Here is a 72,089-nt window from a genome sequence, read left to right as displayed (position 1 = left end):
GTCTCGTATAAACTTTCGGTAATAGTTGGCGAACCCTAAGAACCTCTGGACCCCTTTGAGGGTTAAGGGTACCGGCCAATTTTGGATTGCTTGTAGTTTCTCAGGATCCATCTCTAGTCCGGAACCGGACACAATGTACCCTAGAAACGGAATGCACTTGACTTCAAAGACGCATTTTTCTAATTTGCAATAGAGATGATTGACACGGAGACGGGACAGAACCTCTTTAACCCAAAAACGATGTTCCTCTAAATCGTTGGCAAAAATGAGGATATCGTCTAGATAGACCACGACATGACGGTATAGAATGTCTCTGAAGATCTCATTGACAAAATGCTGGAAGACAGCTGGAGCATTGCTCAATCCGAAGGGCATGACGAGGTACTCATAATGTCCGTCACGGGTGTTAAAGGCAGTCTTCCACTCGTCACCCTCACGGATCCGGATGAGATTGTATGCACCTCGCAAGTCCAGCTTTGTAAAGATGGTAGCTCCGCTAACTCTGTCAAAGAGCTCAGTAATCAGGGGTAAAGGATAACGGTTCTTGATGGTAATGTCGTTCAAACCTCTGTAGTCGATGCACGGCCGCAGACCACCATCTTTCTTTTTTACAAAAAAGAAGCCTGCGCCGGCTGGAGAAGAAGAAGGTCGAATGAACCCCTTTGCTAGGTTCTCTTTAATATATTCCTCCATAGAATGCGTCTCAGGCAGAGACAACGGATAAGTTCGGCCTCGAGGTGGAACCTTCCCTGGAACGAGATCAATCGGACAGTCCCATTCTCTATGAGGAGGAAGGATATCAGCAGAAGCTTTACTGAACACATCCGTGAAATCTTGATATGGAGGAGGTGGAACATCAGACGACCTGGGGGAGGAAGAACAGACAGGCAATACTTTAAACAAACATGTCTCAGCACAGGAGGAACCCCATGCCAGGATTTGCGTAGTCGTCCAATCAATTGTAGGATTGTGAAGACGGAGCCATGGAAGGCCCAGGACCACAGGATGTGTGGCTCTTGGAATCACTAAAAAAGAAATAAGTTCGGAATGAAGAACTCCCACTCTCAGACGAACTGGTAGAGTCCTTAAAGAAATAACTGCATCAAAAATTTTGCTGCCATCCACGGCAGTTAAAGAAATGGACGAAGGAAGTCTCTCGGTGGGTAGGGACCACCGTTTAACATAGGCTTCAGTAATAAAGTTCCCAGCTGCTCCGGAATCAAGGAGGGCAATGACGTTCCGATAACATTGAGCAACTTGAAGGGAGACTGGGAGATTACAATCTTGAGGAGATGGAGAGGAGATCATTACTCCTAGCCGGCCCTCTCCTTGGCGAGCTAGGATTTGGAGTTTCCCGGACGTTTGGGACAGGCATTAATGGTGTGAGACGGAGCTGCACAATAGAGACAGAGAAACTCGGAGAGACGTCTTCGGCGCTCAGCAGGAGTTAAACGGGAACGGCCAAGTTGCATGGGCTCATCTTTAGATGGTGACAGTTGACGAGGAGGAGGAGCAGAAGATTTTGGAGCAGATGATCTTCCACGCTCAGTTGCTCTCTCTCTGAAACGTAAATCAACTTTCGTGCAGAGTGAGATTAGCTCATCTAACTTAGAAGGTAAGTCTCTGGTAGCTAACTCATCTTTAATACGCTCAGATAAGCCATGCCAGAATGCAGCATACAGGGCCTCATCGTTCCATGCCAGTTCGGATGCCAGGATCTGGAACTGTATCAGATATTGTCCTACAGTACGTGACCCCTGGCGTAAACGGAGAATCTCGGATGAAGCTGAGGTTACCCGGCCTGGCTCGTCGAAGATGCGCCTGAATGTTGACACGAAGGCAGTGTAGGAAGATAGCAGGGTGTCGGACCTCTCCCATAACGGTGATGCCCAATCAAGGGCTGAGCCACTGAGAAGAGAAATAATGTAGGCAATTTTTGTACGGTCACTGGGAAAATTGCCAGGTTGTAGCTCAAACTGAATCTCACACTGGTTGAGAAATCCCCTGCAGAATCTTGGAGATCCGTCAAATTTTGCTGGCGTTGGAAGATGAAGACGTGGAGCAGAAATGGGTAAGGTGGGTGGGGTTATAGCTGGAGTCACTGTGGTTGACGCACCAGACGCGCCTGATCCACGGAGAGTTGTCTGAATCCCATCCAGCCGAGTAGAGAGATCCTGGAGACAGCGGATGATGTGGCCCTGTGCAGCCTCCTGATGTTCTAGTCGGGCTGCCAGTTCTTGCATCGGCCTGGCCGCTTGATCCTGGTCTCCGGCTGGATTCATTAGGTCAGTGCTTACTGTCACAACTGAGGGCCTGAGCTGACGGGAGGCAGCCTCAGTTGTAGGGGCTGAGATGTACCGGAACCTGGGAGGTTGTATCAGACCCCTGGACATGTAAGTAACATGAATAATAACTGCCCGAAGGCGTGACCACGACAACTTGGATAAAAGTCAATGATGTTTATTATGACAACTCCACAACACAGCAGCAGTAAAAGAAAACGTAAAAGTCAGCAAAGAATAAATACAGTTCCTGGGTACTACAGGATGGCAGGAGCCACAGGGCACTGGTAGTGTGAGATAGTTCTTATGATCTTCTAGATGGAAAGTCCTTACCAGGCCCGACTGTAGCAATGGAGATAACCCAGGATTGTGCCAGCTGGTGTTCCAGGAAAAGCTGGGTTGCTGAAGATAAAACAGCTGCTGTGGATACTGGCTGGAACCAGACTGTTGTTAGCACGGAGTGGATACTGGCTGGAACCAGTTAAATAATAAATGAACTTGGGAGCGATGAAATATGAACTGAAATGTAGAACTTGAGAGCGGAGAAATAATAATACCGGTGGAGAGTGGTAAAGTGTAGAAAGGACACCGGCCCTTTAAGGGAAGCTGTACTCTGCTGGAAGCTGAGCTGGAGGCAGGTAATGTTGTAGCTGGAAACAGATGAATCCACAATGGATTGGAGAGTCAGGCTACACCGCAGGTGGAATGCTGGTGCGGGTCTCTATGGTGGAAGTCTTGAGACAGGAGCTGGAACCTGGAAGACAATCACAGGAGAGAGACAAACAGGAACTAGGTTTGACAACCAAAGCACTGACGCCCTCCTTGCTCAGGCACAGTGTATTTATACCTGCAGCAAGGAAGGGATTGGCTAGGCAATTATGCAGATTATCAATACTGAGAACAGATTGGTGGAAATGATCAGCTGACAGAATCCAAGATGGCTGCGCCCATGCAGACACTTGGAGGGAAGTTTGGTTTGTAATCCATGTGGTAATGAAAACAGTAATGGCGGCGCCGGCCACCGGAGACAGGAGGCGCCAGGCTGACAGATGCACATCCAACCACGCGGACACAGCGGAGGCCGCGGCTGACGTAATCGCCACTCAGACACTCTGCATGCAGAAGTTCAGGGACGGCGGCGGAGGCCGCGGGAGACGCCATGCCAGGTGTAATATGGCGTTTACTGTGACAGCGTCCCAGAGTGACAGGAGAGGATACAGGAATGTACACATCAGGATAACAGATGGGATCCGGTCCTGGAGCGCTGAGCCAGCCTTAGGAGGCATCTGATGGGTAAGAAATGGCGTCCAGATACCCGGATCTTGACACAGTGTATGTGTTCCCCCCGCTTCCTCTCATCCCAAGAGTGCTGGGGATCATAAGACGAACAAGGGTTCAGGCAATACTCGTCGTTCCAGATTGGCCACGGAGGGGCCTGGTATCCGGATCTTTGGGAATTGCTCATAGAAGATCCTTGGCCGCTTCCTCTAAGAGAGGACCTGCTACTGCAGGGGCCATGCGTGTTTCCAGACTTACCGCGGCTGCGTTTGACGGCGTGGAGGTTGAACGCCAAATCTTAGCTTGTAAAGGTATTCCCGGGGAAGTCATCCCCACTCTCCTTAAGGCTAGAAAGGAGGTCACGGCAAAACATTATCACCGTATTTGGAGAAAATATGTGTCGTGGTGCGAAACCAAAACAGCTCCTGCGGAGGAATTTCACTTGGGTCGGTTCCTTCATTTTTTGCAGGCAGGCGTGGATGCAGGCCTGAAATTGGGTTCCATCAAAGTGCAGATTTCGTCTTTATCTACTGTATTTTCTTTCAAAAAGAATTGGCCGCCCTTCCTGAGGTTCAGACTTTCGTGAAGGGAATGCTGCATATCCATCCTCCATTTGTGCCACCCGTGGCACCGTGGGATCTTGAAGTGGTGTTACAGTTTCTTATGTCTCACTGGTTTGAACCTTTGCGAAACGTTGAGTTAAAGTTTCTCACTTGGAAAGTGGTCATGCTTTTGGCCTTGGCGTCTGCCAGACGAGTGTCAGAATTGGCGGCTTTGTCTCGCAAGAGCCCATATTTGATTTTTCATGTGAATAGAGCGGAATTGAGGACTCGTCAACAATTTCTGCCGAAGGTGGTTTCTTCATTTCACATAAATCAACCTATTGTGGTACCTGTGGCTACGGATGCTGTGGCAGTCCCAAAATCTCTTGATGTCGTAAGAGCTTTAAAAATGTATGTCGCCAGAAGGGCTCTTGTTAGGAAAACAGAGGCTCTGTTTGTCCTGTATGCTTCCAACAAGATTGGAAATCCTGCTTCCAAGCAGACTATTGCACGCTGGATTTGTAATACGATTCAGCACGCTCATTCTTCGGCTGGGTTGCTGTTGCCGAAGTCAGTAAAGGCCCATTCTACCAGGAAGGTGGGCTCTTCTTGGGCGGCTGCCCGAGGGGTCTCGGCACTTCAACTTTGCCGAGCAGCTACGTGGTCGGGTTCAAACACTTTTGCTAAGTTCTATAAGTTTGATACCCTGGCTGAGGAGGACCTCATGTTTGCTCAATCGGTGCTGCAGAGTCGTCCTCACTCTCCTGCCCGGTCTGGAGCTTTGGTATAGACCCCATGGTCCTTTTGGAGTCCCCAGCATCCTCTAGGACGTAAGAGAAAATAGGATTTTAATACCTACCGGTAAATCCTTTTCTCCTAGTCCGTAGAGGATGCTGGGCGTCCATCCCAGTGCGGACTGTTACTTGCAGTTGTATTGATACTGGTTATTTTCGGTTACACAAGGTTTGTGTATCAGTTATATTCAGCTTGTTGCTGTTGTTAGTTCATACTGTTATCTGGTTTCCTGCTAATCCAGTTGTACGGTGTGTTTGTGGTGTGAGCTGGTATGTCTCTCGCCCTTAGTTTAACAAAAATCCTTTCCTCAAAATGTCCGTCTTCCCTGGGCACAGTTCCTATAACTGAGGTCTGGAGGAGGGGCATAGAGGGAGGAGCCAGTTCACACCCAGTCAAAGTCTTTTAGTGTGCCCATGTCCCCTGCAGATCCCGTCTATACCCCATGGTCCGTTTGGAGTCCCCAGCATCCTCTATGGACTAGGAGAAAAGGATTTACCGGTAGGTATTAAAATCCTATTTTTCCCCTCAAAATTCTACACACAATACCCCATAATGACAACATGAATTTTTTTATTTGAGATTTTTGCTAATTTATTAAAAATTTAAAAAAACGAAGAAATCACATGTACATAAGTATTCACAGCTTTTGCCATGAAGCTCAAAATTGAGCTCAGGTGCATCCTGTATCCACTGATCATCCTTGAGATGTTCCTACAGCTTAATTGGAGTCCACCTGTGGTAAATTCATTTGATTGGACATGATTTGAAAAGACACACACCTGTCTATATAAGGTCCCACACTTGACAGTGCAGGTCTGAGCACAAACCAAGCATGAAGTCAAAGGAATTTTCTGTAGATCTCCGAAACAGAATTGTCTCGAGACACAAATCTGGGGAGCGGTACAGAAAAATATCTGCTACTTTGAAGGTCCCAATGAGCACAGTGGCCTCCATCACCCGTAAATGGAAGAAGTTCGGAACCACCAGGACTCTTCCTAGAGCTGACCAGCCGTCTAAACTGAGCAATTGGGGGAGAAGGGCCCTAGTCAAGGAGGTGACCAAGAACCCCATGGCCACTCTCTCAGAGCTACAGCATTCCTCTGTGGAGAGAGGAGAACCTTCCAGAAGGACAATCATCTCTGCAGCAATCCACCAATCAGGACTGTATGGTAGAGTGGCCAGACGGAATCCACTCCTTAGTAAAAAGCACATGGCAGCCCGCCTGGAGTTTGCCAAATTGCACCTGAAGGACTCTCAGACCATGAGAAACAAAATTCTCTGGTCTGATGAGACAAAGATTTAACTCTTTGGTGTGAATGCCAGGCATCATGTTTGGAGAAAACCAGGCACCACTCATCACCAGGCCAATACCATCCCTACAGTGAAGCATGGTGGTGGCAGCATCATGCTGTGGGGATGTTTTTCAGCAGCAGGAACTGGGAGACTAGTCAGGATAGAGGGAAAGATGAATCCAGCAATGTACAGAGACATCCTGGATGAAAACCTGCTGCAGAGCGCTCTTGACCTCAGACTGGGGCGACGGTTCATCTTTCAGCAGGACAACGACCCTAAGCACACAGCCAAGATATTTTAAAGTAGTGGCTTGAGGACAACTCTGTGAATGTCCTTGAGATCAAACAGCATTGAGCCATACACTTGTGATAATAAGCTCAGACCCTCCAAACTTGCCATGCAACTTCGTCCAAGGTTCTGGAACTGTTTAAACAGCTGCAGATTTATTTATAGCATGTGGCACTGGAGCAGCTGGTGAGATGGTGGGAGTATGTATTACTTCAACCAGAGGAAATTATGTGGAAGTACCAGAGGCATCAGCAGGATCAATAAAGAAAGCCTCACTTATCCGCTTACGTATAGCTGTAAGACTGATGGTTAGTGTACAGGGAAATATCTCATTGGTATCAATGGGGATGACTGGAACAGTGGGTATAGTCAAGAGATTGGTAAACAGACAAGCAGAGGGGTATGGGCTGATGATAATTTAGGGATATCTGGAGTTATAGTCAATAATGAAGTTGTATTTTGTACATTATCAATCGAGTTAGAGTACATTACTGCAAGATCAAGGCAAAAAAGCACAATCACCTAGCAGCGTTTGCAAAGTGTGGAAACCTTTAGTGATCATAAAGTGCATAGGATAGTTAATGATTCCGTTCCCAAAACAATGTTAGACTGCTTGATTTCTGCATGTGTGTGGGACAGGAAGGATGTTGCTGAGCTCACCTGAGACATCAGTACTAGTACATTATGGGATTTGGGACCAAGGTAATTATTTTCCTACACCTTAATCTTAAAGTCATATCAATAAAGGTCTGTGATGGATACTTGCCAGTAAGATGACACAGGTGCTAACTTGGATGGCAATAGCATAGCTGACAGGGATAGCAGAAACAAAACTGCCTCGGACCAATGGAAATGGAATGTGTAACGTATGGAAATGGTATGACGTATGGAAATGGTGTGTGTAAGAAAATGCAAAATGACCCCTATTGTATTTTACATTAACATGAACCAAAGTTTAACCACTGCACGCGATAAGAAAAGGAACAAGATTATCAAGATTAACATTTACATTTTTGTTTTACGCATCACTAAACTTCCAAGCGAACACTTTGCGATTTTGTTTCCCCAAAAAAACTCCCCTTGATCCCGTCATTCTGATGTTGTATATAAGAGTGTCTCAGTTGCTAGATACATCATATGGAGAAGTTCTATACAGCAAGAACAGGTAGTCTACACTATGAATAGCAGCTGTTGTGCTTTTGAGGAACCCATTCTAGATCTTATTCTTCCTCCCATTTTACTCACGGAGTTCATCCTTGGCATGGTCGGTAATAGTCTTGGACTGTGGATGATCTGCTTTGGGGTGAAGAAGTGGAAGCCAAACTCAGTGTATCTGCTCAGTTTAACTCTAGCAGACTTTGTGGTTCTTTTCTGTGTGATATTCCGTGCAGATTATTACCTTCACCATCAAAACTGGCTGTTTGGTGATATCCCCTGCAGACTGTTGCTATACATCTTGACTGTTGCCCGAGCTGCTGGCATGATCTTTTTGTCTGTCATTGCACTTAATCGTTACTGCAGGATCCTGTTTCCTTTCCATAAGGTGAACAGTATTACTGTGAAGCAGGCCACATGTATCTGCATTTTGCTGTGGCTATTCACCTTCACAATTCACTCATACATTTTATCAGACTCACACATGGATAGCCTACACAATGTAACACAATGTGAAAGTTTTACTATATGCCCGTATTCGCAAACTGCGTGGCAAGATGCATTTTATATTACGCTGTCATCTCTGTCCTTTCTGATTATCTCGTACTGTACAATCCACATCGCTTTACATTTAAAGGGAAATGCCATTGACACAAATGGAAAGATAGGGAGAGCAACAAGGTTCCTCATGTTAATTGCTGTTGTATTCATGATTTGTTATCTACCAAGTGCTTCTGGTAGAGTTGCTATTTGGGTATTGAAGTTAATGAAATATAGGGACTGTGTGTACTTTGCGGATTCAAACCTTGTCTTTTATTTCACTATTTGCTCTACTTACTTCTACAGCATGCTCAATCCCTTTCTATATTATTTTTCTAGTCCATCTTCCTATACATTATCACCAAAATTATGTAAAAAAAAAAGTGAAGGAAGTTGATGTCTTCAAAGTGTAGCTAACTGCAAAAAGGGTAGAGGTAGAGTGTGTATTAGCATCACTGTGTAAGATGAGCCATATGCTCTGAAATGTAGGTTAGCAACAACTGTAGAGACACTAATTGCCTAATTCCAATAAAAAAGAAATGGGGTTCCACCCGACACGGGAAGCATAGAGAACTTTTCCACTTAACAATACATCTTAGCTGCATCACAGCTTGATTCAAAGCCATTCACAGTGCACCAGAGACACTAGGTTGCTACTATTGTCACAAAGGAATTTGTATAACCTATGTAAGTTACAGATTCCATGGAACGCAATGAGCATAAAAGCAGCGAACATTCATATCAGAACCTTTTTTACATTGATTTGTGACTTAGGGGTCTAGAGTACTAAGGCTTGGAGAGAAAAAAGGTAGACAGTGATAAAGTACCAGCCAACCAGTTCCATTTTCAAACACAGCCTGTAACAAGGCAGCTAGGAGCTGATTGGCTGGTACTTTATCTCTCTCCAAGGTTTAGTACATAGACCCCATAGTCACAAATCTGTACCAAGAGGGGCTATTTGGCACTTGTAGCGCAAAGGTGTAAATCGCTGGTTTCTATTTTTATTTGTAAGTTGTACTGTACTTCAAATAGTCACGTTCATGTACAGAAAACGTTTTAGACAAACTAGTTCTATGAATAATTACTGTAACGGATGTGTGGTGTTTTACATTAAACTAATCATGATAAAGAGTTTTCTTTTGACTTCTGAATTTAAATTGTCATGTTATTTCATAAACCTATTAATGATGGGGTTTTCTGTAAAAGTAAAAGATTCTGAAAAATATCTGATGGAACAAGTACAGTATACATTTTATTCCATATTCTATTAAAAAGTATTAATTTCAGATCTAAAAATCTCTTTATTTATTCTTTAAAAAAAATATATTGTACTCCTATTCTTTCCAGACAGGATCATGCCATACACTTTCACCTAACGTGCTGATCCGGACAATTCTATTTTATTTTTCATCACTACATTTAGAGTATTTTCTAAAAGTAATAATTCATTATGTCATGAAATAAACAACCCCATCATAGGACTAGCAGTCCCAATGGAACACAATGCAGAGCTACATTCTAGTGACCAGTAAACAACGAAGAGCCCCTTTCTAGTCCACAGAACACAATGTGTAGCCAAATGTTGTTGCATACTTGCCTACTCCATTAGAATTTTAGGGAGCTCTCTTGGACTCATGGGAGAATAGACCAGCCTCCTGGATCCCGCCCACTTGCCCAGTGAAGTTGGCAGTCCAGGACCTTGATGACATGTTTGTCAGTGAATCATGTAATCTTGGCACCCCTTCCATCTGCAGTGCCACAAATTGTGCATTCTACATGGGCCTTTGACAGAGTCCCACATAAGAGACTAATTTTCAAATTAAGAGAGCTTGGGGTAGGAAACACTATGTGTACTTGGGTGAGTAAATGGCTGTACAATAGGGAACAGTGAGTGGGGGTTAATGGGATGTTTTCTGAATGGGCCTCAGTGCTCAGTGGAATACCGCAGGGATCAGTACTTGGGCCACTGCTGTTTAACATATTAATTAATGACCTAGGAGTGGGCCTAGAAAGCACAGTGTACATTTTCGCAGACGATACTAAACTATGTACAGTAATTAATTCAGACAAGGATGTTGGATCTCTACAGAATGACTCATCTAGACTGGAGGTCTGGGCGGATAAATGGAGAATGAGGTTCAATATAGACAAATGTAAAGTTATGCACTTTGGGACTAAGAACAATCGGGTAGCATATAAACTAAATGGGGAAAATGGAGGGATAATGGTAGTTGAAAAAGATTTGGGGGTGCTTATCGATAATAGACTTAGTAGCAGTACGCAGTGTCAAAATGCAGCAACAAAGGCAAATTAGGTGTTAGTATGCATAAAACGGGGAATGGAGACAAGGGATGCAAGTTTAATCCTGCCACTGTATAAATCATTGGTGCGGCCACACCTGGAATATTGAGTACAGTTCTGGGCACCTCACTATAAAAAAAGATATCTTGGAACTCGAAAGGGTTCAGAGGCGATCCACCAAACTGTTTAAGGGGTTAGAGAAGTGATTTTCAACCTGTTTTTACTCGCGGCACACCAAACAATATTTTAAAATTGCCAAGGCACACCATCAGTTCCCCACAGAAAACAAAACAAAACACATTGGCCCTCATAGTAAAAAAAAAAATCCACACATACTGTACAGTGGCCTACACAGAAAAAACAATCACATTGCTCCCCACATAAATCATATTGCTCCCTACATAAATCCTATTGCTCCCCACATGAATTATTCACATTTTCCCCCCATAAATCCTTATTCTCCCCACATAAATCCTGTTGTTCCCCACTGGAGAAAAAATAGAAAACAAATATTAGCCCCTATCAGTCAGCTGTCCTCCTCCCTGTCCCTCAGTGGCGGGGATTGTTCATAGTGGAGTGCTGCGAATACTGAGCAGCGGGCGGTCGGGCAGGTGTGGATGTGGGTGGGCAAGGAAAGCTGTGTAACCAGGCAGGAACTGGAAGATGTGTGTGCAGGCGGGTGGGCTGGCTGGGTGGTGAGACGCACGACTGATCTTCTAAGAAGAGCACGGGCCAACAGTTCACTCTGAAGTTGCAGGAAGGTGCAGGAAGCTGCTCTGGCTCCGCGGCACACCATGCAACTGGTCGTGCCACGGCACACTGGTTGAAAAAGCCTGGGTTAGAGGCACTGAATTATGAGGAAAGACTTAAAAGGTTAGATATGTTCACACTGGAAAAGAGGCGATTGAGAGGGGACATTATTAATATTTATAAATACGTAATGGGACTAAAACATGGATTTATCAAACTATTTGTTTATGAAAAAAACGTTATATAGGACACGAGGACACCCCCTGAGGTTAGAAGAAAAAACATTTCATACACAACGGAGAAAAGGGTTCTTCACAGTAAGAGCAGTAAGGATTTGGAATTCTCTGCCAGAGAGGGTAGTAATGGTGGATTCAATCAATAAGTTTAAAAATGGATTAGATAAATTCCTAGCTGAAAAAAATATCCAAGGATACAGCATTTAATTATGATAAAATGTATAATACAGGTTGAACTCGATGGACATTTGTCTTTTTTCAACCTCAACAACTATGTAACTATATACATGATTCACAGCACCACATGTCCCACTTGAGGTCACTCACCAGCAGGGCTGTAACCAGAGGTTGGCCAGGATGGCACTTGCCAGGTGCACTGCTGGAGGAATGGGGTGCCACAAGAGCCATCATATACTGGAGACTCTTTCCCATACATCGGGGTGAACCTACCATGATAGCAAATTATCTAGTCTAAAACCCGATAAATACATTCGCATTATCATGTCATCACTGCCCCTGAGACCCTTAGTACCTGTGGAGAATTGGGAAGGTGTTTTGCTTAATTTTTGCATAATGATGAATGTATGTTAATTAACTGAACATATCAGTCAAATAATATGTGCAAAAATATGCATGTAAAACATATTAGATAAATATTGCATAACTATTAGAAGGTGCCTGGAAACAGCTATAATATGTTATGTCTTAATGTATTTGTATGAACAAGCAACATCTCTGTTGTTTTCGGTAGTAACCTACTTTTAGAGCAAATACTTTTTTTAAAGTATTGGGGGGGCACCAAATCCTTCACTTTGCCAGGGTCACCTGGATCTCTAGATAAGACACTGCTCTCCGGGACCTCCCACTAGGAACATAAAAAAAAGTAGGTGATTATGGGGTCTATTTACTAAACCTTGGATGGAGATAAAGTGGACGGAGATAAAGTACCAGCCAACCAGTCTGGGTTTGAAAAATGACAGGAGCTGGTTGACTGGTACTTTATCTTTGTCCACTTTATCTCCACCAGGGCCGTTTCTTGCGGCGGACGAGCCATGCAACCGCTCGGGGGGCGGAGTTTCGCGGAATGACGCGGGTTGCGTCATTCAGTGAAACTCCGCCCCTTGAGTTGGGTACTCGGGAGGAGTGGGAGCCAAGTTGCAGTAAGAGCCGGCGCCGCAAAGAAGAGGGAGAGGCTGCCGAAGAGCGGGAAAAACCGCTTCAAACGTAAGTCAGCCTCTCCATCTCCCCCCCCGCCCCCTCCCTCTGCCGGAATGTGTAAAATGGGGACTCTTGCCTGCCATCATGTGTAAAATGGGGACTCTTGCCTGCCATCGTGTGTAAAATGGTGGCTCTTGCCTGCCATCATGTGTAAAATGGGGACTTTTGGATGCCGTGATGTGTAAAATGGGGACTCTTGCCTGCCGTAATGTGTAAAATGGGGACTCTTGCCTGCCGTAATGTGTAAAATTGGGACACTTGCCTGCCGTATTGTGTAAAATGGGGACTCTTGCCTGTGTAATGTGTAAAATGGGGACTCTGCCTGCCGTAATGTGTAAAATGGGGACTCTTGCCTGCCGTAATGTGGAAAATGGGGACACCTGCCGTATTGTGGAAAATGGGGACACTTGCCTGCTGTATTGTGGAAAATGGGGACACTTGCCTGCTGTATTGTGGAAAATGGGGACACTTGCCTGCTGTATTGTGGAAAATGGGGACACTTGCCTGCTGTATTGTGGAAAATGGGGACTCTTGCCTGCCATCGTCTGTAAAATGGTGGCTCTTGCCTGCCATCATGTGTAAAATGGGGACTTTTGGATGCCGTAATGTGTAAAATAGGGACTCTTGCCTGCCGTAATGTGTAAAATGGGGACTCTTGCCTGCCGTAATGTGTAAAATGGGGACACTTGCCTGCTGTATTGTGTACAATGGGGACTCTTGCCTGCGTAATGTGTAAAATGGGGACACTTGCCTGCCGTATTGTGTAAAATGGGGACTCTTGCCTGCCGTAATGTGGAAAATGGGGACACCTGCCGTATTGTGGAAAATGGGGACACTTGCCTGCTGCATTGTGGAAAATGGGGACACTTGCCTGCCGTAATGTGGAAAATGGGGACACTTGCCTGCCGTAATGTGGAAAATGGGGACACTTGCCTGCCGTATTGTGGAAAATGGGGACACATGCCTGCCGTATTGTGGAAAATGGGGACTCTTGCCTGCCGCAATGTGTAAAATGGGGACTCTTGCCTGCTGTAATGTGTAAAATGGGGATCTAATGTATCAAGGGCATTGCGGTGTATGGCATAATATATATTTTTTCCTTTTTTTTCCTGTGCTCGCCGTGATCTGTCGGTGCAAGGTCAAAAACTGGGGTGTAAGGTAGTCTTTTCAGACGAGACCACGCCCATTTTACAAATACCACACCCATTTTTGTAGAGGCCACGCCCCATTTGACTGGAAGGCGCGTGCATACCTTTTTCTTTTTATATCTATGGGGGGAGGGCGCATTTTTTTGTTATGTCAATGTGGGGAGGGGGGGGGGGGGGCATTTTTAAATCTCGCACTGGGAGCCCAATTGGCTAGAAACAGCCCTGATCTCCACCCGAGGCTTAGTAGTTAATACATAGACCCCTATGTTCTCTAAATACTTATAAGGGTACTGTCACATAAGCTCTTTTAATATGGTTGAAAAAGGAACATACTTAGTTTTACTTGAGCACTTTCTGCACTAGTCCCAAATACTAAAGTGTTCTTTTTAATACAGAATCAAAAACATTACCGTAGGACAAATACCATTGTTATATAGTCACCATGGTCACAGTTATAGCGTCATGCCGCTAATGTTAGTGTACTTGGTTATGGAGGATTAGAGCAAAATCAGTATTTATTATTTTGTGTTATTTTTACAGTTAGCATGTTACACCCATCTGACTGTACCCTAATTGAATTGCCCCTTCTGGTGACCACTGCATCACACTGAGGTCCTGATTCAAAGGTGAACGCATTTAAAACATAAGGCGCAAGCACTCTATGTTTAAAATCTGCGAATGCGTCCTGATGGTCACCACTGGGGGCCACAGATAGGAATTACATGCTGTATACTGTATTACTGGCTGTAAATCCTGCGTCACTGAAGAGATTCAAAGGTTAACTGGATGCTGGATAAACAACGCTGAGGAGCATAGAGAAACTAATGCACACATTACTGCATGCAAGACGTTGCACTGGCAATCTCTTACCCAGAAATCCCCTGCTTTACCTGCAGGCTGGATCTCATTGGTCCTGCTGGAACTTGCTGGTCATTGGGTCTTGCAGATTTTCTGACACATCCAAGATGGTGGCGCCCCCCTAGACCTCCGCAGCCGGACCCTGCACAATGGAGCCCCTCTGCCTCTACTTCCCCACCCATGCCCGCAGCCTGCGCCCGCCACCAGTGCCGGTGCTCTTGGTGTCTGCACCGCTGAGCAGTGTCAACATGTGATCAGTGATGAATCGGGCTGCTGTGTTAAATGTCATTTCATGGTAGCTTCATCTGTTCAATAGTTTCAGGAACGTACCTCTGCCAAAATACAATAGTTCTGGAATAAACACCTCAGTCCTGACACACTTGCTCTTTTATGCCTGCATTATATCCACTGTGAAATATTGTAAATCTATACTCCCTCTTCTCACTGTTATTATTACTGTGGCCATAAGGCCAGCCTCCTAAAACAAACTAATAACTTTTATATTTTGACAGAAGGGCGAAGCTCCCTGACGAAAAAGGAGTCCTTCGCTTCCACGCCAAATGAGAACCCTTTATTAATCAATTAGACATGTAAACACAATTCAGTGTACTTTGCTCATTTGAATCTATGGCCTGGTATTTATTGTGCTGGCTCTCCGATTCATCTTGACCACATGCTACTGGATTACTACAACCCTATTATTTATACTAGAAGGATAGCAGTACTGACTGTAACCTTATTTACAATGCATCTCCCCTGGTCCCTCCCTACCATCATGTTTTTCCTGCATCTCATGTGCAAATCCAAGATTTTACCCATTATGCCCCCCTTAACTGGAATGAGCTCCCCGACCTTGCAAAGCTTCAAACGGACACTGAAAGCCCACCTGTTCATCAAAGCGTACTGCAAGCATAACCTAGTTTCCGCCACATAACCTTGTTTCGTGGTCATTCTCCTAGCTTCCAGCCTTATGCATTGGCCATCGATGCCTCACTTACTTCCTGCCATCAGGCCGCCTCCCGATTGCTTGCACCTCATGTCAGCTGTCTGTCTCCCCCATCCCCTAGAAAGATTGTGAGCTCCTTGGAGCAGGGGTCTCTTCCCTCTTGTTCTCACAACCCTCTTCTATCACACTTCAGTTACAGCTCTCTTCTCCTTAGCGAATGTCTGCATCTCCTCTCACTTGTTACTGTTTATCTTTTCCAATGGCTGCCAGCCCCTAGTAGTATTTTGATTACACCTTTGCTCCCTTACATCTCTGCTATATTGTGTACTGAGACCCGTCCCATCTCAAATCTACAGCAATGTTAAGGAGCACTGTATAGCTCTGGTAATTTTAGCACTAGCTGTCAAGGATGCACATTAATGTTCCGATGTTAAAAAAGAAGCATGCACGGTGGCCTGGTCGGGGATGGAGTGACACATAAGACTTGCTGTGCTCCAGCCTAAATATCCTGATTCATCATCCTGCAGCCACCTGTGGACTTATTGTTTACCTTATTTGGTGCAGAACCTTCCTCTGATTCTCTGTGTTTTGAAGGAACTCTGTTTGCTGATTACCGCTCCCGCTGCTGGTCCTGCTCCAGGGCCTTCATCTGTCGCAGACGCTGAGCAGCCATCTTGATTTCCTCCTGCCGGCTTTCTCTGCTGCTAGTGGGGGTCCCCTGTTTGACACTTGGCTTATGGATGCTTTTCTGAGACCTGTTGCTGCTCCGTTGCTGGTGACTCTGTCTCCCTCAGCTTCTGGTGACAAGATCCGGCTGGTTGGGCTGCGTACATACTGCGGCCATTTTGGAAGGTACCCTGCGGTTTCTCAACCTCCTAACAGTTGGCGTTTGACGGTTTCTGTATGTGCGTGTCTCCCGTTACTGGCTGTTTCCTGGTGGATGCTGCTGCTTTGTTCTCCAGGCTGCAGTTTGCTCACTGAAATATCCTGCTCATTATTATCTCATTTACCTGTACCTGAGCCCCTACAGTACCATTCTCTGCCAATACAGGCATGGAGCAAATCCTGCAAGCTATCCTTAAATCGGGGGACAGAGTGGCATAAAAGGTAACAGGGCTCCACGGGTGTGGATCATCAAATAGACAGTATCTAGGTTGACAATGTTTAGGTCGACCACTATTGGTCGACAGTCACTAGGTCAACAGGGATGGAAGGTCGACAGGGTTTCTAGGTCGACATGTGGTAGGTTGACAGGTCAAAAGGTCGACATGAGTTTTTTTGTGTCGTTTTCTTCGTAGAGTGACCGGGAACCCCAGTTAGTGCACCGTGTCCGCTCGCATGTCTCGCCATGCTTCGGGCAGATTGCCGTTACAGTCGTAGTCCACGTGTATCGTTAAGTATGAAAAAGTAAAAAAAAAATTAATGTCGACCTTTTGACCTAGCACATGTCGACCTAGAAACCCTGTCAACCTTCCATCCGTCGACCTAGTGACTGTCAACCTACAGTGGTCGACCTAAACATTGTCGACCTTCAGACCGGATCCCGGGCTCCACGTTGCTTTATCCAGTTGTTATTTGGATTTATCTACCTCTGTAACTTGCTTGGATGACATGCCTGTGAGTGTGGAGAAGGATGACCTTGTGCAGATTCAGGATCCATGTTTGCTACCTACCTGTGTTTCTGCGCTAAGTGCTCCTATGTCTGCTATTGCGGGAGCCGACGGTATTTTATTGAGATATTTTCCCTGAGATCTTCGTTGTCAACATCTGTCGTAACAACCTTGCATTGTGACTCTCCTGATGTTGTTCATCGCTATATTGGACTCCAGGAACCCTTAATTGTTCGCGGCCTAGGAACCATGACTGGTACCGACAAATGCATTGTAATTCATCCACCTCTCCTTGATTCTCTGGAATTGTCTGGTGCTGCAAACCTCGAGACAGTCTGACCCACCTTGATGCACTTTGCCGATTTTCTATAATCATCCTTATTAGTATCACTAATACTACTGCTCTTCTATATGTACGCACATCTTAATCCTTTTATTTTTTTCATATCCTGTTTACATGTTTGTTTGTTTTTTTTTGTATTTGCTGAAGTTGCTCTGTATCCAGGGTTAGTAATGTTAAAAGTAATCAGTAATGTTAAAAGTGACCATCTGATGTGCCCATGGGGGGATGGTCATACAGGGTGGGGGGTTGATTTTAGTTCTGGCCCATCCTTTTGGGGCATAGACGGTTGAGTTTTTTTTTTTAAAACAACGTTATTTTCATTTTAATGGTATGTTATTTGACTGCTTTTCATATGTTTCCCTAAAGTCGTTGTGACTTTTTTTTTGTTCACAATGGCTGGGGTTTTCTTTTCTCCTGCTACTCAGCCTGTTCCCCTAATATATATATATATATATATATACATATATATAAAAAATTTTTAGCCTGCTGGGAGGAGAACCTGAATGGCACCTTTGGGCACCCTTCTGGTTGATACTCTATCCTATGGGGTCTAGGTACTTAATAGACTCAATCTTTATTGCTACATGCTGGCTTATGTTTAGATATGACTAGTTAACTCCATCCCCTTATGTTTGGGTGTTTCCATTAATATATTGTTTTTCCATACCATATGTGTGCTTATTTTGAATCTCCTGTATGCCGATTTCCTGTATCTTACCGTGCTATACTTTTACTTGCATATGTCTTGCCCCATGTATATTTCACTGTTGTAGGAATATAGTTAAAATTGCAAAAAGAAAAAACACAATTTAAAAAAAGAAAAAACACAATTTAAAAAAAGAAAAAGAAAGGAGCATGCACTTGTCATCGCATAGATCCACGGGGCACAGAAACCAATAGTGGGCAGAGATCAGTGGATTTTCTTTAGACTCGCCCTTCACAATTTTGAATTGAATGTGGATGGTGAGTCCTACTTACCATTAACAAAGAATGAACAGCTGCACTGAACAGTTTCAATCAATTAATTGTTAGAATAATGATAATATAAAATTTCAAATAGTCTACTGATTAAAGGGGGTAATCCAGACCTGATCGCTGGGCAGCAATTTTTGCAGCCCTGAGATCGGATAGTCGCCGCCTACAGGGGCAGTGTATTTTAGCTGGGTGTGGTATGGAAGGTAGATAGTAACTAAGTAGACAGTGTCTTGGTCGACCACTATTGGTTGACAGTAACTAGGTCGACAGGGTCTCTAGGTCGACATGGTCTAGGTCAAAAGGTCGACATGAGACAGGAGACATTGTGTTTTTTTGTGTCGTTTTCTTCGTAGAGTGACCGGGAACCCCAATTAGTGCACCGTGTCCCCTTGCATGGGCGCTCGGCACAGGTTACCGTTCCCAATTGTAGTCCACGTGGATCGTTAAGTAGGAAAAGGTTCTAAAAAAGAAAAAAAAATCGTAAAAAAACCCATGTCGACCTTTAGACCTGTCAACCTAGAACATGTCGACCTAGTTACTGCCAACCAATAGTGGTCAACCTAGATAGTGTCGACCTAGATACTGTCGACCTAGAGACCGGATCCCATTTTAGCTGCACAAGTGTGCGATCGCATGTGTAGCAGAGCTGCACAAACTGATTTTTTTGCAGTCTCTGCACAGCACAGGACTTACTTAGCCGCTGCGATCACTTCAGCCTGTCCGGGACCGGATTTGATGTCAGACACCCTCCCTTCCAACGCTTGGACACGCCTGCGTTTTTCCAGAAACTCCTTGAAAAAGGTCAGTTGCCATCCACAAATGCCCTCTTCCTGTCAATCTCCTTGCGATCGCCGTTGCGTTCGGAATTTTCACACCATTACGTCGCTGACTGGAGATCATTGCGGTGCATACACATGCGCAGTTCAGATCTTATCGCAGGCTGTGAGAAAACGCAGCCTAGCGATCAGGTCTGAATTACCCCCAAAGTTGTATAAGTATGCATAATACCCCTTTCACACCAAAAACCTGGGTCTGACCTGGGTTACTGAACAGTTTCAAGCAGTGTCACACTGCTTGAACTCACGTTCACACTGCAGGCTGGACTTGGGGTGCTGCCAGATCGTCCTTTTGCACGCAACATCATCTCCAAGTGCCATCACTTGGAGATGATGTCGAGATGACATCATCTCTATGTGCCGGTGATCTGGATCTGTGTATACGTTTAGAATGACCTGGACCGCACCGTTCACAGCACAGGATAGCTGAGTCACTGCCAGGTTCAACCCGGGTTGACCCTATAACACAAAGCCTGGATCCGGTTGCTCCAGCAATAAGCAAAGGTTATACGTTTGGTGTGAAAGGGGTATTAGTCTCGCATGCTAATGGGGACCCTGCTCCTTTCCACTAGGTTATATTCTGTTGCTTTCTGCTAGCATTTTTTTTTACTTCTCACACAGGGGTCTATTCATGAGGCAGTGAAAAGAGTGGGGAAGTGGGCCAGTGGAGTCGTTGCCTGTGGCAACTTCTCCACTGGCTAACTTTTCCACTCTTTTCAATGCTTCATGAATAGACCCCATAATGATATTACCTTCACCATATCAATCTCTGTCCTGATTAATGTGGACAGGTTGCTGCCACCCACAAAATGAGCACATCTCAGAATGTGCTGTGCTGCTATAAACATTTTGATACAGGTTGAGAATCCCATATCCAAATATTCCGAAATACGGAATTTTTTGAGTGAGATAGTGAAACCTTTGTTTTCTGATGGCTCAATGTACACAAACTTTTTTTAATACACAGTTATTTAAAATATTGTATTAAATGACCTTCAGGTTGTGTGTATAAGCTGTATATGAAACAAAAAGTTTGTGTACATACACACAATTCATTTATGTTTCAAGCACAAAGTTATTACAAATATTGGCTAAAATGACCTTCAGGCTGTGTGTATAAGGTGTATATGAAACATAAATGCATTCTGTGCTTAGACTTGGGCCCCATCACCATGGTATCACATTATGGTATGCAATTATTCCAAAATACACAAAAATCCGATATCCAAAATACTTCTGGTCCCAAGCATTTTGGATAAGGGATACTCAACCTGTAATATGATTGACCTTAGGGGGTTTCTATACCCATCCACTTCAAATTAAACAAGAGACATATAAACATTAGGGAGATAAAGAATAAAAAATAACAAGTTTATGTAACCCTAGGTAAGATCCATATTAAAAAAATAAAATTAAAAGCAATATTAAACATTATGGTTGCAATCTCACCAATATGGCGTTTTGCATAAATTGAAATACCAAAGCTAACAGATTTAGAACATTTAAAGAACTCTGATTAGCAATTATGCAGCGGGTAGAAGTCCTCACTTAAATTACTTGTCACAGTCCTTCAACGGATTACTACTGTGCTATTTACATATCAAAGTGGAGTATAAAACATGAGCAACTCCTGTGATAAGATTGCGATTTGCAAATTCCAAAATAAGAAGTAAAATTGGGTATTCACTCTGCAGTTTAGATACGGAAGCATCATCATACAGTCCCATCCATTTGAGTAAAAAAACTTTCATGGCATTGGGAAATAAAGCAGCAATCAGCTCCTCAGCAGGAGGCAAGTCTGAGATGCGATCTATGTGTTTCCTCTTAAATTCTTCCACCTGTTGACTGATACGGTCGTTCTCACTGTAGAACCGATTTCCTAGCCAGCTGCTAACCTCAAGCAGCAATCGGTTGTCATATACAGAATAGCCCTCTTTCTCAGTATCGTCCTTGTCCTGCAAATGACTTGCTGCTTCTAGAAGTTCCACAATGCTTGTAATCATTTTATCCAAGTACATATGTCCACTGAGTGCTTGTTCAACAACATCTAACAAAGCTACAACTGTCTTCATTAATTGTCCGCTAAGGTTAATTACTGTAGTAGAACACATGCTCCACAAACATTTAATCCGTTGAATAAAGAAGTCATTGCCCACATTAACCTGTGGAATCCTAACTCCATCTTGCTTAGTCATGCAGTAGTTGTGTTCTGTTGGAATACTGCGGAGAACTCTAGGAATTTCATTGGTAGGACTGGAACAGCCTAATTGGTCATGGCTTTTAGGTTCCTCTGCCTGGTTATAGACTGGTACTTCATACTCTCTGTCTCCGAGGCAGATATTTAGGTCATAAGATTTGCTTAGAGGATCATCTTTAAGGTGAGACTTCCACAGCCCCTGGAACAATCAGAAATATAGGACATACATCAGAGGCTGGTAAATAATATAAATAGGTAAATAGAAATGTGGGATTCACCACTGGCTAGGTAAAAGGAATAGGGGTATATGCAATTGCGGTCGAATTCCCGAAATTGTCGAATTTCGGGTCATTTTCGACCAAAAAAAAAAAATCGCCTATGCAATTCAGTGCTTTCCGACCAAAAAACGGACTTTCAAAATTCGACTTTTTGAAATTCGAATTTTTGCAAATTCGACTTTTCTGCAATGATACAAGTGCTGCAATTCGACCAAAGCATATTCAATTCAAGTTTGGAAATTCGACAGCAGGGCTTTTAGACAGCAAATTCGTCATTTTCAATCCGCCACACTTTGGAGGGTGAAAACAAATAAAAAAATTTTAAACATGTTTTTTTTTGTGTTTTTTTTTCTGGGAATAGAAGATCTATTTATATTAGAAGGGATTAGGTACTTTTTTTTTTTTTTTTGGAGGCACAAATATTATTTATATATTTTTTAAAATATTATTTTTTTTTTTTTTTTTTTTTTTTAATGCTGGAACGGTAAAATCATAAAAAAAAATGGCGTGGGGTCCCCCCTCCAAAGCATAACCAGCCTCGGGCTCTTCGAGCTGGTCCTGGTTCTAAAAATGCGGGGAAAAAATTGACAGGGGATCCCCCGTATTTTTAAAACCAGCACCGGGCTCTGCGCCTGGTGCTGGTGCCAAAAATACGGGGGACAAAAAGAGTAGGGGTCCCCCGTATTTTTAACACCAGCATCGGGCTCCACTAGCTGGACAGATAATGCCACAGCCGGGGGTCACTTTTATGCCGTGCCCTGCGGCCGTGGCATTAAATATCCAACTAGTCACCCCTGGCCGGGGTACCCTGGGGGAGTGGGGACCCCTTCAATCAAGGGGTCCCCCCCCCCCAGCCACCCAAGGGCCAGGGGTGAAGCCCGAGGCTGTCCCCCCCCCCATCCAATGGGCTGCGGATGGGGGGGCTGATAGCCTTTTGTGATAATAAAAAGATATTGTTTTTTCCAGTAGTACTACAAGTCCCAGCAAGCCTCCCCCGCAAGCTGGTACTTGGAGAACCACAAGTACCAGCATGCGGGAGAAAAACGGGCCCGCTGGTACCTGTAGTACTACTGGGAAAAAAATACCCAAATAAAAACAGGACACACACACCGTCGACAGTAAAACTTTATTTCATACGTCGACACACACATACTTACCTATGTTCACACGCCGACATCGGTCCTCTTCTCCATGTAGAATCCACGGATACCTGAAAAGAAAAGTTCAATATACTCACCTCAGCCATGGTCCAGAGATAAATCCACGTACTTGGCAAAAAAACAAAGCGAACACCCGCTCCATGCCGGACTGAAAGGGGTCCCATGCTGACACATGGGACACCTTTCCACGAATGAGACCTGTCAGTGACAGCTGTCACAGACAGGTCTCTAAGCCAATCAGGAAGCGCAACTTCGTTGCGCTCACCTGATTGGCTGAGCGCTGTCTGCACTGTGACAGCGCATCGCACAGCTCCCTCCATTATATTCAATGGTGGGAACTTAGCGGCTAGCGGTAAGGTCACCCGCCGGTCAGCGGCTGACCGGCGGGTGACCCCACCGCTACCCGCAAAGTTCCCACCATTGAAAGTAATGGAGCGGCTTTGCGAGGCGCTGTCACAGTACAGACAGCGCTCAGCCAATCAGGTGAGCGCAACGGCAGTAGCGCTTCCTGATTGGCTGAAGGGACATCAGTGACAGGAGTCACGTGATGTCCCGGCATTCGGGAGAAAGGGGTCTGATGTGAAAACATTGGACCCCTTTCTAGTCCGGTATGGCTCGGGTTTTTGCGTTTTCTTTTTTTTTAACAAGTACGTGGATTTCTCTCTCTGGACGCTGGAAGGTGAGTATCATTTTTTCACAGGTACCCTCGGATCGTCGGAGACCGTGGCAGTCGGCGTGTCAACATAGGTAAGTATGTGTGTGTCGGTAGTGTGTAATAAAGTTTTACTGTCAAAGGTGTCTGTGTCCTGTTTTTATTTGGGTATTTTTTTCCCAGTAGTACTACAGGTACCAGCGGGCCCGTTTTTCTCCCGCATGCTGGTACTTGTGGTTCTCCAAGTACCAGCTTGCGGGGGAGGCTTGCTGGGACTTGTAGTACTACTGGAAAAAACAATATCTTTTAATTTTCACAAAGGCTATCAGCCCCCCCATCCGCAGCCCATTGGATGGGGGGGGACAGCCTCGGGCTTCACCCCTGGCCCTTGGGTGGCTGGGGGGGGGGGGGGGACTAGTTGGATGACTAGTTGGATATTTAATGCCACGGCCGCAGGGCACGGCATAAAAGTGACCCCCGGCTGGGGCATGGGGTATGGAACAGGCCCAAAGTGCTCAACAGAGGGTCTATAACCGGAGTGCCAAGATACGGGAATTTGCTCCTGGAGATAGAGTTCTTGTTTTGGTACCCACTGTGGAAAGCAAATTCCTAGCTAAATGGCAGGGTCCATTTGAGATTAGGGAAAAAGTGAATGAGGTTAATTACAAAGTATACCAGCCGGGAAAGAGAAAACCCGAACAGATCTACCATGTTAACTTAATCAAACCCTGGAAAGATAGGTTGTCTCTGTCAGCGGAGCCTTGCCCTTCGGTGTCTTCACCCCGGTTGCTTCCCGCAGTGAAGGTGTCAGAGACATTATCAGCTGATCAGAACAATCAGGTTAAAGAATTTCTCATCCAAAATAGGGAGGTATTTTCAGAGCTGCCTGGCCGAACGACCATAATAAAACATGACATTGTCACAGAACCAGGGGTCAGGGTTCATTTAAAGCCATATAGGATTCCTGAAGCTCAGCGAGAAGCTATTTCTAAGGAAGTTAAAACCATGTTAGAACTTGGAGTCATAGAGGAGTCTAACAGTGAGTGGTCCAGTCCCATAGTGCTCATCCCGAAGCCCGACGGTAGCATACGCTTCTGTAATGACTTTCGTAAGTTAAATGAGGTGTCCAAGTTTGACGCATACCCCATGCCCCGTGTGGATGAGCTTGTAGAAAGGCTGGGAACAGCCAGGTTTCTCACCACATTGGACCTGACCAAAGGTTACTGGCAAATACCTTTATCTGATAGCGCCAAAGAAAAAACAGCCTTTTCGGTTCCGGAGGGGCTGTACCAGTATAAGATGTTACCCTTTGGGTTGCATGGGGCTCCAGCAACCTTTCAACGGGCGATGGATAAAATTTTGAGGCCCCATAGAAAATATGCAGCTGCCTATTTGGATGATGTGGTAATTCACAGTACAGACTGGGGGTCACATTTGGTTAAAGTACAAGCAGTACTGGACTCAGAGAGGCAGGGTTAACTGCTAACCCAAAGAAGTGCTGCCTCGCAATGGAGGAGGTCAAATACTTGGGCTTCACCATAGGCAGAGGTCTGATTAGGCCCCAATTGAATAAAGTTGATGCTATTCAAAACTGGCCTCGTCCAGTGAATAAAAAACAGGTAAGGGCTTTTTTGGGAATTACTGGGTACTATAGACGGTTTATTCCTAATTTTGCGACAACAGCGGTGCCGTTGTCAGACCTTACCAAAGGGAAGCAGTCAAATGTGGTGAAATGGAACCCTGATGCAGAAAAGGCGTTCCAAGCGTTAAAAGTGGCTTTGTGTTCACAACCGGTGTTGATAACACCAGATTTTTCAAAAGAATTTGTGGTACAGACAGATGCCTCAGAGGTTGGGATAGGTGCTGTGCTGTCCCAAACCAGAGATGGGGACGAACACCCTATCATTTATTTGAGTAGGAAACTCAATGAGCATGAAAAAAGGTATGCCATTGTGGAAAAGGAGGCTTTGGCCATTAAGTGGGCACTAGATACCTTGAGATATTACCTCTTGGGTAGACAATTCAGACTAGTGACAGACCATGCCCCTTTAAAATGGATGTATGTAAATAGAGGCAAGAATGCTCGTGTAACTAGATGGTTTCTAGCGTTGCAGGACTTTAAGTTTACTGTCGAACATAGACCGGGAACACAATTGGCCAACGCAGATGCATTGTCTCGCATCTTCTGTTTGGGGGCTACAAGTGTTCCGGCCCCTAGGTCGAAACAGGGGAGGGGGATATGTGACAAGAACACTGGGATAGTGTTTGAGGGCAGGTATATTTGTCCCAGGTTCTTGTCTTACATGTTTTAGAAAATGTTAACTTCTAGGAAAAATGCTTTTTGTTTTGTCTGAACCTTTTCAGTTTGCTGTAAAAGCTGGGTAAAGGCTCTGAGAGAGAGATAAGGCGAGTTCTAGACATTGGGCCCAGTTCGGGTCTTTGGCCTCACAGAGGGCTAATCAGGGTTTCAGCTGTGTAAGAGTGATATAGTGCTTCTAACCTGATTAGTATGGGCAGACTGCCTGGGAAGGCTGCAGGATCTGTGTGTGAGAGACACGCTTTCTGATACAAGTAAGCTATACAGTATGTACTGAAGAACTCTGTGTTTTGTTTAGTGACAGTTAGGAACATCTTATGTTTAGTTAGTGCCGGACAGGCAAGGTATTTTTATTTTGGGGTTTGTTTTATTTTCGGTTTCAATAAAACTGGCCGGGGTCAGTTGTACCAGAAACTGGACTTGTGTTGTTCCTCAGCTGCTGCGTGCTGCCATATTCCCCAGGAAAAGGCACCTTGCACCCCTACAGTGTTACACTTATGTAAATATGTTAAACTATGGTGAATAGACTACAGGAAAAGAAGAAACCCTTTACAGCCATACCAAACATATCAATATTATTAAAAAGTTCCCATGGGGACAGAATTGTGTGCAGGATTACCAGTGGAGTGTAATCAAGCCATGTAGGAGGCACGGTTATGTTGCATAGGGGGCATGGCATATGCCTTCCTGCAGTACAACACATTTCTTCCCCTCACTCATTCCACCATGTCTCTGTAGTAACAAATTGTTCCCTACCCCTCCAATGTTGCACATTTCTCTCCTCCCTAGCAACACATTTCTCCCCCACCTCTCTGACCTGAAACACAAACCCCAGCGTATCACTTACCTGTCCAGTAATGATGGGGCTCCTCGGTAGTGAAGCCTAGTCTCACAAGATTACATTTTTATTCCATCACATTTGCAAGGACTACAGAGAGGTAGAGTAAAAGTGTGTGGCTCATTAAAAATGAATCAATGCCAGACCTCACTGACAGCTGGCTAGGGCTTGCTACTTTGTTGGGGACAAGGAGAGTCTCCACCTCCACAGCCACATGAGATCCAGTATAAGACAGATAGAGGTGAAAATGGAATACATTTACTACTAGTCAGTGGGAGCCTGGCACTTTAATAAAATTAGAAGTGTGAAGCTCCTCCCCCCTTTATGCCCCAATGCCCCTCAGTCAAGAAATGAGCTGAGAGGAGACGAAACAGAAGAAGAATAGTTAAAAAATACACACTAAACTACAAAATCACACCAAGAAAAAAACACAACCAGGCAGGTGAAGCAGCGCTGGGAGGGCATCCAGTGTCCCCTGTGGAATCAGAAAACAAATTTATCGGAGAGTACCAAAATCCTATTTTCTCTTTCATCCACTAGGGGACACTGGAGATACATTACACTGGGGACGTCCCAAAGTTTACCCCCATGGGTGGGAGAGCTCTGAGGAACCTGCAAAACAAGGCGGCCATAGGAAGAAACAGCGAAAGTACAAAACTTAAAAAAACTGAACAAAAGTATGTCCTGCGGACCAAGTGGCTGCACAGCGAAGCTGCATTGTGGCGGTACCCCGATGCACAGTCCAAGACGCACCCCCCAAATGGATGGAGAGCGCAGAATAGAAGCAGGAGGCTGTTGAGCATTGCTCAAATAAACCTGATGGAGTACCAACCGCCACCACCGCGAAAAAATCTGCTTGGAGGCTGGCAAACCTTTGCGAGCTGCATCATACAGAACAATGTGTGCGTCTGAATTACGCAAAGACGCCGTTCTGGCCACATAAATACTTAGTGCCCAAAGCACATTCAAGGAAGGAGCGCTAGAGTCTTCCCATAAAGCAGGAACCACAATAGGCTGGTTGATGTGGAACGAGGACAACTGTACGCAAAAGGCCAAATGTGTGCGGAGCTCCGCCCAATCATCATGAAAAATCAAATGTGGCACCAGACACGACAGAGCAAAGAAATTCTGAAACTCATCAAGCCAATGCTAAGCCAACAGGAGAATCGTTCATATGAGGAGCGCAAGATCAGTCTCCTCCAATGGTTCAAGAGAAGGAAGACTGGAAGAAGGTGGGGGCCAATTCAGGTTCCACTGAGCAGTGGGTGTATAAAAGGCGGTTGGACACAAAGCACTCCCTGTAGGAAGGTCTGAACCTCCAGAAGTAACGCCAACTGGTACAGGAAGAAAAACAGACAAGGCGCAAACCTGTACCTTAAGGAGATCCCAAGACCGGCACTGTAACTAGCCCCCGCCTGAAGAAAAAACAGACGCGCTAGGTGGAAGGATGCTGTAAGGAATCCATGACCTTCACACCAGGACACAAAGACCGCCAATGCGATGAAGTGAGCAGCCGTGACCAGCTACCGGGCCCGGAGCATGGAGGGAATAACCAATTTTGGAATCCCCTTACATCTCAGCATGGCGGTGTCAAATGCCATCCCGCAAAATGCAGCTGCACTAAGTTGTAGTGGACAAACAGTTCTTCCTATCGAAGAGCAAGAAGCATGCTGTGATCTGAAAACCAAGCCCAACAAGACCAATCTGGAGCCACCAAGATGGTTTTGCGCTTAAGGAAGTGTGGGAGAAGAAGAATTGTCGGAAACAGATATACCAGGCTGTAGGGCCAGAGGACCTTTAGAACATCCACCGCTTCTGCTTTTGGATCCCATGCTTGGGACATGTACCGAATTAACGGATGGTTTTGTCAGGAAGCCATGAGGTCCACCTCCGGACACCTCCAACACCAGATGAGCAACTAAAACACATCCGGATGGAGAGTCCATTCTCTGGAATAAGTGTCTCGTGACTGAGATAATGCGCTTCCCAGTTGTCCACTCCCGGAATGAACATTGCCGAAAGTATCGTCTCGTGGAGTTCCTCTCATCTTAGAATTTGCGCGACCTCCCGCATGGCTATGCAACTTTGTGTTTCGCCATGCCTGTTAACTTAAGCCACTGCTGTTGCATTGTCTGACTGTATGTATACCGCCCTTTACTGGAGTATATGGGAGGCCTCCAGTACAGCGATGTATATTGTCCTAAGACTCTTATAGGCAGTACTTTCTCCTGAGTGGACCAACGAACCCCAACCTCTAAGGCTTGTCATCAGAACAACCCAATCCCAAATGCTGAACCTCTGTCCCACTGTGAGATTGTGTAAGTGAAGCCACATACGGGTCGTCTGAGACATCCGTACCATCCGATGGAGCTGCAGATGAGATCCGGGCCATTGCGCCAGGAGATCTAGTTCAAAGGGGCAGGAATGAAAACTACTGAATTGGATCGCTTGAAAGGCCGCAACAATCTTGCCCAAAAGGCGGATGCACAGGTGCAAGATCACCGTCTTCGGTTAGAGGACCGTCCGAGCCATCCAATATATGCAGTGGGCCCTGTCGTCCGACAGGAAAACTCTGCGTTCCCTGGTATGCAGGATTATTCCTAGAGACGTAGGGATGGAATTAGGTTGGATTTGTTGACCATTCAACCGTGTTGTACAAAGACCCTGTACCTTAGTGAGACCTAATTCAGAATAATCCTTTCTGACAGGCCCTTGATTAGTAGGTCTGCTAGATATGAAACTATCGTGTGTGTCCCGATAACGGAGATGCATGATCATGACCAATATGACCTTAGTGAATACCCGAAGACAGTCCAAATGGCAGTGCTTGAACTGAAAATGGTCTCGCTGGACTACGAACCATAGGAAAATCTGGTGAGGTTCCCAAATGAGGATGTGCAGGTCTCCAAGCCCGCAATAACAGAGTGTGCCGATTCCCTCTTGAATAGATAGAACATCAGATACTAATTCAATGATGTGAGGTTTAAGATGGTTCTAACCGAACCATCTGGACTTGGTACTACAAAGAGGTTGGATTAAAATCCTTGACTCCTCTGAGGCACCGAAACCAGCATCAGCATAGCTCAATCCAGCAATATCTGAATTGTCCTCTAAAGGACTAGCTTCTTTTCTGCTGGAACAGGCAGACCGGTGGAGAAAATCGAGCCGGAGGAGAAACAGCAAAGTGGATCCTGGATACTAATTGTGAACCCACCCATCGTTGTGAAAGGAAAGCCCTGTATAGGACTTTCTGGGCAAAGGAGCAGTCGAAGGTATAAAAGTGGATTTACCTTCTGTGGTCTGGGAGATCCACATGGGGCCAAAAGAGAATCTCCCTAAACGGTAAGGCTTCCACAGCCTGTTTTGATTCCACCTTTGCTTGCCAGGAACGCAACCAAAGTGCTCTGCGAGCCACAACGCCCGATGCGGAAATACTAGAATATACATGTCCAATATCTCTGGAGGCCTCCCCTAAATAAGCTTCCAACTTTTGAATGTGCTCCGCCAGGATCCTCAGGTCAGCCTAAGGACCTCAAGACCTAAAACCAACTCTTCTGTCCCATGTTCCACTGCCTTGGGTCAACAAGAACCGTCAACTGGTGGTCTGAGCAACACATCCGCAGAGGTATACATGGATTTTCAGAGTTGTCTCTAACTTGTGTTCTGACGTTTTCTTAATATACCTAGCTCCCGGGACAGGTAACGTATTCTTGAAATAACTAGAAACAGAAAAGTCCACCGGAGGGGGAAGTCATTTCTTTGTCATAGAAGCAGGAAAAGGGTAATTGGATAGAAAACTTCTCGGTACTTGGAACGCTTGTCCAGGTGCTTCCATGCCACCGCTAGCTGGACATCCAGTTGTTGTGAAAAAGGAAAAAAAACACAGAAGACCGAAGTGTCCAGGGTCTCAGGTATCCTGAAACCTGACGGACCGCTAGTGAGCCTGATGTGGAGGATTGTCATTCTCTGACAATTCATCCGGGTTACCTTACCTCTTCCTTATTCTCCTGTGATAGGAGATCTGCATCTGACTAAGTATTGACTGCATGGGACGCTTTGTAGGAGAACGGCAGGACACTTCGGCAGTAGTCCCGGCAGAGGAAACCATAATCTTTGTTAGGCCGTCCACCGACTTGGCGCTGTGGAAGAAGAAGGAGAGGAGCCCCATAAATGGATCCTCTGTTTTGGCCAAGCCCCGGCTCCTTAGGGAAAACAGCCAAATAACCAACGCTAAAGCAGATGCCCACGGAGGCGTGGCACTCCACGCTGCACAAGAATCACATAAGGTAGTGCCATAAGTGGGTGCTTTGCAAACAAAAACTTCTGGGAAGCCCTTGTGGTTGCCCTGCCAGTCATCCTGATTAGACAGACACCACACAGAGCCACACAGCCTGACTCACAAAGGAAAGACAGGTAGAACAATGTAGGAGATGGATTTCAGCGCTCCTGTCAAAATCCCCCGACTCACACCAGAGAAAAGGAGGGTGTGGGCTAGGAAGACTTTATAAAAAGTTATAAAATTATTGGAGAGAAATAAAGTACTAACCAATCAGTTACTGTCATTTTACAGGCTTTGTTTGAAAAATGACAGTTAGCAGCGGATAGGTTGGTACTTTCTCCTAAAGTTTTTATAAATCTCCCATTATAATTTTAGAAATTGTAATTTCTTTGGGGCTCAGTCTTCTACTGATTATTTATTCAGGTGGTAGAATTATATAAAAACTATGTTGAGTATGCTCTGATCATTTGTGTTTACTGTAATGCACTATATTTGCTGTAAATTGATTTGATTAACCCTTTCACCCAAATGTCACGCATGCCCAGGTGGGTCCAGTCATGACAACATTCCTTTCCAATAATTACGCTTTCATGGAGACCTGTAGTAGAAGAGATCTCACACAGCAGCTATAGCTGACAGCATTATATCTTTTGCCTATGTAATCAGATGAAATTATGAAATAAGTACTTAAGAACCTTTTGTGGTTGTGATGTTTCCTTAATAGTATTCTTGATTTCATATTATTTATTTATAGTATTCTTTCTTCCTTTATTTACACTTTTTTTTAACTGGTGTAGTAAAATAATGCAATTTTTACAGGCATTTGCCAACTATGACTAGTAAACAGCCTTTAAAAACCTAAATTAAATAAATGACCTATATTGGACTGTAACACAAACATACATGACAGCTAACAAGCCAGTTACCTGAAGACTTTCAATGACTGCCAGCTGTTCTTCTCTGCTATACATGTCAAAAGCCACCTTAAAAAGTCCCTGAATACTATAGAACCACAAGTTATTCAGTCCTCCAGGTAATCGCAGCCTTTCAAACTTGAAATCTGGAAAAAATAGGATTTTAATTACCTACCAGTAAGTCCTTTTCACGTAGTCCATAGAGGATGCTGGGGTCCACATTAGTACCATAGGGTATAGACGGGTACACTAGGAGCCATGGGCACTTTAAGAGTTTAATAGTGTGGGCTGGCTCCTCCCTCTATGCCCTTCCTACCAGACTCAGTCTAGAAACTGTGCCTGAGGAGACAGACATACTTCAAGAGAAGGAAATACACAGATAGTGGTGAGAGTCACATCAGCTCACATGTACAACAAAAGGAAAGCCAAGCTAACCAACTTGGAATGATTCAGCAACGGCTGAACTAACAAACTGAACCAAGTAACAATGCAGGAAATGAAGCACTGGGCGGGCGCCCAGCATCCTCTACGGACTACGAGAAAAGGATTTACTGGTAGGTAATTAAAATCCTATTTGCTCTTACGTCCTAGAGGATGCTGGGGTCCACATTAGTATCATGGGGATGTATCAAAGCTCCCAGTACGGGAGGGAGAGTGCCGAGGTTCCTGCAGAACTGATTGACCAAACTTTAGGTCCTCAGAGGCCAAAGTATCGAACTTGTAGAACTTAGCAAACGTGTTCGACCTTGACCAAGTAGCTGCTCGGCAAAGCTGTAAAGTCGAGACACCTCGGGCAGCCGCCCAGGAAGAACCCACTTTACGAGTAGAGTGGACCTTAACAGATTTTGTACACGGCAAGCCTGCCGTAGAATTAGCATGCTGGATAGTGAACCTGATCCAGCGAGAAATTGTCTGCTTAGAAGCAGGACACCCAACCTTGTTGGGATCATAAAGGACAAACAAACAGAGCGTCCGACTTCCTGTGACGAGCAGTTCTCTTCACATATATTTTCAAAGCCCTCACAACATCCAAGGACATTGAGGTAATTGAGGAGTCAGTAGCCTCTGGCACCACAATAGGTTGATTGATATGAAAGACTGACAACCTTTGGAAGAAATTGCTGACGCGTTCTGAGCTCAGCTTTATCCTCATGGAAAATTAGATAGGGGCTCTTACAGGACAATGCCCCCAATTCCGACACGCGTCGAGCAGACACCAATGCCAACAGAGTGACTGCCTTACAAGTAAGAAACTTGACATCCACGTCCTGTAAAGGCTCGCACCAATCCGATTGCAGGAACTGCAGCACCACATTTAGATCCCAAGGTGCCGTAGGAGGCACAAAGGGTGGTTGAATATGCAGAACCCCTTTCAAGAATGTCTGAACCTCAGGAAGAGCCGCCAATCGCTTCTGGAAGAAAATGGACAAGGTAAGTCTTGCTAGGCGAACAGCCCCTGTTGGAGAAGGTCTTCACGAAGAAGACGAGGCCTTGGATCCTCCAGCAGTAATTCCAGAAGATCCGCGTACCAAGCCCGTCTTGGCCAGTCCGGAGCAATGAGGATCGCCTGAACCCTTGTTCTTTTTATGAGCTTGAGAACCTTTGGGATGAGCGGAAGTGGAGGGAACACATACACCGACTGGAACGTCAACGGAGTGACTAGTGCCTCCACCGCCACTGCGTGTGGGTCCCTCGACCTGGAACAGTACCGCCGAAGCTTCTTGTTGAGGCGAGAGGCCATCATGCCTATCAGAGGTACCCCCCAATGGCTTGTCACCTCTACGAACACCTCCGGATGGAGGCCCCCTTCTCCTGGATGGAGATCATGTCTGCTGAGGAAGTCAGCTTTCCAGTTGTCCACTCCTGGAATGAAGATTGCTGACAGTGCCACAGCGTGCTTTTCTGCCCAGAGGAGGATTCTTGTTACCTCCAACATCGCAGATCTGCTCTTCGTTCCGCCCTGTCTGTTTATGTAGGACACAGCTGTGATGTTGTCCGACTGAACCTGAATGGCTTGATTTTGCAGAAGATGCGCTGCTTGTAGAAGGCCGTTGTAAATGGCCCTTAGTTCCAGAACGTTTATTGGAAGGAGAGATTCCTGACTGGACTACCTTCCTTGGAAGTTTTCCCCTTGGGTGACTGCTCCCCAATCTCTGAGGCTTCCTCCGTGGTTAGAAGGATCCAATTCAGATTGCCAAACCTGAGGCCTTCGAGTAGGTGAGACGTTTGTAGCCACCAGAGGAGTGAAATTCTGGCTTTCTGTGACAGGCGTATCCGCTGGTGCATGTGACGTTGTGATCCCGACCATTTGTCCAGGAGATCCAGTTGTAAGCACCTCACATGGAACCTTCCGTACTGAAGAGCCTCGTAGGAGGCAACCATCTTCTCTAGAAGACGAATGCACTGATGAACCTGGTCGGCTTCAGGTGTTCCCGGACCATTGATTGGATCACCAATGCTTTCTCCACTGGTAGAAACACCCTCTGTACTTCCGTATCGAGTATCATTCCCAGGAAGGGCAGTCTCCTTGTCGCCTCCAAATGTGACTTTGGAAGATTCAGGATCTACCCATGATCCTGGAGTAGGTGAGTTGAGAGAGCAATACTCTGCAACAACTTCTCCTTGGAAGATGCCTGAGACTCCATCTTGAATTTGAATTCCCTCAAGTAGGGGTTCAATGACTTTAGGTTTAATATCGGCCTTACCGAACCATCCGGTTTCGGTACCACAAACAGGTTTGAGTAATAACCCTTGTGTTGTAGGTGGATTGGGACAGGAACAATGACAATTGTGTAAACCAATTTTTGAAATCGCTTCCTGTAGGATAGCGCTGTCAGCGAAACTGGTAAGCCTGATTTGAAGAATCGGTGAGGCGGGAGATGTTGAAACTCCAGTCTGTATCCCTGGGCCACAATATCTTTTACCCAGGGGTCTAGGCAAGATGACGCCCAAACGTGACTGAAAACTTTTATTCTTGCTCCCACCTGCCCGACCTCCAGGCTGCGAGGTCCACTGTCATTCTGAAGATTTTGAGGAAGCAGAACCTGGCTTCTGTACCTGGGAACCTGATCGCGCAGGTTTCTTGGACTTTCCCTGACCTCCTCTAAAGAAGGTCGGAGCGGGTTTGGATTTCTTAAATTTTGCGGTCCGAAAGGATTGCAGTGTAGGTGAAGGATAAGACTTCCTAGCCGGTGTTGCTGAGGGAAGGAAAGATGACTTACCCGCAGTTTCCGTGGAGATCCATGCATCCCCAAACAGAGCCTGACCTGTGAAGGGTAAGTTCTCCACACTTCTCTTGGATTCCGCATCCGCAGTCCATTGGCGTAGCCAGAGTCCTCTGCACGCCGAGACCGCCATAGCAGTAGCGCATGCATTCAGCCTGCCAAGGTCCTTCATGGCCTGCACCATGAACCCTGCAGAATCCTGTATGTAACGTAAGAACAAATTAATGTCACTTCTATCCATAGTATCTAAGTTCTCCAGCAATGTGCCTGACCACTTTACTGTGGCTTTAGAAATCCACGCACAAGCAATAGTGGGTCGTAAAGCTACGCCATTAGCGGTGTATAGTGATTTGTGTGTAGTCTCAATCTTGCGGTCAGCCGGATCTTTTAAAGCGGTTGACCCAAGGGACAGGTAAAACCACCTTTTTTGACAACCTAGACACAGATATGTCAACTATAGGTGTGTTTTCCCACTTCTTTCTATCCTCTTCAGGAAAGGGGAAAGCAATGAGTACCCATTTGGGATCTGGAATTTTTTCTCTGGGTTTTCCCAGGATTTTTCAAATAAAGAGTTTAACTCCTGGGAAGCAGGAAAGGTAAGCGAGGATTTCTTACTTTCTGTAAAATAAGAGTCTTCTACCTGTTCAGGTATGTTCTCAGAAATGTGTAAAATATCCCTAATGGCTTCAATTATTAGCTGCACCCCTTTTGCAAGGGATGCATTCCCCCCCCCTCCCCCCGCATATCCCCCTCACCGTCCCCTGTATCAGAGTCGGTATCAGTGTCAGCTTGAATTATCTGGGCAAGTGAACGCTTTTGTGGGTATGTAGGTTGGGTTTTTGATGAAGTAGTGGGGTCCAAATATTATAACCCCTCCACAGATTTCCTAAAAAACTGCGTCTCTTTCTCAGTATGTGACATCCTTGTAGAAATCTGGGATATCATTCCCCTTAAAGAATCCACCCATGGGGGTTCGGATTCAGAAGGCTAGGATAGCATATTGCTGTCCTGAGTGCATGGAATAGAATCCTCAGAAGACAAACACTCTGCAGTACAGGACACCGAGTCCTTGGACATGGTAATGTGGGATATACACACTTACACACTCACACATGAAAATGTCAGATACAGTTTCCCCCAGAGTACCTTCAGAGAGCCTAAGGAGCCAGCCACACAGCGCCCTAATGAGCAGTTATTATGATAAAAGCCCAGTGCTGAGTAATCAACCTTAATAGGTTGATATTTACTAACAGTGCACGCCCCCCCCTGTCTATAACACCCTGGTACCGCATGGTACCGCAGTAACTGGAGTTATCTGGAGGGTCTGCGCTCCATGTCAGCGTCTTCTTGCAAGCCTGCAGGGAGGAAAATGGCGCTGAAGAATACTGGGTCTGCTCTGAGGAGAAGCCCCGCACCCTGTGATGGCGCGCAGCTTCCCTTCACAAATTTGATTATACTGGCCGGAGGTATCTGTGCTAACAGCGGGATTAGACCCTGTTAGCGTCTGTGAACTGTTTAGGGTGTTTGCGCGCTGGCCCAGGGCGCCCCTCCAAGCACCTACATGAAGTGTTGCTCACCCTTTCTGGAGCGCAGCCCGCCTAAGTCCCACAAAGCAGGGAGGCTGTTGCCAGCAGCCTTCCTGCAACCTAATTCACTAATAAAAAAAACAACAAAACAAAACAAGAAAACTCCTAAGAGCTCCCCTAGCTGTGACCGGCTCCTCCGGGCACATTTTCTAAACTGAGTCTGGTAGGAGGGGCATAGAGGGAGGAGCCAGCCCACACTATTAATCTCTTAAAGTGCCCATGGCTCCTAGTTGACCCGTCTATACCCCATAGTACTAATGTGGACCCCAGCATCCTCTAGGACGTAAGAGAAAGATGACGTTTAATTTCAACATGTATAATAATTTATCAACTGCTTATGTAGCAAAATCAGTTTTACTAAACCAAATTTTTACTTATCGCATTAGATGCACTTTATAAATTTCATCCTGTATATTCTACATTTAGTATAACTTACAATACAGATGTGATTACTAAATGTACAATCTACTGTAAGTGATATCAGACTGGGAATGTGTAGTGCCAGATCAGAAGTTTAAAAGTAAAATGACTGGTGAAACAAGCCCAGTGGAGAAGCCTAAGGCCACCTTTTATAGATTTGGCGTTATACTGGAAATGGTGTTGTGCTTGGGATGTATGGCCAACAGGAGAAGTCGGGTTTTTCTTACTTGATATCCAACCTCAACCTCATGTCTAATCATAAATATATAACACCCCGTTCTGTTTACAGTGTAACTTTACATAAAAAGAGAAGATCTCCATTACCAGGGCTAAAATTAAGCCTCGCAGACAAACCCTTCTTTGAAAACTTTGCATGGAGTTTAGGATGATTTTCTGTTCTAGTTCCTGTATGTGAAACAACATCAGTACCTAGAAAAACTGGAATCATGTTGTCCTGCAAAATAAAACAGAAAAGCAAAAAGAAGTAAATGAAGGGTTTGTTTTGTCTTTAAATATGCCCAATGTTACTACACAAGCCTACAAAATAACAGAGGTGGTGGAGGAATTTGTAGAACCTGGTGCAAAAGTAACAGCACTATATAGTCCGTAGAGGATGCTGGGGTCACTTCAAGAACCATGGGGTATAGACGGGATCCGCAGGAGACATGGGCACTTTAAGACTTTCAAATGGGTGTGAACTGGCTCCTCCCTCTATGCCCCTCCTCCAGACTCCAGTTATAGGAACTGTGCCCAGGGAGACGGACATTTTGAGGAAAAGAATTTATTGTTAAACTAAGGTGAGATACATACCAGCTCACACCTCAAGCACGCCGTACAACATGGCATTCAACAACGCAAGTCAACGGCATGAACAACATCAGCAACAGGCCGACTATAAACGTAACACAACATGTGTGTAACCAGAACTAATAACTGCAGATACAGTACGCACTGGGACGGGCGCCCAGCATCCTCTACGGACTAAGAGAAAAGGATTTACCGGTAGGTATTAAAATCCTATTTTCTCATACGTCCTAGAGGATGCTGGGGTCACTTCAAGAACCATGGGGTTATACCAAAGCTCTAGAACAGGCGGGAGAGTGCAGATGACTCTGCAGCACCGATTGACCAAACATGAGGTCCTCATCAGCCAGGGTATCAAACTTGTACAACTTCGCAAAGGTGTTTGAACCCGACCAAGTAGCCGCTCGGCAAAGCTGTAATGCCGAGACCACCCCGGGCAGCCGCCCAGGACGAGCCCACCTTTCTGGTAGAATAGGCCTTCACCGATTTCGGTAACGGCAATCCAGCCGTAGAATGAGCCTGCTGAATCGTATGACAGATCCAGCGCGCAATAGTCTGCTTGGAAGCAGGGGCCCCAATTTTGTTGTGAGCATACAGGACAAACAGAGCCTCTGTTTTCCTAAACTGAGCCGTTCTGGCCACATAAATTTTAAAGCTCTGACTACGTCGAGAGACTTAAATTCCAGCAAGTCGTCAGTAGCCACTGGGACCACAATAGGTTGGTTCAAGTGGAACGACGAAACCACTTTCGGCAGAAACTGCTGACGAGTCCTCAACTCTGCTCTATCTTTATGGAAGATCAAATAAGGGTTCTTGTGAGACAAGGCCGCTAATTCAGACACCCGCCTGGCGGATGCCAAGGCCAACAGCATGACCACTTTCCAAGTGAGGAATTTCAGCTCCACCTTTTGTAAAGGTTCAAACCAATGAGATTGAAGGAATTGCAACACCACGTTAAGATCCCACGGTGCCACAGGGGGCACAAAGGGAGGTTGGATGTGCCTTTCACGAAAGTCTGAACTTCTGGAAGGGAGGCCAATTGTTTTTGGAAGAAAACCGATAAGGCTAAAATTTGTACTTTAATTGAGCCCAACTTTAGGCCTGCATCCACACTGGCTTGTAAAAAATAAGAATTTACTCACCGGTAATTCTATTTCTCGTAGTCCGTAGTGGATGCTGGGAACTCCGTAAGGACCATGGGGAATAGCGGGCTCCGAAGGAGACTGGGCACATCTAAGAAAGAATTAGGACTACCTGGTGTGCACTGGCTCCTCCCTCTATGACCCTCCTCCAGACCTCAGTTAGGAAACTGTGCCCGGAAGAGCTGACACAATAAGGAAAGGATTTGGAATCCTGGGTAAGACTCATACCAGCCACACCAATCACACCGTACAACTCGTGATACCATACCCAGTTAACAGTATGAATAACAACTGAGCCTCTCAACAGATGGCTCCAAACAATAACCCTTTAGTTAAGCAATAACTATATACAGGTATTGCAGACAATCCGCACTTGGGATGGGCGCCCAGCATCCACTACGGACTACGAGAAATAGAATTACCGGTGAGTAAATTCTTATTTTCTCTGACGTCCTAGTGGATGCTGGGTACTCCGTAAGGACCATGGGGATTATACCAAAGCTCCCAAACGGGCGGGAGAGTGCGGATGACTTTGCAGCACCGAATGAGCAAACTCAAGGTCCTCCTCAGCCAGGGTATCAAACTTGTAGAATTTTGCAAATGTGTTTGAACCCGACCAAGTAGCAGCTCGGCAAAGTTGTAAAGCCAAGACCCCTCGGGCAGCCACCCAAGAAGAGCCCACTTTCCTCGTGGAATGGGCTTTTACAGATTTAGGATGCGGCAGTCCAGCCGCAGAATGTGCAAGTTGAATCGTGCTACAGATCCAGCGAGCAATAGTCTGCTTTGAAGCAGGAGCACCCAGCTTGTTGGGTGCATACAGGATAAATAGCGAGTCAGTCTTCCTGACTCTAGCCGTCCTGGAAACATAGATTTTCAGGGCCCCGACTACATCTAGCAACTTGGAATCCTCCAAGTCCCGAGTAGCCGCAGGCACCACAATAGAGTGGTTCAAATGAAACGCTGATACCACCTTAGGAAGAAATTGGGGACGAGTCCTCAATTCCGCCCTATCCATATGGAAAATCAGATAAGGGCTTTTACAAGACAAAGCCGCCAATTCTGACACACGCCTGGCCGAAGCCAAGGCCAACAGCATGACCACTTTCCACGTGAGATATTTTAGCTCCACGGTTTTAAGTGGCTCAAACCAATGCGACTTTAGGAAATCCAACACCACGTTGAGATCCCAAGGTGCCACTGGAGGCACAAAAGGGGGCTGAATATGCAGCACTCCCTTAACAAAAGTCTGAACTTCAGGCCGTAAAGCCAGTTCTTTTTGGAAGAAAATCGACAGAGCCGAAATCTGGACCTTAATGGAACCCAATTTGAGGCCCATAGTCAGCCCTGACTGTAGGAAGTGCAGAAAATGACCCAGCTGAAATTCCTCCGTTGGGGCCTTCCTGGCCTCACACCACGCAACATATTTTCGCCATATGCGGTGATAATGTATTGCGGTCACATCCTTCCTAGCTTTAATCAGCGTAGGGATGACTTCCTCCGGAATGCCCTTTTCCTTCAGGATCCGGTGTTCAACCGCCATGCCGTCAAACGTAGTCGCGGTAAGTCTTGGAACAGACAGGGCCCCTGCTGCAGCAGGTCCTGTCTGAGCGGCAGAGGCCATGGGTCCTCTGAGATAATTTCTTGAAGTTCTGGGTACCAAGCTCTTCTTGGCCAATCCGGAACAATGATTATAGTTATTACTCTTCTCCTTCTTATTTTCCTCAGTACCTTGGGTATGAGAGGAAGAGGAGGGAACACATAAACCGACTGGTACACCCACGGTGTCACTAGAGCGTCCACAGCTATCGCCTGAGGGTCCCTTGACCTGGCGCAATATCTTTTTAGCTTTTTATTGAGGCGGGAAGCCATCATGTCCACCTGTGGTCGTTCCCACCGGTGTACAAACAGCTTGAAGACTTCTGGATGAAGTCCCCACTCTCCCGGGTGGAGGTTGTGTCTGCTGAGGAAGTCTGCTTCCCAGTTTTCAACTCCCGGAATGAACACTGCTGACAGTGCTATCACGTGATTCTCCGCCCATCGAAGAATCCTTGTGGCTTCTGCCATTGCTAGCCTGCTTCTTGTGCCGCCCTGTCGATTTACATGGGCGACAGCCGTGATGTTGTCTGACTGAATCAGCACCGGTTGTTTTTGAAGCAGGGATTCTGTTTTACTCAGGGCATTGTAAATGACCCGTAGTTCCAGAATATTTATATGCAAGGAAGTTTTTGTCCTTGGACGTTTTCTTCCCTGAGTGACTGCCCCCCACCCTCGGAGGCTTGCATTCGTGGTCACCAGGACCCAGTCCTGAATGCCGAATCTGCGGCCTTCACGAAGATGAGCACTCTGCAGCCACCACAGCAGAGACACCCTGGCCCTTGGTGACAGGGTGATCCACCGATGCATCTGAAGATGCGATTCGGACCACTTGTCCAAGAGATCCCACTGGAAGATCCACGCATGGAACCTGCCAAAGGGAAACGCTTCGTAAGAGCTACCATCTTTCCCAGGATTCGCGTACAGTGATGCACCGACACCTGTTTTGGTTGCAGGAGGTCCCTGACCAGAGATGACAATTCCTGGTCCTCCTCCTCCTCCGGGAGAAAAACCTTCTTCTGTTCTGTGTCCAGAATCATACCCAGGAACAGCAGACGCGTCGCGGGAATCAGCTGCGACTTTGGGATATTCAGGATCCAGCCGTGCTGATGCAGCACTTCCTGAGATAGTGCTACGCTGACTAGAAACTGCTCCTTGGACCTCGCCTTTTCAGGAGATCGTCCAAGTACGGGATAATTATAACTCCCTTCTTTCTAAGGAGTATCATCATTTTGGCCATTACCTTGGTAAATAACCTCGGTGCCGTGGACAGACCCAACGGCAACGTCTGGCATTGGTAATGACAGTCCTGTACCACCAACCTGAGGTACTCCTGGTGAGGTGGGTACATGGGGACACCCTCTTCCAGGCTTGTATAACCGCCCTGAGCGATTCCATCTTGAACTTGAACTTCCTTATGCAAGTGTTCAAGAATTTTAAATTTAGGATGGGTCTCACCGAACCCTCTGGTTTCGGTACCACAACATCGTGGAATAGTAACCCCGCCCTTGTTGAAGGGGGGGGGTACCTTGATTATCACCTGCTGGAAGTACAGCTTGTGAATAGCGTCCAGTACTACCTCCCTTTCTTTGGGAGCAGCCGGCAAGGCAGATTTGAGGTAACGGCGAGGGGGAGTGGCCTCTAACTCCAGCTTGTATTCCTGAGATACCACTTGTAGAACCCAGGGATCTACCTGTGAGCGAACCCACTGGTCGCTGAAGTTTCGGAGACGCGCCCCCACCGCATCTGGCTCCGCCTGTGGAGCCCCAGCGTCACGCGGTGGACTTTAGAGGAAGCGGGGGAGGATTTTGGTTCCAGGGATCTGGCTGTCTGGTGCAGCTTTTTCCCTCTTCCCCTGCCTCTGGGCAGAAAGGAAGCGCCTCTGACCCGCTTGCCTTTTTGTGGCCGAAAGGACTGTACCTGATAATACAGTGCTTTCTTAGGCTGTGAGGAAACCTGAGGTAAAAATGTCGACTTCCCAGCTGTTGCTGTGGATACTAGGTCCGAGAGACCCTCCCCAAACAATTCCTTACTCTTATAAGGCAAAACCTCCATGTGCCTTTTAGAATCAGCATCACCTGTCCACTGCCGAGTCCATAATACTCTTCTGGCAGAAATGGACATTGCATTAATTTTAGATGCCAGCCGGCAAATATCCCTCTGTGCATCTCTCATATATAAGACCACGTCTTTAAAATGCTCTATGGTTAGCAAAATAGTATCCCTGTCTAGTATCCATATTATCTGACAGGGTATCGGACCAAGCTGCTGCAGCACTACACACTGAAGCAATTGCAGGTCTCAGTATAATACCTGAGTGTGTATATACAGACTTCAGGATAGCTTCCTGCTTTTTATCAGCAGGCTCCTTTAAGGCGGCCGTATCCTGAGACGGCAGTGCCACCTTTTTTGCCAAGCGTGTGAGCGCCTTCTCCACCCAAGGGGACGTCTCCCAACGTAACCTGTCCTTTGGCGGGACAGGGTACGCCATCAGTAACGTTTTAGAAATAACTATTTTCTTATCGGGGGAACCCCACTTCACACACTTTATTCAATTCATCTGATGGGGGAAGAACCACTGGATGCTTTTTCTCCCCAACTATAATACCCTTTTTTGTGGTAACTGGGTTAATGTCAGAAATGTGCAACACATTTTTCATTGCCGTAATCATACAACGGATGGCCCTTGTGGATTTTACATTTGTCTCATCGTCGTCTACACTGGAGTCAGACTCCGTGTCGACATCTGTGTCTGCCATCTGAGGTAGCGGGCGTTTTTGAGCCCCTGATGGCTTTTGAGACGCCTGGGCAGGCACGAGCTGAGAAGCCGGCTGTCCCACTGCTGTACGTCATCTAGCCTTTTATGTAAAGGAGTTGACACTGTGTTAATACCTTCCACATATCCACCCACTCTGGTGTCGACCCCGCAGGGGGTGACATCACACTTATCGGCACCTGCTCCGCCTCCATATTATCTTCCTCATCAATCATGTCGACACAGCCGTACCGACACACGCACAGGGAATGCTCTGACTGAGGACAGGACCCCACAAAGTCCTTTGGGGAGACAGAGAGAGAGTATGCCAGCACACACCAGAGCGCTATATAATGCAGGGATTCACACTACACACAGTGATTTTTCCCCTATAGCTGCTATAAATATACAGTTTTCGCCTATATTTAGTGCCCCCCCCCCCCTTTCTTTTTCACCCTATTGAGCCTGGAAACTGCAGGGGAGAGCCTGGGGAGCGTCCCTCCAGCGGAGCTGTGAGAGGAAATGGCGCCAGTGTGCTGAGGGAGATAGCCCCGCCCCCTTCTCGGCGGACTTCTCCCGCTTTTTTAAGGATATTTTTGGCAGGGGATTTTACACACACTATATATATATATATATATATATATATATATATATATATATATATATATATATATATATATATATATATATATATATATATATATATATATATATATATATATATATATTTATTCTTACAGACTATATTATGTGTTTTATGCCAATATAAGGTACTCTTATTGCAGCCCGGGGCGCCCCCCCCCAGCGCCCTGCACCCATCAGTGACCGGAGTGTGGTGTGCATGGGGAGCAATGGCGCACAGCTGCAGTGCTGTGCGCTACCTTAATGAAGACCGGAGTCTTCAGCCGCCGATTTCCTGGACGTTCTTCTTGCTTCTGGCTCTGCAAGGGGGACGGTGGCGCGGCTCCGGGACCGGACGACCGAGGCTGGGCCTGTGTTCGATCCCTCTGGAGCTAATGGTGTCCAGTAGCCTAGAAGCCCAAGCTAGCTGCAAGCAGGTAGGTAGGTTCGCTTCTCTCCCCTAAGTCCCTCGTAGCAGTGAGTCTGTTGCCAGCACATCTCACTGAAAATAAAAAACCTAAATATATACTTTCTTTTCTAGCAGCTCAGGAGAGCCCCTAGTGTGCAACCAGCTCGGCCGGGCACAGAATTCTAACTGAGGTCTGGAGGAGGGGCATAGAGGGAGGAGCCAGTGCACACCAGGTAGTCCTAATTCTTTCTTAGATGTGCCCAGTCTCCTTTGGAGCCCGCTATTCCCCATGGTCCTTACGGAGTTCCCAGCATCCACTAGGACGTCAGAGAAAATGGATAAAACGTCCTAACTGAAATTCTTCCGTAGGAGCCTTCTTGGATTCACACCAAGACACGTATTTTCTCCAAATACGGTGGTAATGTTTAGACGTTACTCCTTTTCTGGCCTGAATAAGAGTTGGGATGACTTCCTTGGGAATACCCTTTCGGGCTAGGATCCGGCGTTCAACCTCCAAGCCGTCAAACGAAGTTGCGGTAAGTCTTGGAACACGCACGGCCCCTGCTGTAACAGGTCCTCGCGTAGAGGAAGAGGCCAGGGATCTCCTATGAGTAATTCCTGAAGATCTGGATACCAAGCCCTCCTTGGCCAGTCTGGAACAATGAGCATCGCTTGAACCTTTGTTCTTCTTATGATCTTTATCACTTTTGGAATGATTGGAAGCGGAGGAAACACGTACACTGACTGAAACACCAACGGTGTCACTAGGGCATCCACTGCTATTGCTTGAGGGTCTCTCGACCTGGAACAATATCTCTGAAGTTTCTTGTTGAGGCGAGACGCCATCATGTCTATTTGAGGAATTCCCCAAAGACTTGTCACTTCTGCAAAGACCTCTTGATGAAGACCCCACTCTCCTGGATGGAGATCGTGTCTGCTGAGGAAGTCTGCTTCCCAGTTGTCCACTTTTGGAATGAAGATCGCTGACAGAGCGCTTGTATGCCTTACCGCCCAACGGAACACCTTTGTGGCCTCTGCCATTGCCGCTCTGCTCTGTTCCGCGCTGGCGGTTTATGTACGCTACTGCTGTTACGTTGTCCGACTGAATCAAGACGGGCCGATTGCGAAGATGTTCCGCTTGCAAAAGGCCGTTGTGAATGGCCCTTAACTCCAGAACGTTTACGTGTAGCCAAATTTCCTGGCTTGACCATCTTCCCTGGAAGCTTTCCCCCTGCGTGACTGCTCCCCAGCCTCGGAGACTCGCATCCGTGGTCACTAAGATCCAGCCTGGATCCCGAACCTGCGTCCCTCTAGGAGGTGAGAGCTGTGCAGCCACCACAGGAGTGAGACTCTGGTCTTGGAAGACAGGGTTATCCTTCGGTGCATGTGCAGATGGGACCCAGACCACTTGTCCAACAGGTCCCACTGAAACACTCTGGCATGGAATCTGCCAAACTGAATGGCCTCGTAGGCCGCCACCATCTTCCCCAGCAACCGAGTGCATTGATGGATCGATACTCTTGCTGGTTTCAGCATTTGTTTGACCAGGTTCTGAATTTCCAGAGCCTTTTCCACTGGAAGAAAAACTCTGTAATTCTGTGTCCAGAATCATTCCCAAAAACGACAGCCGTCTCGTTGGAACCAACTGTGATGTTGGCAAGTTTAGGAGCCAACCATGTTGCTGCAGAATTGTCAGGGAAAGTGTAATGTTCTCCAGTAATTGGTCCCTGGATCTCGCCTTTATCAGGAGATCGTCCAAGTACGGGATAATTGTGACTCCTTGCTTGCGTAGGAGAACCATCATTTTGGCCATTACTTTGGTGAAAACCCTCGAAGCCGTGGACAGACCAAACGGCAACGTCTGAAATTGGTAATGGCAATCCTGAACTGCAAACCTCAGGTTTGCCTGATGTGGGGGATAAATGGGAACATGTAAGTAGGCATCCTTTATGCCTACCGACACCATAAAATCCCCCTCCTCCAGACTGGAGATCACTGCCCGGAGAGATTCCATCTTGAATTTGAATTTTTTTTAGGTAGAAATTGAGGGATTTGAGGTTCAGGATTGGTCTGACTGAGCCATCCGGCTTCGGGACCACGAACAGGCTCGAATAAAAGCCTTCTCCCTGTTGCGACGGGGGAACCTTGACAATGACTTGATTGTGACACAACTTTTGTATTGCGGCGCATACCACCTCCCTGTCTGGAAGAGAAGCTGGTAAGGCCGATTTGAAAATCGGTGAGGGGGAACGTCTTGAAACTCCAGTTTGTACCCCTGGGACACTATTTCTAAAACCCATGGGTCCAGGGCAGAACGAGCCCAGAACTGACTGAAGAGCTTGAGACGTGCCTCCACCGGTGCTGACTCCCGCAGAGGAGCCCCAGCGCCATGCGGTGGATTTGGCAGAAGCCGGGGAGGACTTCTCCTGGGAACCGGCCACAGCCGGTGATCGCTTACCTTTTCCCTTTCCTCTAGTAGCAAGGAAGGAAGACCCTCGGCCCTTTCTGTATTTATTGGGCCGAAAGGACTGCATCTGATAGTGGTGAGCTTTCTTTTGTGGTGCAGGCACATAAGGTAAAAATGATGACTTACCCGCGGTAGCCGTAGATACCAAATCAGCGAGGCAGTCACCAAACAATACACCACCTTTATACGGTAGAGACTCCATAGCTTTCTTAGAGTCAGCATCAGCATTCCATTGATGAATCCACAATGCTCTCCTAGCTGAGACTGCCATGGCATTGGCCCGTGATCCCAATAGGCCAATATCTCTCGCAGCTTCCTTTAGGTAAACTACAGCGTCCCTGATATGACCTAGTGACAAGTTATCTGCCCATTTTTCGATAGCACTACTCACCCACGAAGATGCAATGGCTGGTCTGAGTAGAGTACCCGTGGTGACAAATGGATTTCAATGTATTTTCCTGTCTACAATCCGCAGGGTCCTTTAGGGCTGCTGTGTCAGGGGACGGAAGAGCCACCTTTTTGGACAGCCGTGATAGAGCTTTGTCCACAATTGGGGGTGACTCCCATTTTTCCCTATCCCCAGAGGGAAACGGATACGCCACTACAATCCTTTTGGGAATCTGAAACTTTTTGTGAGGATTTTCCCAAACCTTTTCACAAAGCGTGTTCAGTTCATGAGAGGGAGGAAATGTTACCTCAGGTTTCTTCCCTTTATACATACAGACCCTAGTATCAGGAACTGTACGGTCCTCAGTGATATGTAATACGTCTTTTATTGCCACAATCATTTACTGAATGCTCTTTGCCAGTTTCGGATCTAATCTGGCATCACTATAGTCGACACTTGAGTCAGTGTCCGTGTCGGTATCCGTGTCTGCCAGCTGGGCAAATGAACATTTTTGTGACCCCGAGGGGGTCTGGACTTGAAACACATCCTCTACGGATTTCTTCCAAGCCTGGTTCTGAGACTCAGATTTATCCAATCTTTTATTTATCAGAGCCACATTAGCATTCAAAGCACTCAAAACATTCACCCAATCAGGTGTCGGCAGTGCCGTCAGGCTCACTCCCACAGCCGTTTGCGTCCCTAACATAGCCTCCTCCTGGGAAGAGCACTCCGCCTCAGACATGCCGACACACGTGTACCCAACACACGCAGACACACTGGGCCTATAGGGGACAGACCCACAGTAAAGCCTGTCAAAGAGACACAGAGGGAGTTATTGCTAGCTCACACCCCAGCGCCCAATCCCGGTCTGAAACACCACAGAAACGCCCCAGACCTGCAGCGCTTTTATAATGTACGTATAATGCACCAAAATAACTGTGCCCCCCCCCCCCCCCCTTTCACCCTGATACTTATTCAGCAGTGTGAGTAAGGACCAGCGTCTCTGCAGCCTTGTGTAGAGAAAATGGCGCCGGGCTGTGTGCTGTGAGGGCTAAGCTCCGCCCCCATAATGGCGCGCTTCAGACCCGCTCTTTTTAACTAAATTTTTATACTCGCGGGGGTCCGGACAGATCCCTGGCACTATGTCCGCTCTTGCCAGGTAGTTAATGAGGTTAGATATGACGTCCTAAGTGGATGCTGAGACTCCATAAGGACCATGGGGAATAGCGGCTCCGCAGGAGACTGGGCACAACTAAAAGAAAGCTTTTGGTCTACCTGGTGTGCACTGGCTCCTCCCTCTATGACCCTCCTCCAGACATCAGTTAGAATCTTGTGCCCGGCTGAGCTGGATGCACACTAGGGGCTCTCCTGAGCTCCTAGAAAAGAAAGTATATTTTAGGTTTTTTTATTTTCAGTGAGATCTGCTGGCAACAGACTCACTGCAACGAGGGACTAAGGGGAGAAGAAGCGAACCTACCTGCTTGCAGCTAGCTTGGGCTTCTTAGGCTACTGGACACCATTAGCTCCAGAGGGATCGAACACAGGGCCCGACCTCGATCGTCCGGTCCCGGAGCCGCGCCGCCGTCCCCCTTACAGAGCCAGAAGCAAGAAGATGGTCCTGAAAATCGGCGGCAGAAGACTTCGGTCTTCAACAAGGTAGCGCACAGCACTGCAGTTGTGCGCCATTGCTCCTCATGCACACCTCACACTCCGGTCACTGATGGGTGCAGGGCGCTGGGGGGGGGGCGCCCTGAGCAGCAATATTAACACCTTGGCTGGCAAAATAATCACAATATATAGTCCTAGAGGCTATATATGTGAAAAATTCCCCTGCCAGGATCTATAAAAAAGCGGGAGAAGCCCGCCGAAAAAGGGGCGGGGCTATCTCCCTCAGCACACTGGCGCCATTTTTCCCTCACAGCTCCGCTGGAAGGATCGCTCCCAGGCTCTCCCCTGCAGTATCAAGACTACAAAGGGTAAAAAAGAGAGGGGGGGCACTAAATTTAGGCGCAGCAGTATATATATAAGCAGCTATAAGGGAAAATCACTCAGTTATAGTGTTCATCCCTGTGTTATATAGCGCTCTGGTGTGTGCTGGCATACTCTCTCTCTGTCTCCCCAAAGGGCTTTGTGGGGTTCTGTCCTCTGTCAGAGCATTCCCTGTGTGTGCGGTGTGTCGGTACGGCTGTGTCGACATGTTTGATGAGGAGGCTTATGTGGAGGCGGAGCAGATGCCGATAAATGTGATGTCACCCCCTGCGGGGTCGACACCTGAGTGGATGGTTATGTGGAAGGAATTACGCGACAGTGTCGACTCCTTACATAAAAGGTTTGACGACATACCAAATATGGGACAGCCAGCTTCTCAGCCTGTGCCTGCCCAGGCGTCTCAAAAGCCATCAGGGGCTCTAAAACGCCCGCTACCTCAGATGGCAGACACAGATGTCGACACGGATACTGAATCCAGTGTCGACGACGATGAGACCAATGTAACTTCCAATAGGGCCACACGTTACATGATTGAGGCAATGAAAAATGTGTTGCACATTTCTGATGTTACCCCAGGAACCACAAAAAAGGGTATTATGTTTGGAGAGAAAAAACTACCAGTAGTTTTTCCTCCATCTGAGGAATTAAATGAAGTGTGTGAAGAAGCGTGGGCTTGCCCTGATAAGAAACTGGTAATTTCTAAAAGGTTACTAATGACGTACCCTTTCCCGCCAGAGGATAGGTCACGTTGGGAAACATCCCCTAGTGTGGATAAATCGCTCACACGCTTGTCAAAGAAGGTGGCACTGCCGTCTCCGGATACGGCCGCCCTAAAGGAGCCTGCTGATAGGAAGCAGGAGGCTATCCTGAAGTCTGTATATATACACACACACACACACACACACACACACACAGGTATTATACTGAGACCAGCTATTGCTTCTGTATGGATGTGCAGTGCTGCAGCTGCGTGGTCAGATTCCCTGTCGGAAAATATTGATACCCTAGACAGGGACACTATATTGCTAACCGTAGAGCATATTAAAGACGCAGTCTTATATATGAGAGATGCACAGAGGGATATTTGCCGGCTGGCATCTAAAATAAGTGCAATGTCCATTTCTGCCAGGAGAGGGTTATGGACTCGGCAGTGGACAGGTGATGCAGATTCTAAAAGGCACATGGAAGTTTTGCCTTATAAAGGGTGAGGAGTTGTTCGGGGATGGTCTCTCGGACCTCGTTTCCACAGCAACAGCTGGGAAGTCAGCATTTTTACCCCATGTTCCCTCACAGCCAAAGAAAGCACCGTATTATCAGGTACAGTCCTTTCGGCCCCATAAGGGCAAGCGGGTTAAAGGCGCGTCCTTTCTGCCCAGAGGTAGAGGGAAAAAGCTGCAGCATACAGCCAGTTCCCAGGAGCAAAAGTCCTCCCCCGCTTCCTCCAAGTCCACCGCATGACGCTGGGGATCCACAGGCGGAGCCAGGTACGGTGGGGGCCCGTCTCAAAAACTATAGCAATCAGTGGGCTCGCTCACGGGTGGATCCCTGGATCCTTCAAGTAGTATCTCAGGGGTACAAGCTGGAATTCGAGACGTCTCCCCCCCGCCGTTTCCTCAAATCTGCCTTGCCAACAACTCCCTCAGGCAGGGAGGCAGTGCTAGAGGCAATTCACAAGCTGTATTCCCAGCAGGTGATGGTCAAGGTGCCCCTCCTTCAACAAGGACGGGGTTACTATTCCACAATGTTTGTGGTACCGAAACCGGACGGTTCGGTGAGACACATTTTAAATTTGAAATCCTTGAACACATATATAAAAAAATTCAAGTTCAAGATGGAATCGCTCAGGGCGGTTATTTCAAGCCTGGACGAGGGGGATTACATGGTATCACTGGACATCAAGGATGCTTACCTGCATGTCCCCATTTACCATCACCAGGAGTACCTCAGATTTGTGGTACAGGATTGTCATTACCAATTCCAGACGTTGCCGTTTGGTCTGTCCACTGCACCGAGGGTATTTACCAAGGTAATGGCCGAAATGATGATACTCCTTCGAAAAAAGGGAGTTTTAATTATCCCGTACTTGGACGATCTCCTGATAAAGGCGAGGTCCAGGGAGCAGTTGTTGGTCGGGGTAGCACTATCTCGGGAGGTGCTACAACAGCACGGTTGGATTCTAAATATTCCAAAGTCACAGCTGGTCCCTACGACACATCTACTGTTCCTGGGGATGGTTCTGGACACAGAACAGAAAAAAAGTGTTTCTCCCGGAGGAGAAAGCCAAGGAGCGGTCATCTCTAGTCAGAGGCCTCCTGAAACCAAAACAGGTGTCGGTGCATCACTGCACGCGAGTCCTGGGAAAAATGGTAGCTTCCTACGAAGCAATTCCATTCGCCAGGTTCCATGCAAGGATCTTTCAGTGGGATCTGTTAGACAAGTGGTCCGGATCGCATCTTCAGATGCATCGGTTGATCACCCTGTCCCCAAGGGCCAGGGTGTCTCTGCTGTGGTGGCTGCAGAGTGCTCATCTACTCGAGGGCCGCAGATTCGGCATTCAGGACTGGGTCCTGGTGACCACGGATGCAAGCCTCCGAGGTTGGGGGGCAGTCACTCAGGGAAGAAACTTCCAAGGACAATGGTCGAGTCAGGAGACTTCCCTACACATAAATATTCTGGAGCTAAGGGCCATTTACAATGCCCTAAGTCAAGCAAAACCCCTGCTTCAAATCAGCCGGTGCTGATTCAGTCAGACAACATCACGGCGGTCGCCCATGTAAACCGACAGGGCGGCACAAGAAGCAGGATGGCGATGGCAGAAGCCACAAGGATTCTCAGATGGGCGGAGAATCACGTGATAGCACTGTCAGCAGTGTTCATTCCGGGAGTGGACAACTGGGAAGCAGACTTCCTCAGCAGGCACGACCTCCACCCGGGAGAGTGGGGACTTCATCCAGAAGTCTTCCAGCTGATTGTAAATCGTTGGGAAAGGCCACAGGTGGACATGATGGCATCCCGCCTCAACAAAAAGCTAAAAAGATATTGCGCCAGGTCAAGGGACCCTCAGGCGATAGCTGTGGACGCTCTAGTGACACCGTGGGTGTACCAGTCGGTTTATGTGTTCCCTCCTCTTCCTCTCACACCAAAGGTACTGAGGATAATAAAAAAGAGAGGAGTAAGAACTATACTCATCGTTCCGGATTGGCCAAGAAGGACTTGGTACCCGGAACTACAAGAAATTATCTCAGAGGACCCTTGGCCTCTGCCGCTCCGACAGGACCTGCTACAGCAGGGGCCCTGTCTGTTCCAAGACTTACCGCGGCTGCGTTTGACGGCATGGCGGTTGAACGCCGGATCCTGATGGAAAAGGGCATTCCGGTTGAAGTCATTCCTACGCTGATAAAAGCTAGGAAGGATGTGACAGCAAAACATTATCACCGCATATGGCGAAAATATGTTGCTTGGTGTGAGGCTATGAAGGCCCCAACAGAGGAATTTCAGCTGGGTCGATTTCTGCACTTCCTACAGTCAGGAGTGACTATGGGCCTAAAATTGGGATCCATTAAAGTCCAGATTTCGGCCCTGTCTATTTTCTTTCAAAAAGAACTGGCTTCACTGCCTGAAGTTCAGACGTTTGTTAAGTGCTGCATATTCAGCCCCCTTTTGTGCCTCCAGTGGCACCTTGGGATCTCAACGTTGTGTTGGATTTCCTAAAATCACATTGGTTTGAGCCACTTCAGACCGTGGAGTTGAAATATCTCACGTGGAAAGTGGTCATGCTTTTGGCCTTGGCTTCGGCTAGGTGTGTGTCAGAATTGGCGGCTTTGTCATGTAAAAGCCCCTATCTGATCTTCCATATGGACAGGGCGGAATTGAGGACTCGTCCCCAATTTCTCCCTAAGGTGGTATCAGCGTTTCATTTGAACCAACCTATTGTGGTGCCTGCGGCTACTCGGGACTTGGAGGCTTCCAAGTTGCTGGATGTAGTCCGGGCCCTGAAAATCTATGTTTCCAGGACGGTTAGAGTCAGAAAAACTGACTCGCTGTTTATCCTCCAACAAGCTGGGTGCTCCTGCTTCTAAGCAGACTATTGCTCGCTGGATCTGTAGCACGATTCAACTTGCACATTCTGCGGCTGGACTGCCGCATCCTAAATCAGTCAAAGCCCATTCCACGAGGAAGCTCTTCTTGGGCGGCTGCCCGAGGGGTCTCGGCTTTACAACTTTGCCGAGCTGCTACCTGGTCGGGATCAAACACGTTTGCAAAATTCTACAAGTTTGATACCCTGGCTGAGGAGGACCTTGAGTTTGCTCATTCGGTGCTGCAGAGTCATCCGCACTCTCCCGCCCGTTTGGGAGCTTTGGTATAATCCCCATGGTCCTTACAGAGTACCCAGCATCCACTAGGACGTCAGAGAAAATAAGAATTTACTCACCGGTAAATCTATTTCTCGTAGTCCGTAGTGGATGCTGGGAGCCCGTCCCAAGTGCGGACTTCTGCAATACTTGTATATAGTTATTGCTTAACTATAGGGTTTTTTGTTCTGAGCCATCTGTTTAATGAGGCTCAGTTGTTGTTCATACTGTTAACTGGGTATAGTTATCACGAGTTGTACGGTGTGATTGGTGTGGCTGGTATGAGTCTTACCCTGGATTCCAAATCCTTTCCTAGTAATGTCAGCTCTTCCGGGCACAGTTTCCCTAACTGAGGTCTGGAGGAGGGGCATAGAGGGAGGAGCCAGTGCACACCAGATGTAGTACCTAATCTTTCTTTAAAGAGTGCCCAGTCTCCTGCGGAGCCAGTCTATTGCCCATGGTCCTTACGGAGTACCCAGCATCCACTACGGACTACGAGAAATAGATTTACCGGTGAGTAAAATCTTATTTTATTGCAATAATCATATATTGAATACTCTTGGCCACTCTTGGGTGTAACCTCGCATCATCATAGTCGACACTGGAGTCAGAATCCGTGTCGGTACCAGTGTCTGCTACCTGGGAAAAGGGACGTTTATAGGACCCTGAAGGGTGTTGTGACACAGTCAAAGCCGTGGATTGACTCCCTGCTTTGTCCAATCTCTTATGTAATAAAGTCACATTAGCATTTAACACATTCCACATGTCCAACCAATCAGGTGACGGCTGTGCCGACGGAGACACCACCACCATCTGCTCTGCATCCTCCCTAGACGAGCCTTCCGCTTCAGACATGTCGACACATACGTACTAACACCCCCACACACACTGGGATATATGAATATGGGGACAGCCCCCCAATAAGGCCCTGAGACAGAGAGAGTATGCCAGCACACACCCAGCGCCACTAGACACTAAAAACACAGTCCCAGCCTATACAGCGTTTTTTTATATACATGATTTGCGCCAAATAAATGTGCCCCCCCCCGTTTTTTGTCCCCTGTTACTTGGTTCAGCAGGGGAGAGTCCGGGAGCAGCTTGTCTGCAGCATGCTGTGGATAAAATGGCACTGGTTAGTGCTGGAGGATCAAGCCCCGCCCCCTCGACGGCGGGCTTCGGTCCCGCTCATTTTTTTTTACACTGGCAGGGGTTTTATAATATACTGCCTCCGCAGTATCTAAAAATGGTGCCAGTGTTATTTGAGGTAATTATTGCTGCCCAGGGCGCCCCCCCCTGCGCCCTTGCTGTGCCTGTGTGTGTGTGGGAGCAGTGGCACGCAGCGCGACCGCTGCGCGGTACCTCTCTGAAGAACTGATGTTTTCTGCCGCCTTCTTACTTCATATACTTACCCAGCTTCTATCTTCTGGCTCTGTGAGGACGGCGGCGCGGCTCCGGGACGAACAGCGGGGACGACACCTGCGTTCCGACCCTCTGGAGCTAATGGTGTCCAGTAGCCTAAGAAGCAGAGCCTATCAGTAAAGTAGGTCTGCTTCTCTCCCCTCAGTCCCACGAAGCAGGGAGCCTGTTGCCAGCAGTGCTCCCTGAAAATAAAAAACCTAACAAAAGTCTTTTCAGAGAAACTCAGTAGAGCTCCCCTGCAGTGCATCCAGTCTCCTCTGGGCACAGGATCTAACGGAGGTCTGGAGGAGGGGCATAGAGGAAGGAGCCAGTGCACACCCATTCTAAGGTCTTGCAGTGCCCTTGTCTCCTGCGGAGCCCGTCTATACCCCATGGTCCTTACGGAGTCCCCAGCATCCTCTAGAACAGGCATTCCCAACCACGGTCCTCAAGGCACACCAACAGTGCAGGTTTTAGTGATATCCAGGCTTCAGCACAGGTGACTTAATTAGTAGCTCAGTTATTTTGATTTAACCATCTGTGCTGCAGCCTGGATATCACTAAAACCTGCACTGTTGGTGTGCCTTGAGGACCGTGGTTGGGAATGCCTGCTCTAGAACGTAAGAGAAAGATTATAATGAGCTTTATATTCTGCAGTATCCAGGGGAAGAGCAAATTTACAATGAATGAATTCAGTTTCCATTCTGTGTAGTGTGAGTTATCTTCTCTTTCACTAGCTCCAGTTATAAACGCGCAGTCCTATTCCCAGCCACATAGTTTGTAATAACATCATTGTCTATACTAACCTCTACTTTCTGTCCATGATATAAGGTAAATGAGCAGGGGGGGCACAGGAACATGTATCTCAGTCTTCTCTTCCCAGTATCCCACTCTGCAAACTGCAGCGTTCTTCCCTCTATCGACATCATTCAAGAGAACGCACTGACTGACGGGAACACTAGGATAACTGTGAGTGCTGTCTGCAACAGCGTCGGTACTCTCACTCCCGTATTACTGCAAGGAGGGTGGCGGGAGGGAGAGCATCTAACAGAACAGCATTGCTTTGCAGAGATCATTCGCCTAACTTCCGCCAGCCCGCACTAAACACATAACCCTATATAAACATCCGCCGCTGACGCGGAAACGACCATTTTGAGTAATGGCAAAATATCCCAACACAGTTGCAAGTCTGAGACTTAAGCTAATAAAACGCTAATTTATTTGCACCCGTTTTTACAGATTCATAGTTGCTAATTCTCCCAATTCCATGAACCAGTCCAGGAAATATCCCTGCTTTTCCCTATTGCATGCCTCCCAACATGACCCTCTCCAGGAGGGACACAATGCTCTGCTTCTGGACTTTTCTCTTAATTTATGATTGCCGGCACCTGTGTAGAACAGCTAATGGATAAGAAAGGTGTTTCAGCACAGGTGATGGCAATTATAAATTGAGAGGGAAGCCCAGGAGCAGAGCATTCTGTCCCTCCTGGAAAGGGTCATGTTGGGAGGTATGCTATTGGCTAACTATACAATACACGTTTTCTATTTTTTGCAAAGCTTTCAATCTATTCTTAATGTTTACTGGAAAGCGCCATTTAATGTATTTATTTTTTAAGTATGTTATAAACAAACGGATATAATAGAGTCCACCAATAATTTAGCACATGATATAAAAGCACAAATGCAATGTCAATGTGCACAGAGTTGAGAGTTTTATTTTGCTACTTTGCGTAGGCGAAAAACCCCTAAAACTCCTATGGCGCAGCAGCATTTGTTACATTGTGTGCATGAATAACAGCGCTGTTGCTATGGAGATGCATGGTATCAAAAATATCTTGGAAAAGTGCCAAGTTTTCCTGGGAGATGGCTAATCTTATGGGAGTATCGCTGAAGTGTTTGCATACACACAGGGCAGGTGTTTAGCGCCTCCCTGCAAACTATAAATTTGCGCCCTCTCTCCAATACTTAATAAAGGGACAGCGCACGCCTTCAAAAACAAGGTGTGGTATCACAAGGAAAATATGCAACTTGTGTGAATGGGAATCCCGTTATGACGTAGATTTGTGCCTCATGTGACCATGCCCCCGGAAGTCTGTCGGGTACACCGGCGCTGGCGCGCGAGAGTGAGGTCACCGGGACTCCGTGTGCGGTGGGCGTCTACATGCACCTTCACATTCTTTGGTAAGCACTATAAATGTTGTTTTCTGTATTATGCTGGTTAATCTTCATAAAGGAGCATAGCTCCGAAACGTTGATTGCAGCTCGTTGTCAGCGCTTTTATTTCTGCCTGGATGTTAGTCTCCACGAGTGCCATCCCTTTTTCTGTTCCATATACATTATATGAGATGGGGCACCGGAGCAAGCTGCTATTTATTTAAGACACACGGAGTGCCAAGCTATTTTTCTGCTATATATATATATATATATATATATATATATATATATACATACACAAACATATGTACATACAGTATATATATATATACATATATATATTTATATATGTACACATACATATATATATATATATATATATGTATACATGTATAATTTACACACATATATAATATACCTATATATACACATAGTTTTAGTGATTTACATTTTTTCATAAAACTATTACAGGCTGTCATAGTGAGGATCCAGGTTGGACTCACCACAGTCTGTCAACCTGTCTGTAGGGCCAGCGGTGAAGCTGTACAGACAGAGTCTGTGTCCTGCAGGAGGCTGGGCTCACAGCAGCTCCATGGCGGCGGTGGTTGGTGTAGTGCGGCATCAGCTCCATGACGTTGTGACGCCCGCACCGCACCACTGCCTGGGGGCCCACCTCCTGCTTTAAGGATCCGGTTCCAGACTATGCACTTGCATTATACATTATACATATGTTACCTTATACTGGACTATGGTGTAGTTTTTACAATACATTGCTGTTATTAATCTGTTATTAATCTGGTACATTATCATTCATGCAGCAGATAAATATACTGCATATATTTATGAAGGGGCCCAGACGTTGCACTCTCTAATGCAGGCTTTTTCAACTAGTGTGCCGCGACCAGTTGCAAGGTGTGCCGCGGAGCCAGAGCAGCTTCCTGCACCTTCAGAGTGAACTGTTGGCCCAGGCTCTTCTTAGAGAATCATTCATGCTCCGGCTGTGACCTGTGCCTTGATGACGCGGCGGTGTGATATCATAAGTCACGGCCACCGCATCTCATCACCCAGCCAGCCCACCCGCCTGCATACACATCTTCCAATTTCCGCCTGCTTACACAGATGTCTTTGCCCACCCACATCCACACCTGCCCTACCGCCCGCTGCTCAGTGTTCGCAGCAATCCACTATGAACAACCCCCGCCACTGAGGGACAGGGAGGAGGACAGATGACCGGTAGGGGCTAATATTTGTTATGTTATTTCTCCTGTGGGGAGCAATAGGATTTATGTGGGGAGAAATGTGATTGATTTATATGTGAGCAACATGATTTATGTGGGGAGCAATGTGATTGATTTATGTGGGGAGCAATGTGATTGATTTATGTGGGGAGCAATGTGATTGATTTATGTGGGGAGCAATAGAATTTATGTAAGAAGCAACATCATTTATGTGGGGAGCAAAGTCATTGTTTTTTTCTGTGTAGGCCAATGTATGTGTGGATTTTTTATTACTGTGCGGGCCAATGTGTGTTTTTTGGGGAGTTTTCCGTGGGGAATGGATGGTGTGCCTTTGCAATTTTAAAACATTGTTCGGTGTGCCAAGAGTAAAAAAAAGGTTGAAAATCACTGCTCTAATGGCTAGTCAAGCCAATGAGGTGGCAGATTGGGCACACCTCTAAATATGGGCCCCTACCACTGCATTCCCCCGGTGGGCCCTACATGCCCCAGTCTGACACTGTTTCAGACTGTTATGTAACCCCTCCTACCTCTGTTCTACTCTACTGGGAGGGAGGAACGGAGGGGAGATCAATGGGTAGTCTGGACTGGAGATTCATTCTGCCGGCGCCGCTGAAGCACTGCCTGTCACAGAGTCAGCAGCAGCACACAGCAGCAGAGTCGCAGAGCAGGGAGAGCGCCTCTCTAGCCCAGCACCTCCCTGCTTTGCAAACTCTGCTGAGCGGGTAGCGCCGACTCTGCCCTACCATATAACTGAATCTAAGGATGAGAGAGAGTGAGAGAGAAATATACTATTTTTTTTAAAGCTCCCCTCTGCCAGGTTAAGGGGGGTTAAGGGGGCCCCAGAGATATCAGTGTACCGGGCCCCAAGATTTCTATTGCTGGATCTGCGCCTGAGCCACATCTGAGAAAGCCAGAAGAGCCCAACAATGCCCGGGCCCAATATTAGAATTGGCTCTGCAACCACTAAACCCACCAGTATTGATCATTCCAGGGCCTTAGTAGCGGCAAAACACTGACGAGCCTGGCTCTGCTTCTACAGCGGCACACCTGGAGACACTGCTGTAGCATATGCAGAATCAGACCAATCGGATTATGTTTGTGCTTTTCACAGATTTACTCTTTTTTCATTGTTTCTCATTAAATGAGGTTATCACTGAAATACTGTAACAGTATTAAACAACATAACAACGGTGGAAATTGGGTTCATACAAAGCCTTACATAGCCAAAGATAAATAGGGAAACCCTACAATAAAAATCTATACATATAATAAAACGGTAAAAGGCCCTACACACTACGCGATAACACTGAAAGATATGAACGATCTCGTTCATTAATAAACAAGATTTCTCTGACGTCCTAGTGGATGCTGGGACTCCGTAAGGACCATGGGGAATAGCGGCTCCGCAGGAGACAGGGCACAAGAATAAAAGCTTTAGGATCAGGTGGTGTGCACTGGCTCCTCCCCCTATGACCCTCCTCCTCCAGATTTTTGTGCCCGAACGAGAAGGGTGCAGGCTAGGTGGCTCTCCTGAGCTGCTTAGAATAAAAGTTTAATTTAGGTTTTTTATTTTCAGTGAGTCCTGCTGGCAACAGGCTCACTGCATCGTGGGACTAAGGGGAGAAGAAGCGAACTCACCTGCGTGCAGAGTGGATTGGGCTTCTTAGGCTACTGGACATTAGCTCCAGAGGGACGATCACAGGTACAGCCTGGATGGGTCACCGGAGCCGCGCCGCCGTCCCCCTTACAGAGCCAGAAGAGACGAAGAGGTCCGGTGAAATCGGCGGCAGAAGACAATCCTGTCTTCAGACTAAGGTAGCGCACAGCACCGCAGCTGTGCGCCATTGCTCTCAGCACACTTCACACTCCGGTCACTGAGGGTGCAGGGCGCTTGGGGGGGAGCGCCCTGAGACGCAATATAAATGATAATACCTTAGGTGGCAAAAGAATACATCACATATAGCTCCTGGGCTATATGGATGTATTTTAACCCCTGCCATTTTTACACAAAAGAGCGGGAGATAAGGACGTCGTGAAGGGGCGGAGCCTATCTCCTCAGCACACAAGCGCCATTTTCCCTCACAGTTCCGCTGGAAGGACGGCTCCCTGACTCTCCCCTGCAGTCCTGCTTCAGAATCAGGGTAAAAAAAGAGAAGGGGGGGCACTATTGGCAGCAAATGACAATATAAACAGCAGCTATAAGGGAATAACACTTATATAAGGTTATCCCTGTATATATATATATAGCGCTGGGTGTGTGCTGGCAGACTCTCCCTCTGTCTCTCCAAAGGGCTCGTGGGGTCCTGTCCTCTATCAGAGCATTCCCGGTGTGTGTGCTGTGTGTCGGTACGTGTGTGTCGACATGTATGAGGAGGAAAATGATGTGGAGGCGGAGCAATTGCCTGCGTTAGTGATGTCACCCCCTAGGGAGTCGACACCTGACTGGATGATCGTGTTCAAACAATTAAGTGATAATGTCAACACTTTGCAAAAAACTGTTGACGACATGAGACAGCCGGCAAATCAATTAGTGCCTGTCCAGGCGTCTCAGACACCGTCAGGGGCCCTAAAACGCCCGTTACCTTAGTGGGTCGACACAGACCCAAACACAGATACTGAGTCTAGTGTCGACGGTGATGAGTCGAACGTAATGTCCAGTAGGGCCACACGTTACATGATCACGGCAATGAAGGAAGCATTGCACATTTCTGACACTACAAATACCACTAAGAAGGGTATTATGTGGGGGGTGAAAAAACTACCAATAGTTTTTCCTGAGTCAGATGAATTGAATGAGGTATGTGATAAAGCGTGGGTTTCTCCCGACAAAAAACTGCTAATTTCTAATAAATTATTGGCACTATATCCTTTCCCATCAGAGGTTAGGACACGTTGGGAAACACCCCCTAGGGTAGATAAGGCGCTCACACGTTTATCTAAACAAGTAGCGTTACCGTCTCCTGATACGGCCACCCTCAAAGAACCAGCTGATAGAAGGCTGGAAAATATCCTAAAAAGTATATACACACATACTGGTGTTATACTGCGACCAGCAATCGCTTCAGCCTGGATGTGCAGTGCTGGAGTCGCGTGGTCGGATTCCCTGACTGAAAATATTGATACCCTGGATAGGGACAATATATTGTTAACTATAGAGCATTTGAAGGATGCATTACTATATATGCGTGATGCACAGAGGGATATTTGCACCCTGGCATCAAGAGTAAGTGCTATGTCCATCTCTGCCAGAAGAACGTTATGGACGCGTCAGTGGTCAGGGGATGCGGATTCCAAACGACATATGGAAGTATTGCCGTATAAAGGGGAGGAGTTATTTGGGGCTGGTCTTTCGGACCTGGTGGCCACGGCAACGGCTGGAAAGTCCACCTTCTTACCCCAGGTCACTTCACATCAACAGAAAAAGACACCGTCTTTTCAAACTCAGTCCTTTCGTTCCCATAAATACAAGCGAGCAAAAGGCCATTCCTTTCTGCCCCGGGGCAGAGGAAGGGGAAAAAGACTGCACCATGCAGCCGCTTCCCAGGATCAGAAGCCTTCCCCTGCTTCTGCCAAGTCTTCAGCATGACGCTGGGGCTTTACAAGCAGACTCAGACTTGGTGGGGGCCCGTCTCAAGAATTTCAACGCGCAGTGGGCTCACTCGCAAGTGGATCCCTGGATTCTACAGGTAGTATCGCAGGGGTACAAACTGGAATTCGAGGCGTTTCCCCCTCGCCGGTTCCTGAAGTCTGCTCTGCCAAAGTCTCCCTCCGACAGGGAGACAGTTCTGGAAGCCATTCACAAGCTGTATTCCCAGCAGGTGATAATCAAGGTACCCCTCCTACAACAAGGAAAGGGGTATTATTCCACGCTGTTTCTGGTACCGAAGCCGGACGGCTCGGTGAGACCAATTTTAAATCTGAAATCCTTGAACACTTACATAAAAAGGTTCAAATTCAAGATGGAATCACTCAGAGCGGTGATAGCGAACCTGGAAGAAGGGGACTATATGGTGTCTCTGGACATCAAAGATGCTTATCTCCACGTCCCAATCTACCCTTCTCACCAAGGGTATCTCAGGTTTGTAGTACAAGACTGTCATTATCAGTTTCAGACGCTGCCGTTTGGGTTGTCCACGGCACCACGGGTCTTTACCAAGGTAATGGCCGAAATGATGATTCTTCTTCGAAGAAAAGGCGTCTTAATTATCCCTTACTTGGACGATCTCCTGATAAGGGCAAGGTCCAGGGAACAGTTAGAAGTCGGAGTAGCACTATCTCAGATAGTGTTACGTCAGCACGGGTGGATCCTAAATATTCCAAAATCGCAGCTGATTCCAACGACACGTCTTCTGTTCCTAGGAATGATTCTGGACACAGTCCAGAAGAAGGTTTTTCTCCCGGAGGAGAAGGCCAAGGAGTTATCCGAGCTAGTCAGGAACCTCCTAAAACCAGGCCAGGTGTCAGTGCATCAGTGCACGAGGGTCCTGGGAAAAATGGTGGCTTCTTACGAAGCAATTCCATTCGGAAGATTCCATGCAAGAACGTTTCAGTGGGATCTACTGGACAAATGGTCCGGTTCGCATCTTCAGATGCAGCAGCGGATAACCCTGTCACCAAAGACAAGGGTGTCCCTCCTGTGGTGGTTGCAGAGTGCTCATCTTCTAGAGGGCCGCAGATTCGGCATTCAGGATTGGATCCTGGTGACCACGGATGCAAGCCTGAGAGGCTGGGGAGCAGTCACACAGGGAAGAAACTTCCAGGGCTTGTGGTCAAGCATGGAAACATCTCTTCATATAAACATTCTGGAACTACGGGCCATTTACAATGCCCTAAGTCAAGCGAAACCCCTGCTTCAGGGTCAGGCGGTATTGATCCAATCGGACAACATCACGTCAGTCGCCCACGTAAACAGACAGGGCGGCACGAGAAGCAGGAGGGCAATGGCAGAAGCTGCAAGGATTCTTCGCTGGGCGGAAAATCATGTGATAGCTCTGTCAGTTGTGTTCATTCCGGGAGTGGACAACTGGGAAGCAGACTTCCTCAGCAGACACGACCTTCACCCGGGAGAGTGGGGACTTCACCCAGAAGTCTTCCACCTGATTGTAAACCGTTGGGAAAAACCAAAGGTGGACATGATGGCGTCACGTCTAAGCAAAAAACTAGACAGATATTGCGCCAGGTCAAGGGACCCTCAGGCAATAGCGGTGGACGCTCTGGTGACACCGTGGGTGTACCAGTCAGTGTATGTGTTCCCTCCTCTGCCTCTCATACCAAAAGTACTGAGAATCATAAGAAGGAGAGGAGTAAGAACGATACTCGTGGTTCCGGATTGGCCAAGAAGGACTTGGTACCCGGAACTTCAAGAGATACTCACGGAAGACCCGTGGCCTCTACCTCTAAGAAAGGACCTGCTCCAGCAGGGGCCTTGTCTGTTCCAAGACTTACCGCGGCTGCGTTTGACGGCATGGCGGTTGAACGCCGGATCCTGAAGGAAAAAGGCATTCCAGATGAAGTCATCCCTACCCTGGTCAAAGCCAGGAAGGATGTAACCGCAAAACATTATCACCGCATTTGGCGAAAATATGTTGCGTGGTGTGAGGCCAAGAAGGCCCCTACAGAGGAATTTCAACTGGGTCGTTTCCTCCATTTCCTGCAAACAGGACTGTCTATGGGCCTAAAATTAGGGTCCATTAAGGTTCAAATTTCGGCCCTGTCGATTTTCTTCCAAAAAGAACTGGCTTCAGTACCTGAAGTTCAGACATTTGTAAAAGGGGTACTGCATGTACAACCTCCTTTTGTGCCTCCAGTGGCACCTTGGGATCTCAATGTTGTTTTGAGGTTCATTAAGTCACATTGGTTTGAACCACTCACCACTGTGGACTTAAAATATCTCACATGGAAGGCGACGATGCTGTTAGCCCTGGCTTCAGCCAGGCGTGTGTCAGAATTGGCGGCTTTATCATATAAAAGCCCTTACTTAATTTTTAATTCTGACAGGGCAGAATTGAGGACTCGTCCTCAATTTCTCCCTAAGGTGGTTTCTGCTTTTCACATGAACCAACCTATTGTGGTGCCTGCGGCTACTAGGGACTTGGAGGACTCCAAGTTACTTGACGTTGTCAGGGCCCTGAAAATATATGTTTCCAGGACGGCTGGAGTCAGAAAGTCTGACTCGCTGTTTATCCTGTATGCACCCAACAAGCTGGGTGCTCCTGCTTCTAAGCAGACTATTGCTCGTTGGATTTGTAGTACAATTCAGCTTGCACATTCTGTGGCAGGCCTGCCACAGCCAAAATCTGTAAAAGCCCATTCCACAAGGAAAGTGGGCTCATCTTGGGCGGCTGCCCGAGGGGTCTCGGCTTTACAACTTTGCCGAGCAGCTACTTGGTCAGGGGCAAACACGTTTGCTAAATTCTACAAATTTGATACCCTGGCTGAGGAGGACCTGGAGTTCTCTCATTCGGTGCTGCAGAGTCATCCGCACTCTCCCGCCCGTTTGGGAGCTTTGGTATAATCCCCATGGTCCTTACGGAGTCCCAGCATCCACTAGGACGTCAGAGAAAATAAGATTTTACTTACCGATAAATCTATTTCTCGTAGTCCGTAGTGGATGCTGGGCGCCCATCCCAAGTGCGGATTGTCTGCAATACTTGTACATAGTTATTGTTAACTAAATCGGGTTATTGTTGTTGTGAGCCATCTTTTCAGAGGCTCCTTCGTTGTTATCATACTGTTAACTGGGTTCAGATCACAAGTTGTACGGTGTGATTGGTGTGGCTGGTATGAGTCTTACCCGGGATTCAATATCCTTCCTTATTATGTACGCTCGTCCGGGCACAGTATCCTAACTGAGGCTTGGAGGAGGGTCATAGGGGGAGGAGCCAGTGCACACCACCTGATCCTAAAGCTTTTATTCTTGTGCCCTGTCTCCTGCAGAGCCGCTATTCCCCATGGTCCTTACGGAGTCCCAGCATCCACTACGGACTACGAGAAATAGATTTATCGGTAAGTAAAATCTTATTATCATTCATATCTTTCATTGTGTAGGCACCAATGATGAACGATGCGTGACACCGCGCTCGTTCATCGTTGGTGCCGGCTCGTTTATACATGCATGCCAATATGGACAATTTCGTCCATATTAGCATGCTGGGCTGGGTGAAGGGGGGGGGGGGGAGTGAAGGAACGTCACTTCCCCCGTAAACCCTCCCCCCCGCTGCCGGGTCACCTGTCGGCCGTATCGGCCATTGGGCACCTCGGCGGAAAATGCCCAGTGTGTAGGGCCCATAAGGGTTGTCTCTGTACATAGACATTTTTTTTTTTTTTGTTGAGAATTATACTTCTAGGGAGTGTTTATGGACCATCGAGGAAAAAAAAAGTGACATTTAGTCGGTTTGTCTGTACGTTCTGGCATCACACAAAATCTACTGTATGAATTTATATTGCATTTTCACTATTGTATAGCTTAGTGACCTAGAAAAGGACTGAGTTATGTATGATCTTGATCTGACATCAGGGAGATGAACAATAAATGAAAAACCAGATGCTTGCACTGTGCAGGCTCCTCAAGTCCAAAAGGGATGTGGTTATGTGACCGGCGGTCACAATACCGGTGCTGGCATCCCGAACACTGACTAGCCTGCCGGTTGGCATGCCGACCAACAGGGACTATTCCCATAGAGTGGGAAAAGAAACTGTGGCGAGCCTGCTGCATGGTCACCCAACCGCCGGTCACCCAATACCAACCCGTCCAAAATGACTATACAGTATGAGTGGAATTATTAAACTCACTTGACTCTGCCCAGGTTATACAACAGAACCCGACTTATATCATACTTGCCTACTTTTGAAAAAGCATTTCAGGGAGATTGTGAAAGTAACACCTGTCAGTGCGGACGTGTACTGCTTCATCTGAGAGGCGTGTCATAAAAAATGACTTACATCCAAATGTAAATGAGCCCCAAAGTTAGTAAGATCTACTTGTTGAAGAAAAGACACTTCTATTTTTGCAGAATGTGTTTGTGTATTGTGCTTTACAAGAGGTTCCATATACTGTAATGGCCACGAGAAACTTTATAAAAATGTATGTAGCCATAGGGATGATTGTGCCTTATAACCAAGGGCGGATTGGGAACAAAAAGCGGCCCCGGAAAATTTGTACTAGTGGCCCCACATGGGCAGCACCAGAGGTGTAAGGTCTACCCATGGGCCATGGCAGCAGCACCCTCCCCCCAAGACTTTCCAGATAGTGGGCATGTCCAGCAGCAAGGGGGAAGTTAAAAATAATTAAAATTAAATATTATGAGCACATTATATGATACACCTTCAGAATTTAGGAAACTATATCATTCTTTAGAAAGATATATTTTCTTGCTTATTACACCAACTGTATCCCAATCACTATTCACTCAATCTTATATGTCAGCCAAGCAGGCAGACAGAGCATACACTAGATCATCTGCAATCACAGGCTAAGTGGCAAAGTAATTTTCATACAGGTATATGCAAATTATTTTGCATCTTATTCATTATGTCTATAAAAAGGACACATCAAACAAAACAGGCCTTCCGGGTGCGTCGCCCCGCCGGGAATCTTCCCTGTGAACCCTATGGCCAATCCGCCTCTGCTTAAAACCAATGCAGGGAAATGGCACTGATGTTCCCATTTGAATGTATGTATCTGTGATTATTCCCCCCCCCCCAAGAATGTAACTGCTACATAATGGGGGTAAGGTGCAATCAGGGAGATTGCTAGACTTTACAAGGAGTCAGGGAGATTGCTGCTATTTCAGGGAGTCTCCTGCAGAATGAGCGAGGTTAGGCAAGTATGACTTAAAGTGCCCGCCACCATTTTTGTGAATGCAGCAGCTGCTTGTGACGTCATGCAGCCGCCCTGACCACGCCCCGTTTCTCAGTTGCTGCTCCCATTTTAAAGCCTCGCCCCTGCAATGCTCCGTCTCCGTCTTGGAAATGGAGCATTGCCGCCCCCCGCCCCTGATTGACAGGCAGAGTCAATCGCAATCTCTGTGGGGCGCCGGAGAAAATGCGGCTGCATGCGCAGGACGGGCCCTGCGCATGATCCCGCATCCTCTTAGCAATTTTTGCAGTTGGATCGCTTATTGCGATCCAACCTGAATCAGGCCCTATGTGTACAATATAAAATATATATCACAAAGGGGGTCATTCCAACCCGTTCGCTCGCTGCGTGTTAATGCAGCACAGCGAACGGGCCCCTGTTGCGCATGCGCCCTAGTGCGCCTGCGGGATGGCCATAGCAGGAAAGCGATTGCCTCTGCCTGATTGACAGGCAGAGGCAATCGATGGGCGGGAGGAGGCAAAACGGCGGCGTTTAGCCACAGTTTCATAGGCGCGGTCCGGCCAACGCAGGCATGGCCGGACCGAATGGGGGGTGGGCCGCAGCGGCTGCGTGACGTCATACGCAACCGCTGCGGGCCAGGGAGCAAGGAGTAGCTCCTGGCCAGCACGCTAAAGCTGCGCTGGCCGGGAGTTACTCCTGAAGTGCAAAGGCATTGTCGCTGTGCGATGCCTTTGCAGTTCCGTGAGGGGGGACGGACTGCCATGCGCGGCGGACTAGCCCCGTGCTGGGCATCCCCCCGCATGTCAGGAAAAATGTTGCACAGCTACGATCAACTCGGAATGACCCCCAATATTAGATGCTACTAATCGAGCGAAACTGCAGGCAAACGCTAGTAATAAAAATATTCAGTTCTGAATGTAATAGTTTTAAATAAGAAGTGAAATCACATTTCCCGTAGGTCAGTCATGTAAAAGACAACAAGGGCCTCAAACCAGAAATAACCAGTCTTAGCCGGTCTGGTGGGGTGTGTGAGGTCATGCTGTGATGTCATAATGGCAACTGCCTATACAGGGCTCTGCTGTTGCTGTCTCTCGCATATGCCAACAAAGGCCTGGCACGGCATAGCACACTGGTAGAAGGTTAGTGACTGGTAAGAGCAGCTTAATTCGAATCGTTGGTGGACTTTTAGCATGACTATTATAATATATGACTTATGACCTTGGGGATAGCATAGTATTGGATATAAACAAAATCTCACACCTACTGCGACAGTACCGTTACCTAACAGCCATTGGAGATATTTGAAGAGCGCTGTCTAGATGGGCCTATAATGTTCCTAATTAAATCATTTATGTGCGGCTGCACCCATGATATCTCCTTGGAGTTGTTTGTTGAGCCTATAATGTTGCAAATTAAGGGAGACGTTTACTAAGCAGTGATAAGAACGGAGAAGTGAGCCAGAGGAGAAGTGCCCATGGCAACCAATCAGCACTGAAATAACATCTATAATTTGCATACTATAAAATTATACAAAGATGCTGATTGGTTGATGGGACAACTTCTCCACTGGCTCACTTCTCCGCTCTTATCACTGCTTAGTAAATGCCCCCCTAAATCCTTTACCCTCTCTCTGCCTGCTTAAATCCCAGTGTGCTAGTATTGCAGGCTGATCCATTTTTATTAATGTGCAGAGATGTAAAAGAATGATATTGTGCTTTAATCATTACTTTTGTTTTTATCCAATACTATATACAGATGTAGCCATGCTGATCATGGCTACATCTGAGGTAAACGTGCACCCTCGGCACAGCTATGCGCGCCTGCGCCTAACCGTGCCAAGCTGCGGCATTTGCAGCTCCCATCCATGTGAATGGGGCACACACGTCTTAGACATCCAGACGTGCGTGGTGCGGTCGCGCCTAACAAGGCGCAATTGCAATAAGATGTAGCCACGACAAGAATGGCTACATTTGTACAGTTGTAATCCCTGTTAGTGTCAGAAATGAATGCTATAGTGGTTATGACTGGTCTCCCCCCCCCCCCTCCCCCCCCCATCCTCACTCCCATTCATCTCTTGCTCTCTTTCTTCACTCTCTCACCATTGACGTTTAGGTGCGTTTTTATCCGGCTGGGTTAATAGGTCAAAATAGCAGATTCGAGGCGACAGAAGGGATGACTCGGTTAGGCAAGGTTAGTGGGTGGGCGGGTGGTCTGGGCAAACTCTGCATAGTCTCTTAATGCCTAGAGGGACGGGCAGTCCTTCAGCCATGGGTCCCCAGAGGTTTCCTCCACAAGGAGGTTTTTCCTCTCCTGAGTGCTGAAGGGTGACTTCATGAGTCATGAGGCTCCCGCCATCTTGTTCTTCTTATAGAACAAGTTTGTAAGATTACTGGACCAATCTTAGTCCGAAATTCCCTATTTTAGAATGCAGAGTAAATAATAATATTAATAATTACAAAATAATAATCATCATCATCATCATCATAAGAAGAAGAGGCTACATTTTACTTAAAATAAAAATAGACATTTATTTTTTAAATATATTTTGCTTGAAGTTGTCTTTATGAATACATTCTCTGAAAACGTAAAGAAATAACACATATTTGGGGAGACATATATTAGGAGAGTTCAGAACCATGCATTGTTTATTCTACACAAGAGAGTAACAGGTGAGGCAGCCATGTTGGGTACACTACATAGGTTACACTGTGATAAGCAAAACATGGCAGTAAGGCATACAAGGGTAAAATGAAAAGCAACTAACAGGACACCTAGTTCTGCAGCTTACACAGTAAGGAAAATGGTCTTACTCTATAATTGCTTTTAGATAATTTTCTCCTTTATAACAATTTTAAAGTGAGCTGAGGTGAAAATGACAAAAGAGGGTCCAGTTACATTTAGAAATAATTAAAAAAAAAAAAATATCTGACCAAAAAAATAAAAATGTATAATAATTCACCAACACTCCGAAGATGGTAAGCTCATATTGTGAATTGCATAAAATATTTATATGAATCCCACATAATCACTGTTACACACTGGTTCTTACTGAGCAGAGGTTGAGACGAGAGGAGTGTCATTCGGCTCCCCAGCTGATAAATGTATGCAACAGGTAGCAGTGTAGGATCACTGGAAGTGTTGTGGATCTCTGATAATCTCAGGTCTCTGAGGAGTTAAGTGAAAAACTACTGTCTCCCACTTTGATGCGCAGCAAGCCACAGAGCCCGCAACCTGGAGAAGGCTGCAAGCCCGCAAGGAGCATCGTTTCACTCGCCACCCTGCCGGCATACTAGCGGCCGGGATCCCGACATCGGTATGCTGACCGCCAGGATCCCGGCTGCCGGTCAACCATACCCAACGGCAATGCACCTGAATGACTACTTGTGTCTGGTGTAGGATTTTCAAATATGTACTGTGGGGGTAATTCCAAGTTGATCGCAGCAGGATTTTTGTTAGCAATTGGGCAAAACCATGTGCACTGCAGGGGAGGCAGATGTAACATGTGTAGAGAGAGTTAGATTTGGGTGTGGTGTGTTCAATCTGCAATCTAAATTGCAGTGTAAAAATAAAGCAGCCAGTATTTACCCTGCACAGAAACAATATAACCCACCCAAATCTAACTCTCTCTACACATGTTATATCTGCCTCCCCTGCAGTGCACATGGTTTTGCCCAATTGCTAACAAAAATCCTGCTGCGATCAACTTGGAATTACCCCCTGTATACAAGGATTTAAAACCTTATAGGAACTGAGATCTAAGGTGTATTACATTTAGTAAAATAAAAAGTTTATTTTATGGCAGTAGTTTCCAAACTGGGGGCCATGACACCCTGGTGTGCCTTGGGAAAGGGGTGGGGGAAGGGGTTAGGGGGACCTTGCAGTGGTGCCGTAGTTTGGTGGTCCAGGACCAATTAAAATTATTTATACTTAATTCAAATGGCAAAACCAGTCCCTCACCACATAACTGAACCTAAGGATGACATATTATAAAAACAATTTAATTAATTTTATATTTTTTTCTGAATTTCTCAATAAGAAACTTTGGCCTAGGGTGCTGTGAAACAAATTCTGATACTCTAGGGCAAGGGTGTCAAATCCGTGGCCTGCGCGCCGTATGCCGCCCCTACCGAATCCATTTGTGGCCCGCGTGCAGGGTTCCTTTTAGGTCCTTTTGCGGCCCAACCACCTTGCTTGTAGCGAGGGCAGGAGAGTGCAGTGCGCGCCTCTCCTGCTCGTCAGTCCGGTCTCCGGCAGCGGCATGGGTATCTTAAATCACTCCGGTCTCCGGTTCGTGAGCCAATCAGGAGCAGTGCCAGAGTCTTTGCTTTCTCTGTGCGGCGCCATCTTCCTGAAGAGATCACCAGGAAGATGGCGCCCCTTCCAATGGCTACAGCACAGGCATACTGGGGAGGGGTAGCAAACTGGGGCCCCTCCAGCAGCCCTTCCACCAATGCACGTCTTTTGGTGGTTTTGGGGCGTTTTTATAACAACATGGTGACGACACTGTAGCACAGATATTTTCAACCTTTTTACAACTCGCAGCACACTGAACAAGATTTACACCTGAGTAGGACTGGTGACAGGTTGGGACAAAGGCGACACTTGTGCAGGGCCCCAAGGTTCAGGTGGGCCCCAAGTATTAAGGACAGAAATAATGGGGCCACAATGCCAATATCGCTTTTTAAAGTGTATGCTCCAACTG

General features: G+C 46.8%; 2 protein-coding genes across 3 annotated transcripts; one reads left to right on the top strand and one right to left on the bottom strand.

Annotated features, from left to right (window-relative positions):
• Positions 1-7,655: 7,655 nt before the first annotated feature.
• Positions 7,656-8,570, top strand: LOC134934497 (hydroxycarboxylic acid receptor 2-like). Its single transcript, XM_063929951.1, has one exon. It carries the CDS (start codon positions 7,656-7,658, stop codon positions 8,568-8,570), a length of 915 nt encoding a protein of 304 aa, XP_063786021.1.
• A 12,174-nt stretch (positions 8,571-20,744) lies between these two features.
• Positions 20,745-56,281, bottom strand: LOC135066778 (uncharacterized). Of its 2 annotated transcripts, none has more exons than XM_063964461.1 (4): positions 55,984-56,281; positions 37,584-37,713; positions 32,042-32,175; positions 20,745-21,790 (listed from the first exon to the last, which is right to left on the bottom strand). In XM_063964461.1, the coding sequence occupies exons 1-4, from the start codon at positions 56,104-56,106 to the stop codon at positions 20,984-20,986; spliced, it is 1,194 nt and encodes a 397-aa protein (XP_063820531.1). In that variant the 5' UTR covers positions 56,107-56,281; the 3' UTR covers positions 20,745-20,983. The 2 variants fall into 2 exon arrangements, with proteins under 2 accessions (XP_063820531.1, XP_063820532.1); XM_063964462.1 differs by having other exon boundaries at positions 37,689-37,713.
• Positions 56,282-72,089: the final 15,808 nt, after the last annotated feature.

Source organism: Pseudophryne corroboree, chromosome 1 (assembly GCF_028390025.1).
Source record: "Pseudophryne corroboree isolate aPseCor3 chromosome 1, aPseCor3.hap2, whole genome shotgun sequence".
In the NCBI taxonomy this organism is placed as follows: domain Eukaryota; kingdom Metazoa; phylum Chordata; class Amphibia; order Anura; family Myobatrachidae; genus Pseudophryne; species Pseudophryne corroboree.
The sequence above is the reverse complement of the archived record's forward strand: the minus strand, read 5'-3'. Positions and strand labels throughout refer to the sequence as shown.

Excerpts from the sequence above, each read along its gene's own strand:
- LOC135066778 (XM_063964461.1), bottom strand. The coding sequence starts at position 56,106 with ATGATGTCGATAGAGGGAAGAACGCTGCAGTTTGCAGAGTGGGATACT. Across the intron at positions 37,714-55,983 it reads ATCATGGACAGAAAGTAGAG|GACAACATGATTCCAGTTTT; the intron begins GTTAGTATAGAC and ends TTTATTTTGCAG. Across the intron at positions 32,176-37,583 it reads GAGGCTTAATTTTAGCCCTG|ATTTCAAGTTTGAAAGGCTG; the intron begins GTAATGGAGATC and ends TATTTTTTCCAG.
- LOC134934497 (XM_063929951.1), top strand. The coding sequence starts at position 7,656 with ATGAATAGCAGCTGTTGTGCTTTTGAGGAACCCATTCTAGATCTTATT.